Raw genomic sequence first — 72,089 nt, 5'->3', positions numbered from 1 at the left:
AGATAAATGCACCATTTTGTGCATCTGGCTTTTCATGGGTACTGGGAAATTGAACCCAAGCTGACAGACGTTTGGAGAAAGTGCCTTTAACTACTGAGCCACCTCCCCAATACTACATCTATTATTAAATGACAAATTTCACATCTTTCAAAAACAGGAATATATGGTATAGGGATGTAGGAAGCTGGTAAGAGATTACCCATAAGAACATCTGTTAGTGGGTTTGTAGCAGCTACCATGTATGGCTGCTCTTGAAACAGACAGATAGAATGGGCGACTCAGCATGGTTTCTATAGAAGAGCTGTGAGGGTTGGGACTAAACAGGAAATGTGGTAGTTACCAGCAGAATGGTTAAAGATAGTGCTTGTGCCAGTTCCCAGGGTTGCTCCCACAATGCCCAGCTATTGGAGTACATTGAGCACAAACAGGGTGGCCTTTCTCACTGTCACAGTTAGCGCTGAGGAAAGAGGCATTCTAGAAACATGGCGTATTTATGGTGTCTGTTCCTTCAGAACGATGGGACTGCCACACCCCAAAAGCCCCCAGGAGGCCTGAGTGAGGGAAAGGAGCAGGGGGAGGAGAATCCAAACTCCCTCCACATAGCAGGGGGTAGACATCAGCCAATCCAGCCATTCTGAGCCTCCATTCCTTATCTCTGTAATGTGAATAATGACTCCTACTTCATAGCAGGGTTCCAGGATAAAGGATGGGAGGTGAGAAAGCAAGGCATTGGGAAGATGCATAAACAAGGAAAGCCAGGATGGTACTTTTATTGACCAAAAGGGAGGGAGCTGTAGTGTCTCACATTTCTCAGCAAAGACGTCTCAGTGCTCAGCTACTAATCCCCTTAACTCCTCACAGAAGATTTCTGACAAAGTTCTAGCAAACACAAAGATGTTGTTTTTATTACTTCAAAAACCCAGAGCACAGGCTGGAGAGATGGAGTGGTTAAAGTGCTTGCCTGTGAAGCCTAAGGACCCATGTTAGACTCTCCAGTTCCCATGTAAGCCAGACACAACAGTTACGCAAGCACACAAGATCACACATGTGCACAAGGGGACACATGCATCTGGAGTTCAACTGTAGTGGCTGGAGGCCCTGGCACGCCAATTCTCTCTCTCTCTCATTTCAAAAAGGTCAGGGACTGAAGGGATGGCTTATAAGGTAAGGCATTTGCCTGCAAAGCCAAAAGACCCAGGTTTGATTCTCCAGGGCCCACTGTAGCCAGGTGCACAAGGGGGCACACCTGTCTGGAGTTCATTTGCACTGGCTGGAGGCCTTGGTGCACTCATTCATTCTCTCTCTCCCTCCCTCTCTATCAAATAAATAAATATATCTTTTTTGGTTTTTCTAGGTAGGGTCTCACTCTAGCCCAGGCTGACCTGGAATTCACTATGTAGTCTCAGGGTGGCCTCGAACTCACAGCAATCCTCCTACCTCTGCCAGTCTCTTGGGATCACCTCACCAAAAAAAAAAAAAAAAAAAAAAACAGAACACCAATATCCAGCTACTGATTATATTTATTTTTGGTTTTATTCTTGGTTCTTAATCCAGTCCTTCACCTAAAGAAGGTACTTATCTTAGAGAGAGGTGTTATGGTTTCAGGTTTTCTCACCCTGCTTTGGGGATGTAGTTGAGACTTGGGAAGACATGAAAGGCTTCCTTTGAGCCATCCTATTCTTGGTACTCCCAACCCACTTAGACTCATCTCTGGGCCTTTATTCTGTGGGTGGGCCTGGGCGTCACAACAGTACCAAGTTCTATGATCAAGATCCACCCTCATAATTAGACACAGAAATTGGAGCAGGGAGAAGGTGACAGCTCTTTGACAGACTTTCATATTACAAAATCATAGCTGGGGGAAGGCTGGAGAGATTGCTTAGTTAAGTGCCTAGTGCAGTGTTGCACATGCACAGAAGGGGGCGCACACATCTGGAGTTCATTTACAGTGGTTGAAGGCCCTCGTGTGCCTGTTCTCTCTCTCTCTCTTTCTCTCTCAAAAAAGTTGGAGGACCCAAAATGATGACTTTTCAGAGAGTATTTAAAAAGCCATGTAAATACACTTGCGCATTCTCTGTTTAGAAGTGCTTGAAAGGTGTGACTTTAAGAAGCCAAGGAAGGCTGAAGGGCTGCATAAGAAACTATCTCGGAGTATCTATAGAAGAGGTTGATCATGAAATTAAGTCTGAAAGAGGCCTACTTACTCTGGGGCTGGCCTCCTGGGAATCCAGCTATCCCTGCCTTCCTGCCTGTGCTGTCCCCATGTATTCTCCTGGATGAAAAGAAAAAGAAAAAAAAAAAGAGAATCCTGCAGGAATTGATTCAGGAAGACAGATAAGATAAATAAAAAGGGAATATAAAATTTATATTGAATGGTTATTTTTAGTACCATAACCTTAGGGCAGAGACTAAGAATGGATTGAGAATAAGGTTATTCGGCAGCACTTAAGCTTTAATTAAAGCAGCAGAGTTCCCCACCAGACTGGTGTAAGCAACCACCCATGTCAGACATGGAGAATCTGACATGCCCATTGCATCCTTGTGGGGACAACTTAAGCTCCTACCAGGAAAGGACGATTTTCTGATCTTAGGCTAGACAATATATACATAGATTCATACATTTTTATTTTCAATTAGTGCTTCTATTCCGTGCTCTCTTAGCAAGTCTTTTAGCTGTTGTTTTTAAAAAATATTTTTATATTACATATTTTTAATTTTTTAAATTTTTATTTATTTAGTTGAGAGCGACAAACAGAGAAAGAGGCAGAGAGAGAGAGAGAATGGGTGCTCCAGGGCCTCCAGGCACTGTAAATGAACTCCAGATGCGTGCGCCCCCTTGTGCATCTGGCTAACGTGGGTCCTGAGGAATTGAGCCTCGAACTGGGGTCCTTAGGCTGCACTGGCAAGCTCTTAACTGCTAAGCCATCTCTCCAGCCCCTTTATATTTTATTTTTGTCTATGAGAGAGAGAGAGAGAGAGAGAGAGAGAGAGAGAGAGGGAGGGAGAGAGGATGGGTGTGGCTGGGCCTCTGGCTGCTGCAAATGAACTCCAGATATGTGTGCCACCTTGTGTATCTGGCTTAAGTGGGACCTGGGGAATCAAACCTGGGTCATTAGGTTTCGCAACCACCTTAAATGCTAAACCATTTCTCCAGCCCTCACATGTTATTTTTAACCATTTTTTGAGATGCAAGATTCCCTTTTGAGTGTACATGTTTTCAATTAAATCAATAAACAGTTTGTGAATATAACATGGAAATATATTTTTAGTGAGCAGATGTTTAGCAAGTATAGCAATATTAATTAAGTGAATAATTCCTGAGTGAAAATGATACTTATTCCCAACTAAAAGTGTTATTATTCTAATAGATACAAAGTAACCCGAAATGCTTATCTTACAAGTGTAAAAAGCCAAACAGAAAAGGCTATGTACTATATAATTTCAACTATTTGACATTCTAGAAAAAAAAGCAGAACTATAGGGGACTCAAAGGCAGGCCAGTGGATAAAGCACTTGCTGCACAGACATTAGCATCTGAGTTCAGACCCCCAGACCCCATGTCCAAGTCAGAAGCTGGGGTACACTTCTGCAACACCAACATACCTAGAGCAAGATAGGAAACAGAGACAGAAGGCTTTACCAGAAGCTCACAGATCAGCTAGCCTGGCAACTATCGCAGTAACTAACCAAGAGATCCTGCCTGAGATGAATGGACAGTTGTTCTTTAACCTCCACATGTGCTGCACACGCTTACACTCTCACACACATGTACACATGACACACACACATCAGAAAAGTGGAACAGCAGGGTCAGTAAAGGATTAGAAGTTTCTAGGGCTTGGAGAAGGGGGATCAGTGTGAGGGGTGGGGGTAGTGGATTTGACACTACTCTGTAGGGATCCAGTTGTGGTGAATACATGACCTCACATATTTGTCAAAACTCATACGATGTGCAGCACCAAGAGTGAGCCCTGATGTCAATTGTGGACTTTAGGCGACGATAACGCATCAATATTGGCCCATAAGTTTTAACAAATATTCCATTCCAATGTAAGAGCCTGATAATAGGAGGAACTGAAAAGATGTCAAGGAGCATATGAAAACTTCTTTTGCACAATTTTTCTGTAAATCTAAAACTTTCTTAAACAGCTTATTTATTCGAAAATGTTTTTTTTTTTTTTTAATTAGTGAGGTTTGTGAAACCCTTTGGTATTGGGAGAAGAAAAAGTGGTAACATTTATTTTGTTCTTTTATTTCATTAATAAATGTTCATAAAGCATAATAAGTCCTGAGTACAAAGTGCTAACCTTCGTGGACTGGAGATTAGATAGAACTACTACTGTCAACAGTAGCAATGCTCTAACAATGAGTGCTTGTTATATAGTAAGACCTGAACACACTCTCATTTTACAACCTTAAAGAGAACAAAGAAGGAGGATTTCATTTTATATTTCTTGACAAAGAAGGAAATAAGTTTAGAAAAGTTAAAGTTCACACCTTTAATTCCAGTACTTGGGAGGAAGAGGTAGAAGGATCGTCATGAGTTTGAAGCCAGCCTGAGACTACATGGTGATTTCCAGGTCAGCCTGGGCTAAAGCAAGACCCTACCTCAACCTCCTCGTCTTCATCCCCCAAAAAGGAAAGAGAAATTAAATGGCTTAGAAATATTATAGCCGGAAGTACATTGTGACAGCCAACAACTTCCATATCAGAAGTATATGTGTCTCCTCAAGAAAAGGTTGCAAGGCTGCTCTGAAGAGTTTTTCTCTTAAGGAAATCTTATTTGAAAAATTTTTTTTTACTTATTTACTTTCAAGAACAGAGAAAGAGAGAGAGAGGGAGGGAGATTGGAGGTGTCGAGGCCTCCAGCCACTGCAAATGGACTCTAGATGCATGTGCCACTTTGTGCATCTGGCTTTACATAAGTACTGGGAAATAGAATCCAGGTCATTAGGCTTTGTAGGCAAGCACCTTAACCACTGAGCCAGTTCTCCAGACCCCTTTTAAAAATATTTTTATTTATTTATTTGAAAGAGAGAGGTAAAGAAGCAGAGAAAGAAAGAGAGAGAGAGAGAGAGAGAGAAAGTGGGCACACTAGGCCCTCTAGCCACTGCAAACTCCAGACACACATGTCACCTAGTGTGTTTGGCTTAACATGGGTACTAGAGAATCAAATCTGGCTTTGCTGGCAAGTGCTTCACCTTTAAGCCATCTCTCCATCCCAGCCTCCCTTTAAATATATATATATTTACTTATTTTCTAAGCAGAAAGAGACAGAGAGTTTTAAATATTTTTATTTTCAAGCACAAAGAGAAAGAGAGAAGGAAATCTTTAAGCAAAGATAACAGAACAAATTTCATCACAAATATGCTATTTGTTTTATAGCTTCATAGACTAGGTAACTCAAACAATAAGTATTGATTTCTCACAATTCTGGAGGATGGGAAATTCAATATCAAAGTTCTGAGGGATACAGTGTCTGCTGAGGACCATTCTCCCCTTTTCAGATGATGGAGGATGGGAGGAAGAGTGAAGTAATATCTTATGTCTGTTTTTATGACAGCAAAAATCCCATTCATAGCATCTCTACCTTCATGATCTAATTACCCTCCAAAGGCCCCACTTCCAAAGCTCATCACACTGGAGATCAGACTTCAACCTAGGGATTAAGAGAACATACAAATTTTCATTACATAGTAACATTATTCTTCAAAAACTGAGTAACAATTTTTACAGGATAAATCTATCAAGTTATATAATTATGTCTCTATTGAAATAAAAATTGCATTATTGCAATTGTTGTTTCTGAGAAGTTGAAAGTACATTAGCATGTGGCAGAGATTTAGAGTTATTAAGAATTAAAGTACAAAGGGTGGAAAATGAGGTATGACTCAAAGAGGTACCTATATTTGACTTTATATGAATGAGAATATTAAACTTCCTTGGTGCTTGAGGACATTACATCTTTTCTGTTATCTGGGGAATGTTATTGCTCAGATAACTTCTAAACTTTGTGCAAAAAAAAGAACATACATGACAAATCAAATGGATCCTTTCCCGACATAGGTTTCCTATAACCACCTTCAAGGATTCATTGGCTCATTAAATCCACTTCAATAGATGTGGTCTTTCTGCTAAATAGCATACACATAGCCAATTTCCATCATCCAATACTTAGAGTTAAAGCAGCATATTAGGTTTTGGACTGTAGAGGTCAGCTCACAGTGAAGCTAAAAGGCAGACAAAAGCACACCTATGAAAATAGCTGTAAGTTTTATGCTGGAAACTAACCTCTGTCTCTCTCTCTCTCTCTCTCTTTTTTTTTTAACACATGGATAAAAGAAGCCTTGGCAAAGAAAAGATCTTGTTCCAAGGTTGGCAGCAGGTCTGAACTCAGAATTTGTAAGCGTATCTTTGAAACCCAGAGCGCTTAATGTTGGCTGCCTAAAATCTCTGTCTGATCCTGTGGCTCTCACTGCTTACTGCCTCTTGAGAAAACAAATTTCCTTTTGAATTCCCAAAAAGTCCATACCTCTCATGTCAGTCAGCTTTGTCTCGGACATTCCTGCCTCTTCATACTCAAAGTGGACCCTCCTTTACAAGGCAGGTCCACTGGGCTGAATTACAATACACACCAACACCTTCCCCTGGCCTTGAAGTACGAGGGCTCAGAAGCTTCCAGGTGACCCTTCCTGTGGCTGATAATCCTGAGAAGCCCTGAAAATAGAAGGGTGACATACCCCAAGGTTCTCTTTGAGGGCAAAAAGTACCTTTTTAAATTTTTCTTCCAGAAATTCTTGGGGGGAAAAAAAAACATTAGAAGCTGTAATTTGGGGGCTTAAATATTGGCTGACAAAGGAAATCTAGCTAGACTGCTCATAAAATGACCCTGAGATTATTATGTTGCCCCGTTAGTTCCACAATAAACAGGCTCAGTGGGCAAGTAAGCCTGGGAATTTTGAAGATTAGGGGATTTAGGACACTGATGAAAAAAATGTAAAATAGTAAAAATCCGCAGCAAAACAATGTGAACAAATTTTCTTTAATTCTACCCCTTCTCCTTTTTTGTAACACCAGTGACATTCCTAGGAGCCTTCTTTGGAACTCTTTCTTTAGGGCCCAGTAATGTTCATGAATATAAATGTCTATTCAGGATGCTCGGCTGATGGATTTCTCTCTCATGACCAACTATTGTAAGATGATTAGTGCCTGCAAATTGCCCTTCTTCACAAAAAGTTCACACACATCCTCTCACTGCCCTCCATCCATTATCTGGAGCCTGAAACAGAAAATTCGATGTATTATGATGTAAATAGAAAGGTCAGTCGTGTCTATCATGACCAGGGGACCACAGCTTGTCAGAGAAGCCAAAACATGTCCCTTTCCTGATGCTCTGAGTCATTTCCCTGGGGTCCATTACTTCTTAACTTCTGGGGAAAAAAAAAATAGAGGATGGGTCACAAAGTCCTTGCTGTCTCCTAAGGAAAGGAGATAAGGCCCTAGGGATGACTTCTAGATGTTGAGAGAGGAACTGACAGATAGAGATCAAGATAAAATCTTAACCCAATGAACCTGAAACCTGGACCTTCCTCAGAAGGAGGCTCCTGGAATCACCACACCTTTGCCTTGCTTTTGCGCTCCTGTCCTGCTGGACCTGCCAGGCCCTCTGGGTACTAGGTGCAAGGCTAATAACCAGGGACCACAGTTCATTGCTCTGATCCCCTTGCCCTTTCCATATTCCTTCAAAGGTTCTTGTTTGGTTGGTTGGTTTTACATTCACAGGGGCTACTCCAGAATTCATTTGCGTTTTATCTTCTTTCCCTCCCAGAAACCATTAAAATGGTGGTATCAACCACATGTGACACAAAGAACATGATAAAAATTATAAATAGGTGAGAGAGTTTAGCAAAATTCTGAAACAAGGACATCAGAACCATCTACACTGTAACTTCTGCAATCACACATCTATATCATACTGTAATGTCTAAGAAAACACCACAGGGAAGCCACCATAGGGTTGCAAAGGGTCAGGCAGGAAGAAAACAGAGAAAGTGGGAAAGGGCAGAGGAAGTGGGTGTGGAAGGCGGGTGAAAGAGCAGCAGTTCTAAGGGGAGCCTGGCCACATCCGGGGTCAAACCCAGGGAGTCAGGACTTGGAAAGCCCAAGTATCATCAAAAGAGAAAGAGGTCAAAATAGGGGAGGGCACTTGAAAGTCTCTCCATGCAAGCTTCAAATTTTCTCATCTTTGTGGAGAATAGAATGGCAGACATTCAAATGTCTGTGCCAGAAGCAAATAAATAAAGCATTTGCAAAAGATATTGTTGAGGGCTGAGTTATGTCTTCCTTAAATTCACGTGATGAAATTCTAACCCCCAGGATCTCAAAATGGACTGAATTTGAAGAAAGGACTTTCAAAGAGGTAATTAATGTGAAATTATGCCAGAGGGAAATGTTCGAGTCATATTTTTAAGTGGAAAAATGAATTGAAAAATTCTAGTGATCAGATTCTCTTGCATTATTTGGGAACACTGGTCTGCCAAGTGATGTCTTTATTTCTTTTTCTACATGCTACTCCTTCAACAGGTAACTCTTTTGAGTAGGAGAAATGTGTATGGCAACTTACAAAGAGGATCCAGGCCCTGCCACACAGTTGGTACTCCAGCAAGGAAATGATATATTGTACCAGTAACTGAAAGTGCGCTTTATGGTGGGTGCCATTCATGATCCTGGAGAACATAAAGCAAAGATCCTAAACTGAATATAGGAATCTGAGACATAGTCCCTCAATAAGCCAGTTTTTAATTAACCAATTAATGTAAATTTGTCAAATGCAAATTTTATGTGTGTGTGTTGTACAACATATTTTAATATGTTTATACATTGTATAATGGCTTAGTTAATCTAATTATCATATCAACCACCTCACATACCATTTTCTATGGTAAGAACATTTAAAATTTATTCACTCTTTACATTAGATTTTGAAGCAAGAGTTCTTTTTAAGAGATTCACAATTAAGAACAAGTTTATTTCAATAATGAAGAAAGGTATGAACTCAGGGAAAAGTATTACAACAAGGGAAACAACAAAATATGTCATTATCTTGAGATTCTGATATTCTGAGGAACTTTGTACTTTTTTGAGGCAGAGTCTCACTATGTAGCCCAGGCTTGCCTTGAACATGTGAGCCTCTTGCTTCAACTGGGATTACAGATACGTACTTTCACGTCTAGTTTGTATTCTTCTTTATGCTTTTCAGATTCTTCCAAGGTTGCTATGATGAAAATGTATCTTTGATAACTGGAAGAGATTAATAAAAGTTACAGTCCTGTGAACAGGGAAGCACATAGGTATTTCTGTTCTTTGGACACTTTTCATGTCCTGTGTAAGGAGGAGTTGCTAATCTTTCTAAAGTACCCACCATGATTGAACTACTGTTCATCCTAGGCATTTTGAAGGCTGTGATTAGAGATGGCAGATTAACTTCAACAACTAACTGTTCCTCTTAGAAAACTTGGCGATTGTGTTTATTTGCCTAAGTAGAAGGGTGTGATGATGCAAGGAGACACAGGTGAAAATATGCCAGATAGTTACCTGTTCTTTCTGCTATGCATATGTGTGTGTGTTTCTGAGGATTGAGCCCAGGGCCTTGTGCATATTAGGCAAGTGCTCTACTACTGAGTTACCAAACTATATCCCCAGCCCTATTGCTGGTATTTTAGTTTGTATGTGTGTTGTGTGCATGTGTATGTGTGTTTGCATGTGTATGTGTTTATGTGTGTGGGGACATGTGTGCAGGTCAAAGGTCAATGTTGAGTGTGTTCATCTTCTTCTTATTTCTCCCTCTTGTTCTTTGGGACAGAATTTCTCACTGGACCCAGAGCTCGCTAATTAGTCTGAACTAGCTCTCCAGTGAGCCCCGGGGATTTTCCTGTCTCTGCCTCCCCAGTGCTGGGATTACAGGCATTCATCACCATTCTCAGCATTTTATGTGTAATCTGGAGATCCAAACTCATGTCCTTATGCTTGTTGGCAAGCATTTGACCCACTGAGCCATCTCCTAGCCCTATTAGTTTATTTATTTATTTATTTATTTTGTTGTTGTTGTTGTCGTTTTTCGAGGTAGAGTCTCACTGTGGCCCAGGCTGACCTGAAATTCACTACGTAGTCTCAGGGTGGTCTTGAACTCACGGTGATCCACCTATCTCTGCCTCCCGAGTGCTGATATTAAAGGCAAGCACCACCATGCCTGGCTTCTATTAGATATTTAATTAAACCATATTTTATATCATTTAACTCAATCTATGTTATATTACTAGTGAAAATATGATTTGAAACAGGAAATAAATTCTGTTTTTTGCTCCTGTTTCATGGTAATATTCTTAAGATCCTAAAAGTGTTTAGATTAGTTCTTCAATGACTCCCTTCAATAATTTTTCCTACGTGTAAGATAGGCTCCCTTAGTGGTGATTTTCGTGAACCTGGATGTTTAGTTTACTGTACTTATAAATTATTTGCATTGCAACTTCTGCAATCAAACATCCATATTATAATTCAAGAATCCTCAACCTTTTTTGTAGCAAAGATCACTTTCCAAAGGTCAATTATAAGTTTCAACTGGCAAGTAAATTACAATGTGTACACACATATGTTTAACACCAGGTAGCAGTGGTAATGGCACACACAGAGAATTTCTGCATCTTCATACCATAGGATAGTTACAAATAACTGGAAAGTCTAAGAAAAAGTACCTTAAATATTGGTGTACATATATGTTGCTCTATCTAAATTCACCTTCTCATCTCAACTTATTCATTTGCCTTGCTTTAAAAGAAAGTCTTGTTACATTATGTAAATAATAATACTAGTAGTCAAAAGAAGTGGGTTTTAATTCTGACTTTATCACTAGCTGAGTGACTTTAGTTAAAACACTTAACCTCTCTGGTTTGCATTCAAACCAAGTGATCTCTCCAATTCTAATGTGAATACTCTGTGATTTAATGGATTCTTTTGGATGAAATTCATTAGTGGTGAGCCTCAATTTATATTCCAGATAAAGCCCATAGTAAGGGTTTAACAGGGATGATGGAGCCAAGCTAAGAAAGATCTTAAACAACACCCCCAGATAGTCCATCAAAGAGAGAGATATATTAAACATCACTCCCCAGATTGCCCAATGGAAGAGAGATCTTAAACAACACCCCCAGGTAGCCCAATGGGACAGAGATATTAAAGCATAGGAAGTTAGTCAGACCTTAAACCTTGTTTCTTCCCTGATGAACCTCCCTGATCCCCTCTTTCCAGCTAAGCTCATAGTCATTTACCTTTCTTAATTATTCTTCAACATTTATTCACCTGCAATTTTCCCTTATAACTCTACTTTTCACTTCCAGGACATTTAAACTGAAATATGTGAATGGGGCAGAGAAGTCATGAAGGAAAGTGGGCAAAAAACACTGAGATGGTTTTCAAATTTTAAAAGTCCACAGAAGCAGAAACAAAGATCCCATCTGTCTCATTACCCATACAAACACAGCTTTCCCATGGAGCACTGTTTTCCTAACTACCATCTATTCACAACTCACATTTCTCCCAGCCGACACTTTTCTCCCTGTTATCTTATGTCAGAAGAACATTCTGCAGTGCATCACTCCCACTGGAAACTGAGTTCTCAGGAAACCCTCAGTGTTGCCCTCCTTCTACCAGCAACTTACCCTTATGACTTTCCTTTTCACTTCTGCAGTTAGGATAAGCCCCCAAAGGAGTTGAGTGTGCATTTCCTCATTTGTCATATTAGCTACCAAAGAAGCAGCAGAGGTAACCAGAAAATGAGCAAAAGGAAATTTCTGAAAAACACTTCTGGTGGTTTTTAGGAAGCTGAAGTGAATCACAGACCAAAGTGTGTGTAACTGCATTTGGAATTGTAAAGTTTTAAAGGTAACTGCCTCCTACTTAACAAAAATGTCAATTTACCTCAAAATTTAAGTGTGGCTCTATAAACCTTACATTGTTCAGGAGTAGTCAGAGAGCAATTGTTTGCAACATTCTCATGGAGCACTGGGGATTTGGGAAAAGAAATGATCACAAAAATAACAATGTGATTGTCCCGATGTACTATCGTGACTTTGTAGTAGATGGAGATGAAATACTTTTCTTTCAACAAAAACATACAACTGATTCTTCAACCCCCTTAAGCAGGCTAATAAGCCCTTTCTAACAACAACAAGTTGGAATGGATGCCTCTCTCACTGGATTAGCAGTGAGTAGAGTAAAAATAGACTGTTTAATGCATGCACCTCTCAGTGGTCCTCTTTGGGGGTTAGGATTAAATTAACTTCAGCTTCTGAGAGAAGTCACAAAGGAGGAAGAGAGAGATTCAGGGAGAACCCAGTCTTCATTGCAACCCTGACTAAGCCTTGCTCACAGCTGCCATCATCATTGAAACAGCTCTTTCCATCGCTGAGATAAACGTTGAGCTAGTTTCAAGAGACTTACTGGCCTTGTCTGCAGAGGAATACTTCCTTTATCTGCTCTTGGGAGGGCAAAAGAGATAAAAGGGTTTAAGCCTGGATGTCTCTGCACACACATCTACTAGTCTTTCATTTTTCTCTAAGCAGAAAGAAAATGGGATTTTTTTTTCTAGCAAAGTGGTATTTTCACATACTGAGACATTTCCCAAGACAAGTGGACAGAGAAGTTAGGAGTGAGATGCAGCTGGGGGCGGGGGGCATCCAGATCTACCCCTCTAACTGTGGGTACTTTCTTGACAAGACTGCATGGACAGGCCTCCTACTTCCTACCTCCTTTTCTTTACCCTCTCATTCTCTGTCTCTTTTCTGACCCTCAATTTGGCCTTTGATAGTAAGAGGTCAGTATGTTTTCCACACTTGGGAAATCTCATTCAAGAATTTTTGTCAATGGACAAGTCATAAGAAGCCCTTCCATTTTAGGGTACGTTGACGTCACCAAGGAGGCGATAAATATCTGTTGATATAATTGGATGTGAGATTCGGTGTTGAAATAGCAAAAACTCTGTCCCTCGCTCCTTGGCAGGGCCCTATGATTTATGCAGGAGCTGAGGCAGCACGCAATCGAGCTGTCAAGAGAGCGTCAGCTTGTTAGGCAAATGCTGCGTGCTTTCTGAAGAGGGTCGACATTATAAAATCTCACTCCAAGCTCTGGTGTGGAGAAACTCACAGCCCAAGTACGTTGGTAGACTGAAGAGGAAGAGAAGAAACAAAGAAAAGGAGAGTGGGAAGAGAAAGGAAGAGGGGGACGTAGACCTACTGAAGAAGCTCAGGAGAAGTCCCTCTGCAACGAGGCAGCCTCTGCTCACCAGGAAGCACCGGGAAGGTAGGGACACCTAGACGGACAGATGGACGCGCCACCAACTTTGCGCTGCCTGGGGCCCCTGGAGAGCACCACGGAGCCAGTCGCCCTGGTCGGGTGCTGGTGCGAGTGTGCGCTGGCTGGCGTGTGTGTGTGTGTGTGTGTGTGTGTGTGTGTGTGTGTGTGTTGTCGGAGACTGTGCTTTAAAATTCCCATCGCAGCTAGGATGTGGCAGAAGGCAAACTTAGACGGCTGCTTGTGGTGATCCAAACTGACAGCTACTGCTGGAAGTCTGTCTGTAGGAAGGACGCTCCCCGCCCCCACCGTGCCCCAAATCCATCCAGACCCCCAAGAGAAGGAAGCAAAGGAAGGCATAGAGACAGAGGAGGAAGAGAAGGCGCTCACTTTGTAAGAAACTGTTGACCCATCCAGAAAGGGAGTGAGTGGCCAGAGCAGGCGATGTCTTAAATCTGTGGCTTTGACTAGCTCAGGGAAATCTGTTGGGGAATAGATTTGGGGTATCCTTAGGAGGAGTCAGGAACTCTTCCTTCGGCGTGTCCAGAGATGAGCTTGGGTGCCTCGCCTTGCAGGCAGCCCCTGTCCCCCTGTCCCGTACCCTCCCCTATCAGGAAGACTCCGTCCCTGGATTCAGCACCGCGGACAGCGCCCACCGACCACCACCCCCCCCTCCTCCCTCCCCCGCCACCGAGCCCGCAGCCCTGCCAAGCCCACCGCCGGGGGCTGGGCAGAACCCCCCCACCCCCAGTCCACCGGCCCTTTCAGCCAAACTCTGACCAACTCTTTCTTTCTCTCTCCCCTTCTCCCTCCGGCTCTCCGCCCACCTCGGTGCTGCAGCGAGCGAGTGCCCCTGACATGCGTCTGCGGCTGCTGGTGTGTGCGGGCGTGCTGCTGGTGGCCCTGTGGCCCTGCCCGCCATGCCGGGCGCTGCTCAGCCGGGCGCCGGTGCCAGGCTCGGGGCGCGCCCCGCAGGTCCCGCAGCCCCTGGATCTCCTCCAGCCGCAGCCCGAGCAGCAGCAGCAGCAGCAGCCGCAGCCGGTGCTGATCCGCATGGGAGAAGAGTACTTCCTCCGCCTGGGCGACCTCAACAAGAGCCCCGCCGCTCGGCCGTCGCCCCTCGCGGCGGGCACCGGGAGCCGCGCCTCGCCCGACCAGGCCGCCGCCAACTTTTTCCGCGCGTTGCTGCAGCTGCCTAGGCGCTCGGCGCTCGAGCGCGGCCCCGACGACGCCCTCGGCGGCCACCAGGAGGCGCTGGAGAGGAAGAGGCGATCCGAGGAGCCTCCCATCTCCCTGGATCTCACCTTCCACCTTCTCCGAGAAGTCTTGGAAATGGCCAGGGCCGAGCAGTTAGCGCAGCAAGCTCACAGCAACAGGAAACTGATGGAGATTATTGGGAAATGAAACGGTGCGTTTGGCCAAAAGAGATTCTGCATTTAGCACAAAAATAAAAATTAAAATTAAATTAAGATACAGTATTCTGTACCATAGTGCTGCTCTGATATCATTTGTTTATTTTTATATAGCTTGAAACATAGAGGATGTACAGGGAAAGGGCCTATATATGCCCTAATTAGCATGCAGAAAGTGTATCCCCGCGCAGTAACAAAACAGTTATTTGTATTGTCCACTTTTAGTTTCCATAGCCAGGTGTCTTTACAGTGATGTCTTAAAGAAAAAGTAGACCCAAGGAGAAACATTTTGAAGAAGATGGAAGCCATTCAAATGTTTTTGTAGGGGGGGTCACAGCTGAAGAGAACACCATGCTTGAGTGAGTGGCTAAAGTGAAATGTGTACGCTCTTTGAATCAACTCTTTCTTGTAAATGTTTCAGTAATAAACATCTTTCCAATCCTTGGTCAATTTGGTTGTGTAAGACAATGCCGAATATTTATATTTTTAATAAAAGCTGCAAAGGTTATTGTGATTTTACTGTTCCTCTTCAATGCTCATGCGGAAATGCTCTCAGCTCCTAGCCCCTTCCAAACTCTCTTTAGCACAAGAAAAGTAAAACAAAACAAGCAAACAAAAATACCAGTGCCTCAAACAAGCTCTATAGCTGCCTGTGGTTCATCCCTGCACCTCTGATTTCTTTTCTGGAATTTAGTTAAGTAACATGGGAAGTTACTTCCAGCTCTAGAAGTTGGGAAACTTACAACTGAAAGATCAGTAATAGTGAAGTAACAAGTAGTCCCAATTAATTACAAGATGTGAAAAGGGCTAAGGTAGAGATTTCTCCAAACTACATGGCCAAAATGTGGTATTTTTTTTCTATGGTAAAGGCTCACTTTATCAAGCTACTACTCTGGTACCATGAATGCATATTTTTCTAAGCTATTTTCCAGTGACTACTTCTGATGGGAGAAATGTAACAGTGTGGTCACTTAAATATAACTCAACGTGAAACATAACTACCATAAAATGGTACTTGAGAAAGTTTTTCTTCAAAAGAACATTTTGACTTCAATAGCCACATAACTATGCTCCACATTTATATCTATGCCAAAACTAATCACTTTGATTCAGAATGATGAACTATCTTTATTTGCTTCTAAAGCTAAACAGCAAAATTAATTAGTTTGTGACTCATTTGCCTTTGGTAGTTTAGTTATAGCTTGAAAAGCTTCAATCAAATGATTAATACTTCAATATTTATTTATATGTATGAAGACATTTCTTCCCTTGAGGCCCTTGGAATATACTTGACTAATAGATTAATAATATGAAACGCTGAATAAATTATTATAAGACTAAAGCTTTTTAAAAACTGCATTTATTGAAGAGTTCATATAGAGTACACTCATATTTATGTTTGGAAGAAGGTATCACAGTGGGACAAATAAAGCTATCTATATGTATATACATACATATGGATATATATATATATATATATATATATGATATATATATATATATATATATATATATATATATATATATGTATAATGCAGGTGTGTGGATTTCAAATTGCGCAGTTGTTCTACAATTTGCCAGATTGTTGCACCATGGATCCATGAAAAAGCACAGTTCCTACTAGAATGCCTTTTTCAATTAAAGTGCCTGGTATATGAGTGAGCATCTACTACTAAGATTAGAAAAATGTCCTAAGCTTTCAACCTTCTGGACTATCCAAGTGGCACCAAATTCAAAGAAAATTTTTAGATATACATGCAGTGACATCTACTATGGAGAAGAGAAAAATCTAAACCATTTTCATAGTCTTAACAATGATTTATTTTTTATTCATATACTGATAAATCAGTTACTTCTTCACTGACATTGTGTATCACTAACCACCTGCACTGTTAAAGAGGAAAGGAAATAATAGCTACTGTGATAAAAGAACAAAAGCCCATGCCTACTAGAGACAAAAGTGTAAAGGCCAATTTTATTTAATCCTTGCCACTCGTAACTGATACACACACATGGACTACACCTAGATATCCTTCCTAATGTTTCCACATTCATATCTATGCCAACACTAATCACTTTGATTCAGAACGATGAACTATCTTTATTTGCTTCTAAAGCTAAACAGCACAATTAATTAGTTTGTGACCCATTTGTCTTTGGTAGTTTAGATATAGCTTGCAAAGCTTCAATCAAATGATTAATACTTCAATATTCATTTATATGTATGAAGACATTTCATGCATGAAATCAAGATTGCTTTGCCAGTGCTTTCTGCAGCTACTTTCTGAGAGTACTCTATTTTTCCATGTGTTAGAAAAGTCATCTGGAATCGAAGGTTTGTGTTCTCTTTTTCTCTCTCTCAGAAATCCTTTCCAGAGGTCCCATTCATCATATATACACATTATGCTACTTTTTCCAAGTTCCTGCTGCCTGTGCATATCTCAGCCGGGCAGACAGAGGGCATCATTTGGAATGAATATCATTCATTCAGGGAGTTCAGCCAGGAGAAAGAGAAGACATGACGAGCTGGCTCACAAACAGCTCCACTCCCACTCCCTGAAGCTGCATCTTGTCCCTGGGGAGAAGGGGCCTCAAATCCAATCTGCAAAACAAGAAAATATGAATCAGAGGAAGGTCACTGGGGCAGTCCTTTGGGGATTGATCTAGTCATTTTTCTACTGAGGAGAAAAGATGAGAATAATAATAATTACATAGCACATAATTATTATTAGGGACAGAAAGCAAGCCCAGGTTATTTTGGTTATGGTCAAAAGCCATGGAAGTGATTCACACTCTTGATCTACAAATAGATAATAATAAGGCATGCAGTGGAAGGAAGGTTTTGGGGTAAAGGATCCAGGATGTTCTACTGTCTGTTTTTCAAGTCCACTTGTGCATGATTTTATGAAATGGAAGTCTCACTGACGCATGTGGAAATCTGGGTTTACAAAAACCTGAGGAAGTAAATAAAATCATGCTGGGAGTATAACTTAAACGTCATTGGTAGAGTGCTTGGTTAGCATGTGTGAGGCCTTGAGTTCTGCCCCCAACATCATGTCCACAGCATTGCAAGTCATATTAATATAATTTCTCCGCATCTACTACATTACACTCACATGTCACTTACCAACGGGGATGTGTTTCCAGAAAATACATCACTAAGTGATGCTGTGTGATAATCATTAGGCCACATCACTTATGGAACCACCATGGCATGTGGAGTCTATCAAACAAAATTTTGCTATGTAGTGCATATATTCTTGGTATAGTTTTTGCAAAACTGCAGGCTTAGTTTTCAGCAAGTCATGAATATTTATTTAAAATGAAATCTAGTATCAATGCTTCTATAGATACCATTTATAATTTTGCATTAGCTAATCAATCTAGTCTCATAAGTGAACTGTATGCTATTTTGAATTTTTAAAAGAATAGCTTAATGGGATGAGGGCATCCATAAAGAAAGACTTGCTGAAATGCACCTTGGTTTTCTTAACTCTAAGCCTCCATTTCAAGGTACCATGAGGAACCCAGTCCTTCCCAGGTAGGCAATGGAACATGGACAAGTATATCTAGTGCTTTCCTGATAAACTCTCCCCAGCCTGGAATACATCTTAGCACATGCATGCAACACAGAAGCCGTGGGTGACTAAAGCTGCTGGGTGAATGGAAGTTCCACAGCCCAGGCCAAGCAGAGCTTTGGTGAGTGCATTGTTGCCACTCAAAGTAGCTTGCATTGAACCTTGCCAGATTTTACCCTATATATATGCTTTGAGATAAATTTTCAAAAAAAATCAATAAAATAATAAATCCTTCTAGTTTAGAACTAGCTTTGGTGCTATCTAATTGCTTCCTAACAGAAAACTAAGACATGCTATGAAGTCATATTAGTCATAGTTTCTACAAAAAAGCTGGGATTTCAAGTGAAATTGATCTTTAGAAAAAGAATGTCACTAGATTTTGTTGGTGGTGCATTAGATATCTCAACATTCTTGAAATTGGGGTAGGCCAGGTGTGGTGGCATGAGGTGGAGGCAGAAGAATGAGAAGTTCAAAGTTATCCTCAGCTACATAGGGAACTTGAAGCCACCCTGCCTTTAAAGAAAGAAAGAGAATGAAATTGAGATGGAATAAATAGTATCTCAACAGGATCTTGTGCCTATTTTCTTGTTCATCAGTCACTTTAACCCTAACCCTAAACAAAACAAACAAACAAGCTCAACTGAGTATCATTATAAAATGCTATTTTTCCTAATAATTTTTAATGAGTGGTTAGTAGACATCTGGGTCTGTGATCAGGACTTTCAGGTGACAGACAGTGTACCTGGTTGCATAATAGTTTGAGAAAAATGAACCAGTTGTGAATATTGAGGTGAAGGCACAAAGTAATAGCCATTGTACGCTACTGTAGCTATTGTGTAATATATTATGGAAGGTTGCTCAAAAAACTAAACAGTTACCATATTATCCAATAACTCCACTTCTGTATATATATTCAAAAGGAGTAAAGGTGGGCTGGTCAGATAACTCAGTGGTTAAGGCACTTGCCTGCAAAGCCTAATGACCCAATCCTGGGCCTGTTTCTCAGTGCCCATATAAGCCAGATGCATAAAGTGGCACATGCATCTGGAGTTCATTTGCAGCAGCTAGAGCCCCTGGTTGCCCATACACTCTTTCTCTCTCTCCCCCTTTCTCTCCTCCTCTCTATCTCTATAAACCTCTTTGCTTGCAAGTAAATAATTAAAAAAAAAAAACTAGGGCTGGAGAGATGGCTTAGAGGTTAAGTGCTTTCCTGTGAAGCCTAAGGACCCTGGTTCGAGGCTCAATTCCCCAGGACCCATGTTAGCCAGATGCACAAGGGGGCGCATGTGTCTGGAATTCATTTGCGGTGGCTGGAGGGCCTGGCGTACCCATTCTCTCTCTCTCTCTCTCTCTCTCTCTCTCTCTCTCTCTCTCTCTCTCTCTCTCTCTCTCCATACATACATATATATATATTTCTTTCTCTCTCTGCCTGTCACTTTCAAATAAATAAATAAAAATAAACAAAATTGAAAGAAAAACTGAGGGCAAGAACTTGTACATTTTTTTGCACACATGTTCATGTCAGCATTATTCATATCAGTCAACAATCCAAAGCAATTCAAGTGTCCATTTATAGAAAAATGGGTAAACAAAATGTACATGCAATGGAATATTGCTCAGCTTTAAAAAGGAGGTGATTCTGGCATGTACTGAAAGGAGCTTGGGGGCATTTTGCCTAGTGAAACAAGCCAGACACGGTAGAATTAAAAGATTGTGTCATCCCACTTATGTGAGGTGCATAGAATAGACAGATTCATAGAATCAGAAAGTATGATGGCTGCCAAGGCCTGGGATAAGGACAGAGAGAATAGAAAGCTTGGTGAGTATAGAGTTGCAGGGTCTTTTACTTTTAAAAAATGATTTATTTATTTATTTATTTGAGAGAGAGGAGAGAATGGGAGTTCCAGGGCCTCCTGCAAATGAATTTCAAATACATGCGCCACCTTGTGCATCTGCCTGGGTCCTTAGGCTTCTCAGGCAAACACCTTAACTGCCATCTCTCTAGCCCTAGAGTTTCAGTTTAGGAAGATGAAAAGGTTCTGGAGATTGATTCCAAATATAGATATAGTCAATATTATTGAGCTGTACACTAAAAATGGTAGATTTTATGTTTTGGGTTTTTTTTCTCCACAATTACATGTTTTATAAAAGTGACACAACATTAAAAACTGGGCCCACAGGGTCTATGGACAAAGCAGAGGTTTTCCCAACCCAGGGCCAGGATGGAGCGCTGAGCAGCACAGTGCTGCCCCACGGGTTGGCAGTGCTTCCTGTCCTACTGCTGTGCCCACCACTGCCTTTGCTGCCCCTGCTGCAGGACTGGCTTAAGATGTCTCCTGTCACCATGCTTGCATAGTAACTGTGCTCACAGTAAAATTGAAAGGAAAGCAAACTATGTCTTGTATTTATACCCCTATCAGCATTTTCTCTCATATGGCCTGCTTTCTCTTACTGCATTGCTGGCTTCTTAAAGCACATCGCTTTCAGGGATTTTTTTCAGGGAGTGGATGTCTGGCAATGGAACCTAGGGTTTCATAGTTGTAGAAATGTCAGTTCTACTACTAAGCTACTTTACAGCCTCCACTTACAGCTCTTAGCAGAAGGTTACTTTTTTTGTTTGTTTTGTTTTTCAAGGTAGGGTCTTACTCTAGCTCAGGCTGACCTGGAATTCACTATGTAGTCTCAGGGTGGCCTTGAACTCATGGTGATCCTCCTACCTCTGCCTCCCGAGTGCTGGGATTAAAGGCGTGCGCCACCATGCCCGGCATAGAAGGTTACTTTTTAATAGGAAGGTGTCAAATAAAAGAAATGAAAGTGTTCAGTGCATTCTTTAGATTTCTTTTTATGCTAAATGTGATAAATTAAGGAGAGATAAAAGCCAAATGAACCTGTGGCAATGTTTTTGACACTGAAAGCATGAAATTCAAGGTTCATTTGATAGCAGAGGTATATCTGGGTGCCTCTCATAAGGGTAAGGGAGGAGTGTATGTGGAAGCAGTGGTGAGCATAGACTTGTTTTAAGAGCCAATGGCAGCAGCCAACTTTATCACAATGCATCTTGTCCTACATGGTCCTCTGGATGACCAAAACCAAGCAGATGCTTTCCTAACTTTATCTGGCATTGGCTCTGTAGCCACACTTACGAGAGACATTTCCTGTGTTGGACAAGGTGGAAGTATGAGCTGGTTTCCATTAATAATCAGTGCCTGCCAGCTACCTCTAGGTGTCTCAGAGTGTCTATCATGTCCCACCCTCCAACAGATGACTGTTTTCCACGCTACCCACCATCCTGATCCATTAAGATTTGCCACACCTGAGCTCTGCTCCCAGGCTTATCCAAGGGGGTGGTAATCCACCTGATGAAGCACCCTGGAACTGAGTCATTAATGAGTGGTGATGGCTTAATGCACACCCACCAGATAACATTTTACCTGAACATATCTGTACCTTATTGTGAGAGATGAATGACTCCAGGCCGCTGAGTGGATGCTGGGGGTAGGGAGGAGCACCTTCACTCCTTCCAAGTGCCTTCACCCAGGCTGCCATCGCCTCAGTGTCTGAGTGCCTCAGTGGATGCCAATGAGAGATTCAACCTGGCAGAGGGTCTGGTTACCACTGCATGCTAAATGCCAGTCTTTGTAGGTCAGTTCCAAAGAACCATTTCCCCTCTACAACCAAATCCAACTGTCCCAAGGAACGTGAATAGGAAGAATAAGGCTAGCCTCGATGCTGCCAAGCAGGCAACCACCCGAACCCATCGTGCACCTGCTAGGCTGGATCAGAGAGTCAAAGGCAGATGGTCAAAACAGTTGTTAGTAGTAGTCCTGAGATTACATTTAGAACGTTTATCCAGAAAGAAAAACCCAAGCCTTCGCTTATTCCCCTACTGAGCAGTCCTGAACCTTGGGACCTTGGATAGCTTAAGTCCTGCAGATTTCCTGACTAGGAAGGAAACAACCTTCCAAGAACCTGGGCTTGTCACGACCGGTGAGGGGCAGTGGGCTGTGGCTCCTTGGACAACTTGAGTAGGCAGCTCCATCATCATAGACAGCTCTTTCACAGGAATACAGATGCATCTGCTTGGACCAGAGCAAGCAGCATATGCTGATATGGGATACAGTGCTGGGGGATTTTAATACAGTCTTCGGGAATGTTAGGGAAGAAGAAATAGGGACCTGTGAAGGAGCTCAGGGAAGAACATACCCACTAAAGAGCATTTCTTCTTGAGGGGACAGTGAGTAACTGAGGTGAGGGAGGAATACAGAGAGTTTGGGGGCTTTGTTACCATGAGCTGCTTCCTTCCTGTAAAGGGGAGACCAGAACCAAAGATATATCCCCAGGCTTATCAGACAAGAAGAAATTAAACTCACTCCAACTTATTAACCTGGAAAAGAAGGAGAAAGAGGGTGGGGTGTGTTCTGTTGAGTTTGTCTCAAACATGGCACCTAGGAATTGACAGGGACAGGGTAGAGAGGAGGTTACAGATGTTGATATCACAGCCTTCCAAAAACATGAAGCCAGACTTATGTCTATATAGTGTCTATGAGTGCCCTCTTTCTATCTGAAAATGTTTCTGAATTCTTTACACAAGACTTCCTCTACCTGGTGTTAGGCAAATGGACCAAAAAGGTTCTCATGGGATGTCAATAGAACTGTTAGACTCAATTTATACAGTAAGTACTGACTTAGAAAACTCAGACTCTGGAAATTGGAGGAGCTCATTCCTCAAACAAATTGGTGAAAAGAGTTATTTTCTTTTAGATGCCAAGAGTTTTAACAATGACCACAAATTCAAAACAAAAGAGGACAACCAGTGCTACTGACCATGAGGCCTTGGATAGGGTGGACCCACTCCTCCCCCCCCCCCCAAAATCAGACAGATTTAGTTTAGATACAACTCAAGGATTAGATCACTCTCTTTTGCTTTGGGCAGTCACATCCTGAAAAGCAGTGGAGGCCTTGGAAACGACCAGCCTGTGCTACGTAAGCTGTGCCAATCAATCGTGAGCGGTGACCCACAGTGGACGACCCTTGTTCTCAGACACATCAGTCCCAATGAATGGAGAGTCACTCGTTCTTCTGAATGACAAGATGGCTCCACAATGCACACCGTACTCTGAGGCAGAGGACCAAGCCAGAAGGTGGCACACGTCCAGCTACTCCGTGAGGCTGAACAAGGCATGCGTCTCACAAAAGCCTCATTTCTCGCACTATAAAAATCTCTCCACTTAGCAATGCCTCTGTACAAGGTTGCTGGCAGGGCTAAGCGAAGGAATCACCAGAAAGGCCTATACCTGTAGTGAAGCAACCACCCACCTATGCTACAGACTCTGCCGTGTGCTCTAGGTTTTTTGGATGCATTTCCACAATGGTGGATTAACCCTACTTTGGGGCTGTAGTGGGGAAAAGGGCATTTCATGGAAGTCATTGAGATACACATACATATAAAGAAGGATCCCCCACCCCCACAGGATGTACTGCACTGAATAAAGGTCTGAGGTGGAAGCAAAATATCAAATAACTTAAAAGCACAGGAAGCAAATCCAATTGGCTTTGTCATAACAACTCCCCCCAGAGAGCTCTCCCAAGTGCCTGTGTTCATGAAATCGTGAAGCTGTAGGCCAGGTTGCTGGGGAAATGTGAGAATAGATTCGTTACACTGTTACATATAATTTACATGGTATTTGCCTCTTTAAAATGGATGCATCCAGTTTAGCTTCCTATTAAAGTGATATTCATCATCAGAAATGCAGCCTATAGTTTCAGGTTGTGTTTGCTTGAGTTTTTAGTGAAAACCACCAAACTGATAATTATTAGACTATCACTTTCCCAGCAAAGAAAAAAAAAAGTCACAAAAATAAAGTCACAGTTATAAGACACAGAAGCAAAAGCATTGTTAAAAGCAGTGTTAATATAGTGGGTCCACTAAAGGTTACTTGCTAAGAAAAACTTTATTTCCTCTTAGAATTTTGCTTATGTAAAAATTCAATCTCATTATCATGCCTATAATTTCCAAGATTATGCAGCAAATAGTTACTGGACTACAGCACTATTTTCTCACTTTCTTTTATCAAGCTGAAATTCCAATACAACCAGGATGCTGTCGTAACAGCCATTTGAAAGCTAAAATCTAATGATTTGTAAGTTAAATCTCATAAAACATGAAGCAATCAGTCTCAGTAGGGCTTTCTGTTTGAAAATAATTTGACACCTCAAATCCCTCAATTAAATTTAGTGAACATAGTTAAATTTTCATTCACTTCAGTTTGTTTTGGAAGATTAAATAGATAATTTCAAAGAACACAAGACCTGTAGTCACACTCATGGGAAATCATGTTCTTGTTCTCTTGTTTCATTTTTTTAAGATGCTGTGTAACACCTTGTGAAATTAATCTCAAGCATAAAAGAAGCTATCGGGCCCTCTGGCTTCTAGTACTTCTCACCTCTCAATTTCTGGTGGCTGCTAGCAAAGTTTGGGTTTGAAGCCAGAATGTATGGTTTAGTCTCAAAGGTCACTTGGATGAAAATGATTTTATCTTTCTTCCTGTAACACTACGTGAAGATACAGGGCTTCACCTGGCTGTTTTCCTTGGAACTTTGGCCCATTGCTCATCCTGACCTAGGTAAACAGGAATACTGTCAAAGTGACCAAGTCTTGAGTGAGGAGGCATTTTGCTAAGGGCTAGGCTTGCAGCTTGATTCCTGAGAGTCTAGGAAATGAACCCTGAACTTCAACACAGAAAAGATCCTTTACTAGCATGTTCCTCCCACCCTTCTTTCTGACCATTTGAACCATAGGTCTGTAGTTTTGCTTTCCTTTCCCTGCCATTTTCTTTCCTTTCCTTCTTTCTTTCGTAATTAGCACAGCATCTTTAGAAACTTTATAGTATTTGTAGTGCCTAGAACTGAGATGGCTGTGGGCTGGCTAACCTTGGTGACAATTTCCCCACTGCTTTTGTCTATGATAAACCACTGGCTGTGGCTTCCAAATATCCCTTCTGCTATTTCATAGTGAAGAGTTCTACAGTGTGGAGAATGGCCTGTCTCTGAGTTAATGCTATGTCAGATAAAATGGAACTGCAGGCAGTGAGGACAGAGAAAGACAGCCTTTGTTTTCTTGTGAGCACTAAGGTTAGACCTTCTCAGCCAAGAAGAAGATGGAAAACATCCATCCTTGACACAGTGGGCTGTGCAGTTCTGCGAAACATGTAGATGCACATAAAAGAGGTTAACCATCATCAATTTACAGGACAGTGAGAATTGAAACCATAAGAACCACGATATACAATACAGCATAGAATAGCTAAAATGTGAAAGATGGACACAATACTCTGCTGGTTAGGATACAGAATAACTAGAAGTCCCTGGTATTCTTGGTGGAAGCACGAGATTGGATGAACTATATTATGGAAAACAGATTTTCATACAATCTAATAGTTCTATTCCTAGGTACTTATTCAAACAAGTTCTCAAAGAACAAACTAGGGCATAACTATATCATAAAATGTATAGAGCTATTAGCTTAAAAATCAAAACTAAAAACAGAACTTTACAGAACATATTAGCAGATCATAAAGTTCCACTTTAATCACTTATGAATAGCTCTTGTCACATTTGGCTCTTCATATGGCCGAGGGAAGAAGGGAATATGAGCTTGCTGCATTCAAGCCATTAAGTCTTGCCTGTAGTCTGACACTTGGAATAATTCCTTAAAGATTGTCAACACCATTTTCCTCAGCCCCCTCCTTCTACCTCCTGACCTTTAAAAAATATCTTGGGGGCTGGAGAGATGGCTTTGCAGTTAAGCGCTTGCCTGTGAAGCCTAAGGACCCCAGTTTGAGGCTTGATTCCCCAGGACCCACGTTAGCCAGATGCACAAGGGGTCCACGCATCTGGAGTTTGTTTGCAGTGGCTGGAAGCCCTGGCATGCCCATTCTCTCTCTCTCTCTCTCTCTCTCTCTCTCTCTCTCTCTCTCTCTCTCTCAATTTGCCTCTTTCTCTCTCCCTCTGTCACTCTCAAATAAATAAATAAAAATGAACAAAAAAATATTTAAAAATATCGTGGAAGGTACTACCTGTATATGTGATGAGGACCATATCCAGACATTAGAGAGTGAAGACACAATCAGAGAAGAGATAGATACTAGATCATGTTTTCAAAAAGTATGTATCTTGTCATGAAAATAAACAATGTCAAATATGAATGTTATTAAGTAGAGTTAGAACCACAAGAATAAATTAGCAGATCCATTCCTATAACTAGTAATCTCAAACTTCTGAATAGGTAAACAAGAAAGTCAGAATGAATACTACAGAGTGGAATCACAACCGATCTGTTGACTTAGCTGACATATATTTAAAAACAAAAAACACCAACCAACCACAATAGAAAATACTTGTATTTTAAAGCGCATGTGCAATATTCACCAGGTGGTACCACTCTAGGCCATGAAACAAAAAGAATAAACTTAAGAGGATGGGAAACACACTTAATGAACTACAGAAGATGGAACACATATCAAATATATCCTATCTCCATAGCAGAACTAAATTAGAAGTCAAGCAGAAAAATACCTGGAGAAACATCTCCAAATATCTAGATAATTAATCTTAGTCACACAAATAACCCATGTGTCAATGAAGAAATCACAAAGCAGGTCAGAAAATATTCTGAATTAAATTAAAGTCAAAATAAAACATGTCAAAGCCTATGGGACACAGCTAAAGCAGTGATTAAAGCTATAACACTGAATGTTTATATTAAATATTAAGAAATATCTCAAATCAATAACCTAGGTTTTCATACCCCCAAGTTACATAATGTAAGATAAAATTAAACTCAAGGAAGAAAACAATAAGCAAAAGGAATAATAAAAATAGAAACCAACCAAAAATAAAGAAAATGGATAAAACTCTACCTAATGACTTGAAAATATTGGGAAAATTAATGATAGTCAAAGCAATTTAAAAGAGACCAGGTCAAAGTTGAAAGACATATTAATTTATTTGGATGTCTCCATAAAACTACAATGATCAGATACCACTGCATTGGTGGACAGATAACACAGATCAAGGGTGCAAAACAGTGTTGAGAAACAGGCCCAAACATATATGGTCAATTGAATTTCCAAAGGGGAAAGGCAGTCTTTTCCAAAAAGCAAAAACTTGGTTGCTGAGACAAATGAATATCTATATAAAAACAAAAATGGACAATAATAACTTTTAACCTTATCTTACCTTTTAAAAAATCAACAAAATCCTCTTACAGCTTAAGAGCTAAGATTATAAAATCACTGGAGGACATATAGGAGCAGATCTTTATAATTGTCAAATTGAGCAAAGGTTTCTTAAGTAGAATAACAAAAGTCCAAGGTATAAAGGAAAAGTGATAAATTTCTCTTAAAACTAAAATGGTACATTTCTCTTTAAAATATACTTTTGGGCTGGAGAGATGGCTTAGCAGTTAAGGAGCTTGCCTGCAAAGCCTAGGGATCCAGGTTCAATTCCCCAGTACTCAAGTAAGACCAGATGCATAGTGGTCCATGCATCTGAAGTTCACTTGCAGAGGCTGGAGGCCCTGGTGTGCCCATTTTCTTTCTCTATCTGCTTGCAAATAAATAAAAATATTTTAAAATATACTGTTAAGGAAGCAAAAAGTTAAAGTACAGACAAGGAGAAAATATTTGCAAAATATTTTTCTCATAATAGAGCTTAAGAACGTCTCTCTAAGAATACAAAAGAAGTGGGTAAAATATATGAGTAGATATCTCACCAAAAATATTATAATGACAAACATATGAAAAGATGCTAAATATTAATTGACAGGAATATGCAAGTAAAAGCCAAAAGAATGTCATATATATCTACTAGAATGACTGAAATATAAAGGATGGACCAACACTCACCTGGATAGGATGTAAAGTAGCTAAAACTCTCCTATATTCTTGGTTAAGTGAAAAATTTAATGGATTGTATGGGAAAGTTTGACAGTTTCTAATGAAATTTGCTATATACACTACTATACAATTCAACAATTCCATTCCTAGGTATATACTCAAGAAAAATAAAAAAATATATCCATACAAAGACCCAAATATAAATGTTCATAGCCAGCTTTATTTATAATTTATTTATAACTAATAGGAACACAAATATCCATCAGATAATGAAAAATGTGGTATATTCGCATAGTACAGGAGTACTCAGGAACAAGAATTGAGTACTGATGTATTTAGCAGAATGAAGGAGACTTAAAAGTGAAGAAACCCCTTGACAGCGTTCTACATATTACATGTTTTCTTATTTATTTGACTTCCTATAATGGTTAAGACTATAATGGCAAACATCAATTATTTCCAGAGGCTAGAATGCAGGGAAAAGATTAACTGTACAGGCATAGAAGGGAAATTTAGGAGGTAACAATTATCTTAAATAATTGTAGTGACACCATACAATGATACAAATGTGTCAACACTCTTGGGGCTGGGCAGGTGCTCAGGAGGTAGGACTGCTTGCTATGAAAGCATGAGAGCCTGAGTTTGGTCTTCAGCATCTACATGAAAATGTTGGTTTTGGCTATATATGCTTGTAATCCTAGCACTAAGGGGGAGGAGACAAGACAGTTGCTGGGGATGGCTAGTTATCCAGTCTATCAAAAAAGGGGGAGTTAGGGGCTGGAGAGATGGATTATTGGTTAAGGCGCTTGCCTGCAAAGCCTAAGGATCTGTGTTTGCCCCCCTCCCAGATCCCACATACACCAGATGCACAAAGTGAGGCAAGTGCAAGGTCGAACATGCCCACTAGGTGGCACAAGCATTTAGAGTTTGATTGCAGTGGCTGAGGCTCAGGCACACCAATTCATTCTCATTCTCATTCTTATGCTCTCTCTCTCTCTCTGTCTCAAAAATCAAAAAAAAAGGGTGGGGAGATTCCAAGTAAAAGGTAAGACTCTATATCAGGGAAATATGGTAGAAGAGAGGACACTCAAAGTCCTCCTCCAGCCTCTGCATACACATGTGCCTACACCACATACACACACGTGCCTACACCACATACACACACATGTGCATATACCACATACACACATGCGCAAATACCACATATACATGCATGTGTGTATACTTTATGAACAACACACATATGCATATACCACATATACACATGCATGCACCAGAAACACATGTGCATATACCACATAAACACATACACACACACACATACAGATTCAAAATTCATTGAACTGTACACTTAAAATGGGTGACTTTTAAGGACACAGTTGACTTTTAAACATTACATAGCTTTAAGTTCTTTGTTCTTTTCATGTTCTGTGATTGCCTCAAACATGTACATTTTGTCTTTGCTCTACTGAGCAGTAAGGTCTATAAGGAGTTTTACTTTGACATTAGTGTGGAGTCATCACAGATCCTACAGAGTTTATGACATCTCAACAAAGAGCAGCTGTGCAAACATAAAGAAAATGGGTGCCTAGGGAGTGAGCTGGAGAGCATATGGAAAATGGGTGATTCTGTAAGAGTTTAAAGACAGGAATTGTACTTTGAGAAATCCAGTAGTCTACCTAGTCACTGAGAATCTATTATTTTATTCTGAATGACTGCTGTTAGTCACACTCTTAACTCTATCACTCTCCCCATGAAAACACTCTGAAAACAACTTCTAAAATTCCCAGTACTAGATTCTTTACTGGATAAAGTTGTGTAAAGAAATTAATCTGTTCATAAAGTAGCCCCTTAATTTTCTTGGTGAGAAATGTTGTTCAAAGAAATTAAATGCCTACAAGTCAGGCATAGATCCAGTCCTTTCTCTTGACTTCATTGATTCTTTCTAGTGCCTTGAGCCTTGGCAGAATTTCTGCATAACCTGTGTGTCCATATCCAGACATGAAGAACATAAAAGTATATATTCTCTTCTTGAAACAACAAAGAGTTGAGGTATGTGTTAGGATCTCTCACCACTACAGTTTCATGGTCTGCTGAGATAACTGACCTGTGAGGCAGATGATGAAGAGATTTCAATGCCCAAGTCTCTACCTCCAAAGCACTTAATTCCAGTCAGTGACTGTGGGGTGGGGTGGGGGATACAGAGAGATACTGCAAGGGGGTGGGGTGTCCTTGACCTTGACGCAGCTGCTGTATTCAGCCAGAGCAGCTGATAAATTAATCCGCCAAAGATGAAGACATTTCTCTGGAAACTGCTGTTCCCTGCACAGCTACTGTAAAGTGGTATGGACAGAGGTTTTGTTTTTTTGTTTTTTGTTTTTTTTCTTGTTTTTTTTTTTTTCCACAGGAGGCCACAAAAGCACACTGGGAAGGGAGGCAGGGGACTTGGGAGATTACATTCATTGCTGATGCTCCCCTCTGTAAAAATTTACTTGCCACACCTATTTCCAGTAAAATGCCCTACTGGCTACTGGAAGAGAGTGGGACAGTCCCTGTATAAACCCTCAGGAGTAATTTGAAAATAACTTGTAAGAATAAGGCAATGGAAGGAACCAGACTGGACTGGGAAATGGCCACAATGAGGCATGTCCAAGAGATGAGGCTTCACAGACATCACAGACACCGCAAGGGCAATTGTTATTGCAGTGTGCCCTCCAAAATTCATGTGTTGAAAATTTAATCCCCAGGCAGAAGAGATGGATCAGCCATTAAAGGTGCTTATTTGCTAAGCCTGACAGTCTGGGGTTCAATTCCCCATTACCCACATAAAGCCAGGTACACAAAGTGGTGCATGTGTCTGGAGTTCATTTGCAGTGGCAGAACGTCCTGGTGGACTTATTTGTTCTTTTTCTCTCTTGCCTTGCAAATAAATAATCAATAGAAATTTTTATTTATTTATTTATTTATTTGGTTTTTTGAGGTAGGGCCTCACTCTAGCTCAGGTTGGCCTGGAATTCACTATGTAGTCTCAGGGTGGCTTTGAACTCAAGGCGATCCTTCTACGTCTGCCTCCCAAGTGCTAGGATTAAAGGCATGCACCACCACGCCCAGCTCAATAGAAATTTTTTTTTAAAGGAGAACTTAGAGTTGGAGAGATGGCTTAGCAGTTAAGCACTTGCCTAAGGACCCCAGCTTGAGGTTTGGGTTTGAAGCCAGATGTACAAGGTGACACATGCATCTGGAGTTCATTTGCAGTGGCTGGAGGCCCTGGTACACCCTCTCTCTCTCCCTCTCTCTCTCTCTCTCTCTCTCTCTCTCTCTCTCTCTTTCTTTCTCTCTCCCTCTTTCTCTGTCTGTCTGTTGCTCTCAAAAAAAAAAAAAAAAAAAAAAAGAGAGAGAGAGAGAACTTAATTCCCAAGTTCATGTGCTAAATTTATTGTAGGCAGGGCCTTTGGGAGACAATTGAGATTACATCAGGTCATGTGGGGCCATCATGATGGCATTAGAGGATATATAAGACGAGGAAGAAAACCACAACCTAGCATGCTTGCTCTATCTGGCCATGCGGTTCCCTCCCCTCCACCTTATTACAATCTACCAAGAAAACCCTTGCAGGTCCTAGTGCCATGCTTTTGGACTTCTCAGCTTCAGAGGTATGGGCTTAGTGATGGTCTGTTCTTTAAACTGCCTAGCCTATGGTAGTTAGAACAGTCAAAGACAGCAGTCACACCGTATCACATTATCTTTCTCTCACCTTGCTATCCCCTTCTTTTCTGAGGTTGACTAGGACCTGATTGTGACTTTTTCAAAAAGTAGAAATTACACCCACTACTGGGAGGGGGAGCTGATAGAATCGGGATTTTGCTGTGAGCAGATTCTGCAGCATCATCTGTCTGTGTGCTTGTGTCAAGGGCAGGCTTCACCGTGTGAAGGGATATGAGGAAACCACCTGGGAACACAGCACTTGCGGTTCTTAAAGGCTTTGCCATTCCGCTGTTGGGGGCTGAAGTAAGCCTGCAGGTGAGCAAGTTAATCTGAGCGCCTGAATTTCTAAGGCAATTTCATTTCCTGACTGATACTATCTGGTAAAGAGAGGCAAACCAGAACTCTTATATCATCCTAGGTGTTCGAGGGAAGGCTAATGGTGTGGTGCAATATTCCAACAAACTAACCTTAAACTCTGTAAGTTTATAGCAAATAAATTGTTTTTTGAGATGTTGAAGTTGAATGAGGCCTATAAAGACTTCACTGAGGCTAGGAATGTGCTACCATTGTGAAATCTTTATGGATCTGTTCATATCCCAATTTCAAGGTTATAAGAATGGTGCCCATTACAAACAGTTTTGTTTCTGTATGTGAAAAGGCTCCTTCTCAAACACAGAACTACATGAGCAAGGTGCTTTGTAATAGTGGACATTAATCAATTGTACCCAGTCTCACCCCAGCTGCTTCACCCTCATCTCACCACACAGGCATATGAATGTCAGCATATATGACATGGGCTTGACAGATGGTAGTCATGAAGCATGACATTCCCCACCCCCATGCAGCTTCAGAGAATATTACAAGGGGAGATGCATGGTGACAAAGCCTGAAGCCCACATTCTCAGAATGCAACTAGCACTCTTAAGACAATTATTCAGATCCCCAGTTAGGTCCTGCTTCCAATAAGCATGTTTCCTCTCCTCATTTTCCCATCTGAGTCCATGGCCAATGTTTCCACTTCTCTTCACCACAAGCAATGTCAGGAGGACAATTTGGGCAGCTGAAAAAAACTATATGGATGCTCAGAACATTTGAGGGTGCACAGGTTCACAACGGACTGCTAAACGTGAAGGGGACAAGTCCTGCTCACATAGTTACAGATATGCCAGGGACTCACAGAGATCTCACAGCCATTGCAGAGCAGACAGCTAATGAGACAGAAGGGAGGCTCATGATGGGAGCATCCAGCAGAGTTGGTGCCAGCCGAGGAGAAATTCAGTGAGCCAGAAATAGCTGATGCCTTTCAGAACCCTGGGCTGCTTCTTAGCTAAGAGTGCAAGGAGCAAGGACTTGGGCCAGCACGGTCCTTTATTCAAAATGCCATGTGGTGTAGATCTTTAAATATTACTAATTGAATTGATAACCTTTAAAAGTAAAAGATGTCAGTCCTAAAGCAAACTCTTTAACAGTCACCCAGCAAAAACTTCACTATGAGAAATGTGACTGTCAATGATAGCAGAGACTGTTGGATGACATGGTGACATTTTGGCTCTGCTTCTTCTTGGTTTGGTGTGTGCTCAGTGATGTCTGGCTTTTTATTCATTCATATCTTGCCTGGCTGTGTATCCCTTGTTGCTATACCCACACGATCAGGGACCTTCTCTCTCAGGGAAAACCCCGAAGAGAATGAGGGTTTAAAGAGAACCAAGAAGTAATCTCCTCTGCCTGCCATTGTAGAGACTGCCTAGGACGGCGTGCTGGAGCAGTCATTCAGTTGGCCACCTCCTGGGCATCTGTAGGTAAGCAGGGGAAAGGCTGCACTGTCATCCATGGCACCCCTAAATGCTCTGGGAACAGTTCCTTTGCTGCTCCTCCCTCTGCTGTAAGAACATAGTTCTCACCGCATTGAGCCTGCCTTGTGCAGCTGGCCTCCCCTAATGGCTACCTGAAGGGCTCACTCCTACTGGGTTACTGAATAATTGCCCATTGAGTCACTGCTCAGAGTCAAGGCTCCCCTCCATGCAGGAGGAGACAATGGAACACATCTCTCCAAGCAGGCACAGGGCGACTGTACTGTAGAACACTTGAGGCCTTGAGTGTTATCAATGAACACCGTTGGAGATGGCTGAGCCTCAAGGCCTCAGGGGACGGGGGAGGTCATCTCTGCATCTACAGAAGGGAACATTATGAAAGAAACTAGATGAGTTGTTAGTTAAGGGAAAAGAAAAACGTTTCCTACCCATTAAAGCAAAAACCAAGCACTGAATCTGACTCCAGATGTAGTGAAGTATAAGAAAAGCCAGAAATGCTAGGCAGATTGCTAACTCCTGTGAGAAAACAAGAAGAGATCTTCACTGATATTATCATAAATCATTTTTTAAAATATCATTTAGGAGGGTATATAAGAGTATAACCCCATGGGAATATGACCAACATGCAATATGTTCATACAGTAAAGCTCATAATTAACTTTAAAAAATCACTTAGATATAGTTTTCATCTTGTGCTGGAGACCTACTGTGATGTATATCTCATGGGGTAATTGCACAACTGTTTCCAGAAAATAACTCTTCCTGTTCACTGAATACAAAAATTCCCACAAACTTTCTAGAAAGAAAGTCTACCCACTTTTGTAAACTTAAACACCACCTAAAAGGTTTCCTCACACCAAACATTTACTATTGTCATTTTGCATCTGTGAAAATAAATAACTGGCACAATCACTTTCAGTTTTCCAAAAATCATTTCCATTTATTACTCTGTGACGCTGAGATCCACTTGAGCAGATAGAATGAAGACAGTAGGCGGTTTTCTGTTTGTTGCTCATATTCACCTGATGAGCCCGGGAGCACAGAACTTGAGTTCTTTGACAGCCTCTCCTCTGGGCAACACTGACTCCCCACGCCTTCTTGGGAATGCGCATGAGTCTGCAATGACTGAGCATTCTTCCTCGTGAAGAAATTGGGAAAGATTTCTTTTATGGTTGCTTCAAGCCATGCGAAAGTCTAACTAGGTTTTAGGGAGAATATTTGGACTTCAAATTTTCTTTATAAAAAGAAAAAAAAAAAACCTACAAAGTTATTGTCAAAAAAAAAAAAAATTATCCAGAGTCGCTTCAAAGACAAGAGGACACCCTTTGTTGTCCTGTTTCCAGGAGCACAAGCTTAGGCAAGCAGTTGAGCCAAGACTTTGTAGCCATTGCCAGTGCACTCCCAGCGCACGGAAATTCCAGGTGATTTTTCAGAGAATATTTAAAACTCATTCAAACGTGCCCTTGGTGTGTTGGGGGGGGGGGTCACTGGGAACGACACCAAAGCCGATGATTAGTCTTTGGAAGCCCAAGAAGAGCACCAAAACGCTGAGTAAGGGCAAGTGGGCATCACAGAGAACCAGCCAGTCACTGCAGACAAAACAGCTTTCACCAGCATGCCTAAGGGTCAGGCTTATTTGCACCCCAACCTCGCGAAGCAGGAGGTCACCATGGGCAGAGTGAAGTCAGATTTCTTTAGTCCTTTGTTCTTTTTTCAGCATCAGATGCTTAAAAAAGAAGCCAGCATTGCAGGGGTGGCGGGGGGGGGGGGGCAAGCTGTTTCTATATGTTTCCCCAGGGTGGTGGTTTCTCTGGCCCTTGGAAACCTTTCTCTCTGGCGGCACCCACTCCAGCAGAACCATAGCGGGCGCAGGAAAGCATTCAGACCCGAGCTTCGACACTAACCTGAGGAGCAGCTGCAGGTGAGCTAGATTCCTTACCACTCTCTGCTGCCTGCGCACCGGCTGCGGCTCGCGCCACTTCTGCCGACCGCACCCCGGCATCCTCAGAACCTGGACGCCCTATTTGTCCCAGACCTTCGCTCCCTGGGGTGCAAGGTGGGTTGGCGGTGGTGGCTTTCCGGCTTTGGCCTTTATACCAACTAGGGTAAAACAGGGGATCCGCAGTTTCCGCTGCTGGAAGGCCTGGAGTTTCAGACTCTGTGGTCTGCTGAGAGCCAGTGGGCACCACCTCCCCCTTAATCAGAACAGATGAATTCAAAAAGTAAAAAAGGAGAAGAAAGAAAGAAAGCAGTCTATTTTAGTTCCCTTTGGGTTTGAACACCCCGAGCTCTCTGTTGCAATGTGTGAGTTAGCAACCTAGATCATCCTCTCTTCTGGAAGTGCTAGGGCCAGAATGCTGACCACAGTGCCTCTATCACTGGCATCTGGATCTTTTCTGTGCTTGCCTTTCACTGGGTGGTATCCTAGGCAGGCAGAAAACCTTAAGTGAAAAGTTGCTTAGAAAATATTGTATATGGCCAAAGGATAAAAGTATTGATCAGAATTAATTTTTGGTATTATATATGGCTGTCCAAAACTGTTCTTTAAAAACCAACAATTGGCCTCATTGGCTGAACCCAATATTCATTTAGTTACTATCCTCCTTTAATTCCAGTGCAACAGATAAACTCAGAAGTTATTAACAGTTTAGAACACATAGACAATATAGCAGCTCAGCTTTCTATGGAGACAAAGTACAGAATAAAATTTCATATCTGAGTTCCCCCTCCAGGATTTTGTTTCTACAGAAAATTTCAATACACTCTGAAAGCAGGGGCAAACCCACAGCCCCTCTTTGATGAGCCTGCATTCTCACAAACTCAACAACTGGGACCCTATCCACTGAAGTGTCATGAAGCCATCACAAAAAGCTCAAAAGTGGACAGTGACCTCCTAGGAACAAAAGACTAGCTGATCCAGAGCTAACTTGCTGAGATCACATGATCTCATTAAATGGCAAACCCAGGACTACCAGGCCTAGTTTGCTTGACCAACAAATGAAAGAAGATGTCATGTTTCAGGGTAAGCAACTTAAACATAAGTGTGGTTTTTCCACTTACTTCCTCGCATGTCCAGAAAGTTTGGCAGCATTACCCCTTTTATTTCTCACACTATACCCCATATTTATGTTGGCAAGGATGGCCTCAGATTTGGGAGGGTATTGTTGACAGCAAAGTGGCATCAAATTAAGCCTTACTAAGCTATAATAATGAACCAGTTGAACCTAAAGGATGCTGCTCCCTGACATGACTGTCTCGAAATCTGTTTGCCACATACAAATGTTGGGCATTTCTTTTTGTTATGGTAGGATAAGTTGTTTAGGGTGTTTATAAAGGAGGCACACCTGTAGGAAGGTACTTGGGAATGGTTGTTACCTGTGTCACGGGGGCATCTGTTTCAGGTGAGAGGGCTGGAGGTGGTTCTGGAGAGGAGACCAGTAGTGGTGCTGGTGTGACAGTCTGGAGCTCTGAGGCCAGCTGAGGGGACTCCAAGGCTTTCTCCAGACCTTCCTCTTCTCCGGACGACTCAATTTGAACATTGTCGACCTCTTCTACTGCATCCTCTCTCTCTCCTTCTTCTTCTCTTTCTCCTTCATCTTCTTCATCATCCTCTTCTAGTAAGGTAAGATATTTTTAAACTTGCTATAATTACCACTGCTGTGAGGGAAACAGTTAATGGCTAATATTTATAGCCTAGCGTTAGGGAAGTCATTTCAAGGGATACTTGACAATGGTCCAAGAGTGCCAATCTGGGGGCCTTTGTGCTTCCTACTAAATGTTGCCTGTGCAAATGTGGAGAACCCATCACTGTGCTCAACCTCCACCTCGCCCCCACAGCTAGCTCAGGTTTTTATCATAGCCTGCTGCATAGGCTAGCTCCTGCAGGGCTGGGATGGTCACCTATTTACCTTGCCCAGTTAAATGGAAATACAACTCTCTTCCCTATCAGAAACCAATGGCTGTTTTAATTTCTTGCCTCCTTTGTTCAGTGCATCAACTTTTTGCCTTAATTAATGCCATGATTCCTTTCTTAACCTGCTGATCTTAAAAGTGGCTCATTAAGGACAGATAATAGTAAGTAAATATTTAGAAAAATCCATTATGAAGATTTAAATCTAAAGTTACATCTGTAAATGCTGGTATAAACCTCATGGCATAGTTAGTGGCCTAGCTGAAGGGTATTGTCATCTAGATGGGCTAATTAGAGTTTGGGTAAGCTCCAAGGTTAATTTTCTTCTTTTCAATTATGTCAAAAGCATATATTTCAAAAAGTTGGAATTCTGAGTTAAAGCTGATAGGTAAATGTTTAGCTTATCTGGTCATATAACTCCAACTTTTATTGCCATGTTATGACTTATTCTATAACTGGTTACTATTTTTGCCATCTAATTAATGTTTGATCTAGTTGATGTTCTACTGTTAACTGGCTTAGCTGTTTTCTGTCTTGGTTTTATCTCATCTTTCACTTTGCTCCTGATGACACTTTACATCATTAAGGTTAATACTTTTGGTAGGGTTGAAGTTGAATCAGCATCAATTATCATGTATTTCATCATCCAGCCAGACTCCCAATAACAGCATGAAAGCATAAACTATGTATTGCAAAACTATTAAAATAAATACAGTCAAAACTTATGTGATCCTGTGGCAGTTGTTACCAGCATAAAACTCTAACCTGAACAATATTGGATCCATAGACATTTTGTCGTGGATGATAAAGGAAGGCCAAAAGAAAAAAAGTAAAAAGATATCAAAATAGAAGAGGGACTAGTTGGAAAAAAGAAGGGATTCAGGGGAAGAGGGGTGGAAGATAGGAGACAAAAGACATAATCTGAGCGCATTATGACCAATATACATTGTGACTGAAAAGTTTTTTGAATGAGGTCACCCCATAGTGCAGCAGAGCCTAACATGGGATCACAATCCCTGTGAAGTTGTCAACCCTCATTTAGGAGGTGGTTCTGCACCTCCCATCTCTCATTCAACGCTTCCACCACTTCCCCACACGTGCAACTTGAGCCAAATGGTCAAAAGAATAACACACCTCGGTAAAAATCAATTTCACGAATTATTTTTTCCTCTCTATTGAGATTCACCGTGAAGTGGTTCATGTTCTCATACCCGTGTTCGACTTTCTCCATCTGAAATGCCTTTGACGCTTCTGAGATTCTGCAATATACAGGTTGTCATTTTCTGTTACTGTTCAACATGTGATCATCTTGAGTGAAATGAAAAACGCAAGTGTTTTTTTCCATATACATAAAAGTAAAAATGACTTACTTTTGTAACAGGGTTTTGGCATTCTGTGAAAGCAAACAAAAGAGAAGCTTATTTAGTCTCTTTTCATCAAAATTGGTGGCAAGATGGTATTCCTTCCTTTGCTGACCCTGAGAATCTCCTAGCCTAGTCTATGAATGCCATAGGTAACTGCTGTTTTGTCAGTACCCTCTCCTACTGAAGCAGTGCCAAACAGATGAAACCTTAAGTTAGTAAACATAAGTGAAAAGTGAAATGGATATAAAATAATGCTACAGTAACAATGAATTCTCAGTACCCACCTTTCCAGTTTGTTTCCTTAGTGTAAAAAAAAAAATTGCCTGCAGGGCTGGAGAAATGGCTTAGCAGTTAAAGTGCTTGCCTGCAAAGCCAAAGGACCCAGGTTCAACACCCCAGGACCCATGTCAGCCAGATGCACAAGGGAGCGCACGTATCTGGAGTTCGTTTGCAGTGGTTGGAGGCCCTGGCACACCCATATTATATCTCTCTGTATCTCTCTCTCTATCTCTCTCTCTCAAATAAATAAATAAAAATAAAATAGTTTTTAAAAAGTTACCTGCAGAAACACTGCCATTTCTGGCTCATCCATGAACTGGATTCCTGACTCAACCAACTTTGATACATTCTCCAGATGATCTGAATACTTTTTGATGAGAGCACGGACATGTTCCAGCTTCTCCTCCTGGGTTCGGGTGATGGTTTGGGTCATTTCTGTCTTCCTTGCCTCCAGTATGCCATAGAGGTAATCGAACTTCTCACACAGGTCCTGCTTCTGCTTTCGGCAGCACTCCTGTTAGTTGGGTTAGCTAATGTTAGAAAGGGTTTGTGAGGAAGTCTGTTGTAGAGAAATCACCTGGACATGTTAGGAGAAAAGAGCATTTGCTTATATGAAATATGTATGTTTTTCTTTTCCCTTCAGCTGTCCTTTAGGTATATATACCCATTGTGGTGGTGCTTTGAAAATCTCGTTTAACACAATTGATATTTGGACAATGCCAAATGACATTGGGTAAGAGGAACAATGATTTTTCAGGCTGTTGTTCATTAATAAATGGAACATTTCACAGAAATTATAGCAGGTTTTATGCTACATTTTATTTGGATTACAGAGGCGACAGACCATATATGTCCTCTCTCTCTCTCTCTCTCTCTCTCTCTCTCTCTCTCTCTCTCTCTCTCTGTGTGTGTGTGTGTGTGTGTGTATAAAAACCCATGACACTTACTGGACTACACACATCTGCCTTTCTGCTCCTCCTATGTAGACTCTATAGCCTCCAAGGCCTCTGAGTCTTGGATTCCCTCTTCCAAGCCAAGTAACATGCTAACTCAATTTTCTGAATCCAATTCTAATTGTGTTTGTTTCTGTAACAAGTAACATTTAAAAATTCCTAACCACACCTTAGGACCATCCGTGAACTGGTTCCAGCTTCTTTCTTATATTCTTCTCTCCCCCACACTTGTACTCCAGCAAAAAACAACCATCTAGTTTCTTTGCTGTTCTTTTTCCTTAGTTTACAATGTTGTCCCCCAAGTCACAGTCACAAACTTTAAGCAATCTTTTTTTTTAATTTGTTTTTTGCATTTTTCAAGATAGGGTCTCACTGTAGCTGATTTAGAACTCACTATGTAGTCCATACTGGCCTCGAACTCACAGCAATCCTCCTATCTCTGCCTCCTGAGTACTGGGATTGGAGGCGTACCCCATCACACATGGCTAACTTTAAGCAATCTTAAAGACATTTTTGGAATACTTCATTTTCTATCAAGCTTCTTTGGATCTCTGTGGCTCAATACCATCTTTTACACTACTGAAATTCCATAGCAGTACCACTTATGGCACAGTTTGCACCCCCTAAGTCACCTATTTGTCCAGTACTTTCAAGGAGAAGTTTGAAGTATGCATTTTCATTGTATAGCTGATACTTCCCCAACACCATCCAGATCCCTTACTATGAGTCCATGTTTACATCATAAATAAGTTTCCAGCCGTCTAGTCATTTCCTTGGCTTGTCAAGTTCCAGTAGACAAGTTCCAGCATGTGAGCCAGTCTCCTCAGACCTGGTGATGTCTGAGTCCAAGACCTTACAGCGGAGAGCAGCTTGTGAGATATAATGATCTAACCTAACTCTTCCACCCAGAAAACTAAAGTAGCTTATCCCTGACCCTTGCATGGGTTACATGCTCTTTCATTGTAGTAAGCACTGGTCTCCTTGTTGTCATATATTGCTTTCTTCTTTTGCATGGATTTCTTAAATATTTAAACCATGGTTATCCTTGAGGATAAAATCTGGGTCTGTCTATGACACATCCAGTGTCTATAAACATATTCCACAAGTACACAAGAAATCAGAGTTTGCCGGGCGTGGTGGTGCATGCCTTTAATCCCAGCACTTGGGAGGCAGAGGTAGGAGGATCGCCGTGAATTCAAGGCCACCCTGAGACTACATAGTTAATTCCAGGTCAGCCTGGACCAGAGTGAGACCCTACCTCAAAACAACAAAAAAAGAAAAAGAAAAACAAAACAACAAAAAAAAAGAAATAAGAGTTTGCTATATGTTCTACCTTGGAATATAGTCAATTCTCATTGATTTTTGGTCTCTTTTGTTGTTATTACTCTTATGATTAGTTTCCATTATAATAACCATCTTTATTGTAAAAATCCAGATAGTGTTAGTTTTTGAGACAATCTCATACTGTATCTTAGGGTAGCCTAGAAGTCACTAAGTAACCCAGGCTGGCCTCGAACTTGTAATCCTCTTACACATCCTTCCAAGTACTGAGAGGAGAGGTATGCTCAACCATGCCAATCCTTTGTTCTTAAACTCATGATTCTTTTGTCTCCACCACCCAAGGTGCTGTGATTACAGGCACATGCCACCACACCTGGACATTCTCATCAAATACATGAAGGAGAATCAAAAACTCACACCATTTTAATTTTTTTAAATATTTTTTGTTCATTATTTATTTATTTATTTGAGAGCAACAGACACAGAGAGAAAGACAGAGGGAGAGAGAGAGAATGGGTGCGCCAGGGCTTCCAGCCACTGCAAACGAACTCCAGACGCGTGCACCACCCTGTGCATCTGGCTAACGTGGGACCTGGGGAACTGAGCCTCGAACTGGGGTCCTTAGGCTTCACAGGCAAGTGCTTAACCGCTAAGCCATCTTTCCAGCCCACCATTTTAATTTTTATTGCATTGCTGTCATCCATTCACCTATTCATTTATTCACTCATTCAGCAAATAACTCTTTTTTTGGGGGGGGGGTTCGAGGTAGGGTCTCACTCTGGTCCAGGCTGACCTGGAATTAACTCTGTCATCTCAGGGTGGCCTTGAACTCATGGCAATCCTCCTACCTCTGCCTCCCGAGTGCTGGGATTAAAGGCGTGTGCTACCATGCCCGGCTAGCAAATACCTCTTAAGCATGTCATGTGTGTCCTGCACTATGTCTGACACTAGAGATCAACAAATGACCTAAACATAGTTCCTTTACTTGAGGAGCTCACAGTTCACTGAATAAGGAGACGTGGGCTCCAATATGTAATGCAATCTAAGAAAGTGAAAAATGGAAACATGCTAGATAGGTTACACCAGGTTTTATAGAATTATGGAAGTAGAATGTTGTTAGTTCAACCCTTCTTATAAACAGAGGATATTCAAGGGGAGGCAGGTTTTTAACTCCAGAAAAAGGTTCTTAGAAGTGTCACCTGAGTTTGGCCTTAAAGGATGAATATGAATAAAGAAAGTAATAGGAAGGGACCAAGATTCAAGAGTATTGACATTTGTCAAAGTAGACCTTGCCAGGCATAGAAATTTCTGGGCTGGCCAAAGTTCCATCCATTCCTAGCCTATTAGCTTAAAATCTGGACTGTTAGAACCAGGCTTAGGAATTGAAGCCTGTTGGTAGCTTTCCAATCAAATTTTCTTTTATTACATTACCTTTTGTGCTGAGTTTATAGCAAACAGTGTATCTGAAACATCTCTCTGATACTTGAAAGCTCTTCTGTTTATGGGGAACATACAGTTGTTGCCAGATTGTTGTATGCACTATGCACTTGCAATATTTACTGTGAATATTGCACCAAGATATGACAGGGTATCTTCCTTTTATGGAAGTTTTCTTCTGTGTAATTTAATAAGCAGAAGAATATTCAAGTCCGTGAAAGCCAATCATTTCTAATGAAGATGATGTGACATCCCTTGTATTCTAATATATTTTTTCAAGTGAAATAAAGATTAAATCACTTATTTCAATCATATAAATTTATTTAGTGGCTTAGTAGAATAACTGCAGTTTCATTCCTATGTTATTTTTTGGTTATATATTTTGCTTGATATCTATTTTATTCTTGAAATGATCTGTACAGTATTGAATTTTAATAAAATACTATCATTTTTAACAGCAACATTCATTTATTTATGCTTTACAGTATTGGTAGTGCTGCCATATGTTTGATCTATGCTTTCATCTTAACTATACCACTGCATAACTGGAAAAGCCCTTATATCTTTACTGGGCCTTTAGTATGTACTTTAGTATGTCAGAATTTATTAAATTTAGATTCTAATTCCTTAAACTTGAATTATGCAGTTTTGTAATTATGGAGTTATGTGGACTCTTATAAGTAGCCTGCTCCAATATATCAACTACTTCATGTTTCATTCATGTAGAAACTAAACCTCAACAGAGTTGTCACTTCTTGGAGGCCTTACTATCACTCATTGTTATTTCCTGGCCTGGAGTCAAGAGCTCTGAATTTCTGGGTCATGAATACTCCCACCACAGCCAGCTGCAAGTTACTTGAAAAAAAAAAAATACATGAAATGCTTTTGTACCGAATATACATCTTATCAGATCTGCTAGGATGAAAGTAGGATTTTTAAAAGCAAGAAATTTCACAGTTTTAGAATTATATTCCTTCAGCAAATTTCATTAATTGTTTATGATCTATTAGGCATCAAACAATCTAAAACCTTACCATAATTTTCCAATGTTCAGGAAAATGACAGATACAAGATTCATCATTAATGATAAGGACAAAATGCAATTATAATACTTTCTGGTTTCTAGGAGAAAAATAGACATTTTCTTTTACTTAATCTGCCTTTAACATAATTTTATGCAAAATGTGGTCAGAGATAAACCTGCTTCTGAAATGTGAAAAATGCAGCCTCTGTCTTTGGAATTGTGTAATTGAAAATTTTAAACTTCCAGAAATTAATTTAAGGTGTTCATGTAACTTAATGTCAGGTTCCAATGGAAAATGCTCATCCCACCCTCCTTGAGATGGAACCAGCATATGGTAAGCTGACTTGGAAGCCCTTCAGTCTTCCTCAGCTGTAGGACAGGACTGTCAAAGTACCATGAAAGCAAATAGCAAACATCTCAGGTTATCAATTCACTTTTTAAGCTAATTAAGAAATAGGTGTGTGTATTAAGTAAAATGAAATGTCCCTATAAGTCACCTAGCTACTGATGGCAATCACTCTGAATTTAGTACTTTCCATGCCTTTGTAAATGTGAACTTGCAACACTTTCAACAGTGACATTTTTAGTAACCTGAAAATGGAAATGGGGACTTCCTCATTATCCAATGTCTGCAGATAGCACATTTAAGGGATGGATGCTACCTGCAAAAGCACGATAGCAACAAGCGTGTTTATATTTTCTCCAGGAAAACTTCCTCTCCTCAAAGATTTCCCCTCACTTTTAGCATAACTCAGCTGCATTTGAGTAACAAAGTGTCTGTCTTTAAGCCCAATTCTAAGTCCTATGCCACCTTTCCTCTCCCTGCTTTTTTAGAAACTCGTTGAATAAAGATACATATTTTGGGTGCCAGCATCCCCCAGCCCAAAGCAGGGACCAAACCTGGAGGCAGTAGGTGGACAGGTTTTCCCAAGCGGGAAGTCTGAGAGTTGTGGGATGATTGATTTATCCACGGTGACTATCCCAGCAAAACCCTTTCGCTCCCCTCTCATACCCTTCCTTAAGGACAGCATCTCTTCTGCATGCCTAACTCCAGCTCACTTTGGGTACATGCCATCACTCACCACAGCAAAAGGAAAGGTCTTTAGATTTTGAGAGCTTGCTCTTTTGGAAAGCTGACAAAATATTAGAACAAATTGAGTCAGTCAGTGCTGTAATGGAAGGTGTCAGATAAAAATGTACATCAAAGCCAGGTGTAGTGGCACACGCCTTTAATCCCAGAGCTCAGGAAGCAGAGGTAGGAGGGTTGCTATGAATTGGAAGCCACCCTGAGACTACATAGTGAATTCCAGGTCTAGAGTGAGACCCTACCTCGAAGAAAAAAATCAGTAATTCCTATCTCTACCAACACAGAGGTGATCCACAGAAAAAGTTTTAGGGGGCTAAACATTACTTCCAGGGAGGATACAGTGGAGTCCACACCTATTGGGTGTCTAATGTCTAAATATTTCCAGAGGCTTTTTGTCATTAAAGCTTAATAAAAAATGAAGTCATTAAAAAAGATATATATTTTTTGTTGACTTTTATTTTTATATGTTCTACATTTTCTTCTTTTTAATATTTCTTGTTACTATGTTATGTGTGTGTGCATGTGTGCACATGTATATGTATGAGAGTATGCACCTGCCTGTGTGTATCTCCATTTCACATGTACTAGCTAGTGACCTCCAAGCTCCTTCTGATGCCAAGGCTACATTGCAATGTGGCCTTCCTCCTGGGTCTGCCAGGACTGTTATATATGTTGGTTTCTTAGGAAAACCAAGTTAAAGTTGTCCATAACAGTTTAATAAAAATAAAATTTATCCCAGCTCCAAGGAAAACACGGTACAGGTGCAAAAATGTAAAAGATATGATTTTGTAAAGGAAAGATTACCCTGTCCAAACTGAAATGGTAAGATGAGTACAGATGGAATATTAGTGTCTAGCCATTGCCAAGGCTTTGGAATGTAAAGGGAAAAAATTAAGTAGTCATTTACTGGTCCTGTACAAAGGAGCAGATTATCTCCAATATTGATAGAAAGCCAGTATGTTTAAATGTAGCCTTTTGTGGTGGCTTGTTTCAGGTGCCCCCACCACCACCATAAACTTATGTGTTCTGAATGCTATGTTCCCAGGTGGTAGCAATTTGGGAATTGGAGAATAGGTGATGTATTGTTGCTTATGGGTGTATGGCCAGTTTCCCCTTGCCAGTGTTTGACACACTCTCCTCCCAATATTGTCCTCCTGATGTTGGCCTGTAGGTGATGTCCATCCTCTGCTCATACCATTGTTTCCCCCTGCCATCTTGGAGCTTCCTCTTGAGTCTGTAAGACAATATAAACTCTCTCCTCCTAAAAACTGGTCTTGATCAACTATTTTCTGCCAGCAACATAAAGCTGACTGCAATACCTTCATAGGAAGGTCAAAATCAAAATGTTCCAATCTTTATATTTTAATAGTAATAAGACAGAAACAGACATGCAATTCCAAAGGGAAGCTGTTTATGGAAAAGAGGAATAAATTATCTTTTACTAAAAGAATAAATAGACTGCCAATCAGAGTGCCATTGTGCCATCATTTTTATGGTTGAATTTTTATTGGCTCATTTTTCTTCAGAGGTCCTTATTATTCTCATAACTTAGCTTGTTATTCACTTGTGTTACTGTCTAGCTGTACTAGAGTTAAACTTCCAGAAAGCAGGTACCTTTTGGGTTTGGTACATCCCTATTCCCCATGTGTATTCTGTGTACAGAATGTAGCATGTAATGAGTGTTTGAGAACTATGGATTTGAAAGACCAACTAAAGCAGTATTTACTTCCAGAAATATTCAGCTCCAACTCAAAAGTTCCCATTTTATTCTGCTCCTATAAAATAAATGCCCCACTGGGCGCCCCAAACCTCTGCTCCATCCAGCAAAATATAGCTATGTGAGCTTTGGGAAGTCACTGAACCTCAGGAGAGGTTTTAAAATAGTGTCAATAATGAGAGGTCAGATTGGATCATTGCTAAGATCCCTTCTCACTCTACGATTCCAAGATTATGTGGTTTCGGAGTATAGAGATATTTTCTGAGGGTTTTCAGGATAGATCGTTCCTCTCTTCATTCCCAGGCAGTTTGCGAGCATCACCTATAGCAATATGACATGAACATCAGTCCCAACTTGGACATGTGCCATAGGCATGTCAGAAAAATTCTAAAGAGATCATGACCACTGATCTCACCATGTAAGGAGCACTGCTCTGTGACCAAAATAGAGCCAAAGATAAAGCCTTAACACCACCACTTGTCACTGAGCAACTGCGTGCCACCACCCATTAATATCTCTACCACATTCTTCCAGTCTTCTCTGAGACATGTGCTGTGGCATCAAGTGAGATATAGTACTTCAAAAATTCCACCCCCACTTTTCCCAAAAAAGAAAAACAAACTGACAGTTGACTACTGAACTGTATTTAGTGGGAAGTTTCAAGGAAATTGAGCCAAGCCCCTAATCTGTATGGCTTCAGAACAAGCATCTGGAGAAGTCTCATTAGTCCAGACAAGGGCATCTCTAAAGATGGGACAAACTGGACTTTTACCTAAAAAGCTGAGATTCGGCTCTTTTCTACTCAGCCCATGCCTTTGTGTAGTGTTCAGAAGAAAACTCCAGTCATTGGCCTTTGGTCTTAGGTCTCCCAAATCCATATTCTTTCTACTGTATTGTGTTGTCCCTCCAGGTTAGGAGGATGATCAAGTGACAAAATGGGGCATTTATAATGCTTGCTGTTGAGATCCTAGAATCGGGCTTTTCTGGGCCAGTCCAGGCAATGTAGAAACTCCCTGGATAAACCTTGTGAGACCTGAGAACCAGGTGAGACCCACAAGTTAGGAAAGCCATGTGGCAAGCTAAGTGGATGTTTAACTCGCTGCAGTCTGCAAAGGGTAGTCAGCATGCTTCCAGGAGCTGCTCCATCTCCCTTGGTTGCCACTATTTCAAGTTCTCACACAAACTCCCTGTTAAAGAACAGAATTAGTGCCTAACTCCTCCATTCAATTGTGCTTTTACCATCTGCCATCACAACACCCAGGATGCCAATAGTCTTCTGACACATTTGAAACATGCTCCAGAGGGCCAAACAATGTTTTGTATGCATCATCTGGACAGGCGTGCACCTTCCACACTGACTCTGAGGATGATATAAGGTGACATGTACTAAGTTCCTGGCATGTGTCTCTTACCCCAATTGGGTCATCACCACACTATGAAGACAGCACTATCATGGTCTTTTTAAAGTTGTGGGAGTGGAGGGAAAGGAAGCTTGAGTAAGTTTTCTACCCCAAAGAATCAAATGATCAACTCTGAAATCTGTTCATTTAGAATAGCATGTTGTATTGTTGTAAAAACATAGCCTTAAAAATTATGTTTTTCTTATTGAAATGATTCATCTACACTCCTACTTTCTATGTGTAAGCACACAGAAAATGTATCAGAAATGAGGGAAAATAGTTTTGAGTAAAATCACTCTGTTGGAAATGTGAAGAATTTGTTCTCCCAAAATCACTGAGGGATTTGTTGAAGTTGCCATTTTCAGATATTGGAAACACTGGAAATGTTTCCATCAAATATTTATTATTCAATTTATGGCTGTTTCCCCTAGACAGACACTCATACAAAATAGGATTATTTCTAGGTTTGCCTGCTTATTTGCTATTGGAAGGGTCACCTAGCCTGTTCCTGAGATATCCAGTGACAGAATAAGTGGATAAAGATGATGAGAAAGGGAAGTTATTGTGAGGATGAAGAAAAAATGTCCAGCATGTTGTTCCAGGAGCAGAGACCTCCCGAGGAGAACTTTACTTATGGGAGTAATGCCCTCCTCAATTTCAGCCCTTTCTAGAAAGTCAAGTGAATATCCAGATCATACTAGGCACATCCAGAGCAGCCCAAAAGTCCTCAATGAACCTTTAACCCGGCACTCAGGGAAAGTCAGGCTGCTGGGATGGCTAAAGAGACTCAGGGTTCCTTGACCCATGCCACACAGGGTAAATAGCACAACCTCTTCGTCATAGTGCTGGCTTCCCTTTTGCAACTACAGTCACCCTCACAGCTATAAATGCATGTCAGCTGCACACATTATATTTAAAGGAAACAAAGAGCCACCAAGTGATTTACCCTAATCTCAGCAATGCCTTACGACTGATCTCTGGCCAGGTGCCTCCCCAGGCCAGCCCTGCAAGATGGCACATGAGTAGGGACAAAATTAGACATGTTCAAGGAACAAGTATGACTACTATAGGTCAATTGTCAGGGCCCAGCAAGAGAGGCATGTAATTCTGGAAGGCCAGTGTCCACCACAGGGGATACTACATTTCCCATCCCTAAGGGAATTTGCCAACCAGAAGAATCAATTCTTTAGCAACAGCTCCCTAACCCCAGGAACCACCAACGGCTTCTCAGAAAAATGTTTCTAGTCTGGTGGTGAGCAAAGCCAGAAATGGGAAAAACAGTCCAGAGCAGGAGACACTGGAGTTTGGGTTCTGATCCCTTCTGCAGAATTCTCCTGTGGTATGAAGCAGTGCCATTTCACTCTGAGCCAAAGGCCCTGTTCCTCCTTGTCTTATAAAGCAGGCTTCATGGAAACTGCAGTTCTGCCCCAGGCTGTGGATCTGGACCTCTAGGGATTACTTTAGAGATTACAGATGCACTGGATGGCTGTTTGTGACAACGTCCCTGGCTTTGGGTCTCTTTAAACAGAAGACAGGAATCGTGGAAACCTCCATGTGACTCTGAGACAATCCCTACATCTCCATAGGAAACACCTAAACTGACCAGAAAGAATTATGTTTATCCATACCACATCTACTCATTCATGCTTGCTCTTATAGGCTATTAAATATGTCAGACTCACTTCATGCACATGGTAAATACAGAAATATGTAGGGAAGGCATTTAAAGTCACCAAATCACCAGGCTTGGCAGATCCTTCCTATAATCCCAGTATTCAGGAGGCTAAGGCAGTTGGTTTACTATAAGATTGAGGTCTGTATGAGCCTACATAGTGAGTTTCAGGCCATCCTGCTACATATCAAGATACTATCTGGAAAAAACACAGCAGAAATGACAAACAAACAAACAAAAAAGAAGAAATCATTTCCACTTGATTTAAAGGTCTTAATTCTGATAGTTTTACTTGACTTTTTTCTTCCTTGAAAGTATAGCTGGTTAGAGATGAATATATACATTATAAAATATAGAAATGTACATATCTTGTGCAGTATATAACATATATAACTATATTTGCTATGTCTTTTAAAAAGTCTTATTTTCTTAAGGTAAACTCCTAGAACTGAAACAAACAAATAAAAGAGGACTTTTTCTTTCCCTTCCCTCTTCCTGCCACTTTCCCTTTCTCTCTCTCTCTCTCTCTCTCTCTCTTTCTCTCTTTCTTTTCCTTTGGTTTTTTGAGGTACGGTCTCACTTTATCTCAGGCTAACCTGGAATTCACTATGTAGTCTTAGGGTGGCCTCAAGCTCACGGCGATCCTCCTACCTCAGCCTCCCAAGTGCTGGGATTAAAGGCGTGTGCTATCACGCCCGGCTTTCTCTCTCTCTCTCTCTCTCTCTCTTTTTTATAAGGCACTAGAGATTGAATCTAGGGTCTTGTGTATATAAGGCAAACACTCTATATTCCCAGTTACCTTTTATTTAATTCTGACACAGAGTTGTGCTAAGTTACCCAGGCTGCCTTTTAACTTCTAGTACTCTTGCCTGTGCCTCCTGAGTAGCTGGGAATATAGGTATACCACCATGCTGTGCTTTAATATGCACACTTAATAATAATTACTAACATCTTACAGAAATGGAAGGAGCTATCACACACTCTTTGCTACTGATCTGTGAAAATACATACAAAAGTATGTCATATTGGATGATGTCATCACCAGTAAGAATGAGGTGATGATTATGACCTCTCCTACTCCCCAATATTGTCCCCAAATCCCTTCTGCTAAATTAACTTCAAACATGTTCTTTCTTGCACTGTTTTCAGTGTAATTAGAAGTCGCTCCTTCCTAATACACTCCTGCCCTACTTCTATGAAGAAAGCCTGCTGTCAAATCTCCCCACCCTCCTGGTGCCCTTTGAACTGAGTTGTTCCCCTTGCCCAAGACTCCAACGTGACCCATGGGGTTTTATCTTGCATGTGTTCTGCAGTGTCTCTGGGCCAGATGGGAAGCCAGCTCCTCTCTGCAAACATCTCTGATTAAGGTTCCACCAGTTTGGGGATGTGGAAAGCGATTACCTCACTCACACACAAGCAACAGGCTCCTATTTATACACATCAGACTCAGTGTGGCCCTGCACCAGATTGCAGACTCATGGCTATGACTCACTCTACTGGGCCTTTATCGTAAATAAGTACCCAAAAGTGTGTATTGTCCATTTCTGCATTTCCATGAGCTCTTCACCAAGAGAAAATATTCCTTCTAGAAATGAATCTCAATGAATGGCAGGACTTTTGAGCAATATGAGGGTGGAGAAGAAAGGTGGTTAATTTCAATAATGTATAAGTCAAAAATGACAAAATTATAGCTAATATCTTGAGGGTATCATCTAGGAAACAGCCTTTGGCTTTAATAAAATTTGCCTCATTAGTAAAATGGGGCCAGCTAGTATTTATCAGACCTCTTCCACATGCCAGGTACTGAGCTAAGCACCTTTATGCCCACAAACTTTCTAAAATGATCATCCCATTTTCACAGAGGAGAAAACTGAGGTACTGAATATGTGTATAGTAATATGACTAGATCTGAAAAACACAATGCTCAGTGAAAAAATAAAAGAAACAGAATGAAAGATTTGACACAGTACCATTTATAAAATTAACAGGTATGCATGCAGATACAACAGTACACATTTTATGAGAATTCATACAGACAGACTCGTAAATATGTTAGAGTGGTTATCTGGGGGAAGGACAGAAGGAGTAGGAAATCATAAATAGATAACAAGAGATTCCTTGCACACAGCAATGAGACTAAGGTGCCAAGACCTAAACAGTTAATACCTCCCGCCTCTAACCACAGTTGGGGAGCCCTTTCTCCTCCAGTGTGCCCACTTGAAACCTGCTGTGAGAGCACAGGTGTGTGGCCCAAACCTGCACATGACTTTCTAAAGTACTAGCTAGCATTTCTGAAGACCATTTGGATTCCCACCAAGAAAGCTTGTGATATAACAGTGGCATTGCTCAATCCCATGACCAGAAACTGACTTTTCTTGTCGCTAATCTTTCAGAAGGAGTTGACCAAGGAAGAACACATGTAATAACCCCACAGCAACCGTGGCAAAGTGTGCCTCATTGAGCCACATGGAGAGTTCTCTATGTGCTAGCAAGCGTATCGGGGACACATCAGAAAGGCAGCCATTCCCTAAGGAAAGAATGGAACATTGCAGTGGAGATTTTTAGTGATATCACTGAGGTAACAAACTAACCTCTGAGAGTTGCAGGCCTGGTTTAAGACTCCAAGTCACGTGACCTACCTCAATAGTTTTACAGGTGTCTTCCAGCTGGCTGATCACAGCCTGGACTCGATCATTGCTTCCCACAAGAATAGCGATGCCATCACTGAGCTCCGACTGAGGAAGAGAAAACAGGAACCCAAGAACTTAGGGATTTTCTAGTCACCAATGTCTGTGGATTAGTCAAGGTATTGTCTTCATGGGAATTTAATCTCTAAGAAGTACACAGTGAGGCTAGTGAACCCTATGAGCCTTCGGATATTGGAAATAAACTTTTGCATGTGGGTTCATTTGTGTGGGAAGAAGCCTAAATTTGTTAAAAGCATGATGAACACTGAATTATAAACCAATGAGAATTGCTATTAAAGCTAACAAAATGTTCATAAGTGAAATAGAGTATAACAGGTAACTTCAGGGAACTTAAAATGAATGGCTTGCCTAGTGTAGTTCAGGCTCAGTTTTGCACAGGCAATGTAGGCAGTAAATCTTCACTTAGCAGGCATGTGTTATTACAGTCCTGCTGTGTGAATATGATGTATACACACAAAAGCATTCACTAGATATATAAACTTAAAACTGGACCATGCAGCTGGTTTTAGAAGAGATATTTCAATTTTAAAATTCCTGTGTTCCACACACTTATGTTCTAGAACACTCGGAAATCAAATGGGAAGTGAGCTGGAAGCTTCCTCACTGCTGGCTAGCTGTCAGAGTACTGGAAATGTTATGTAGGCTTCTAGGGGAGAAAAGCCATCCTCAGTCTTGCCTAGCAGTAGACTCTGTGAGCTACACAACTGATCAGCCAGACAAGATGTGCCCGCTGGTGAAGCAGCAGCATGACTGTTGTAGGAAAATCAGCAGCTCTATGGTTGGATTTGAGGCCTGATTCATGGAGGGAATTCATGCCTGGAACCGCAAACCTAGTCAAAAACCTATAGCTTGGAAGGTCGTAGGCCCTAGGAGGGTACCTACTGTTATTTGGCTAACTGGGTAAGTTCTGTCCATCAAATTTCCCTCTAGATATTTATGCTTATGTCATTGGGATTAGTGCTGCTCTCATCTTTGGTCAGAGAAGCTTCTTCGTGCAGCTGACAGTGACTACTTGGGAGACACAACACTTGTCAAAGTGCTGAAAATAAGTGGCTGTTGAGTGGTCAGCACTAAATAAAACACCTGTATTGTCGTTGTGTCCCCCCCCCCAAGGCTTGTGGAACATTGAGGAAGAGGAAGACAGAAAGAATGTAAGAACCAGAGATTGGGAAAGAATGCTTCGGAACACTGTCTTCTGGGCATGAAGTGGCCATTGCATTCATGACCTCACAGCAACTTTTATTACCTGTACAATATTGGGCCCATTGACATTCCATCATGAATGGTGGAGAAGGACAAAAAAAAAAAAAATCAAAGTAGAAGAGAGAATTGTTCAAAATAGAAAGGGATTCAGTGGAATTGGGATGGGAAAGGAGGGACAAGACAAGGTAAGTGGAAGAGATTATGAAAAACAATACACTATGTATTGCTGGATGTGGTGGTGCACGCCTTTAATCCTAGCACTTGGGAGGCAGAGGTAGGAGGAGAACTGTGAGTTTGACAGCCTGGAGCTACAGTGTGAGTTCCAGGTCAGTCTGAGCTAGAGACTGTGCCTCAAAAAAAAAAAGAAGAAGAAGAAGAGGAGAAGGAAGAAGAAGGAGGAGGAGGAGGAAGAGGAGGGGAGGAGAAGGAGGAGGAGGAGGAGGAGGAGGAGGAAGGAGGAGGAGGAGGAGGAAGAGGAGGAGGAGAAGGAGGAGAAGGAGGAGAAGGAGGAGAAGGAGGAGAAGGAGGAGAAGGAGAAGGAGAAAAAGGAGAAGGAGAAGGAGAAGAAGGAGAAGAAGGAGAAGGAGAAGAAGGAGAAGAAGAAGAAGGAGGAGGAGGAAGAGAAGAAAAAAGAAAGAAAAGAAAAGAAAAACATTAGCTGGGCGTGGTGGCATATGCATTTAATCCCAGCACTTGGGAGGCAGAGGTAGAAGGATTGCTGTGAGTTCAAGGTCACCCAGAGATTACAGAGTGAATTCCAGGTCAGCCTGGGCTAGAGTGAGACCCTACCTCAGAAAACCAAAAAAAAAAAAAAAAAAAAATTAAAATAAAATAAAAAGAAAAGAAAAGAAAAACACTATATACATTAATGACATTTGCCATTAAAAATGTTTGAAAAATAAATTCCTGTGTTCTTTTGACCCAAGATGAGGTTCTTCTGTTCATATTCACCTTCCTCCCAAGGTTGGTCAAGGAGCTGAGGACTTAGAAAATTGGCATTCTTGGTACAACTCTGATCTTCAATTCTCTGATATCAAACAAGACATACAATCAATTTGAACCTGAATTTTCTCACATTTAAAAGGAGAGGTCTAGGACAAACCAATGATTGTAAAACATGTGAAAGCTGCAGACCTGTTTCTTTAAATAGAAGCTAACATGGTAATCTGCTACGTGAAAGTGAAGTTGTTCTAGCCAGAGTGGGATGGGAGTCATACCTTCTGTCCCATGAGTCCCCGGGCTCTGGAGGAAGTGGTGAGAACAGACACCATCCTCATGGATCAAGGAGGAGAGGAGAGGAAGGGAGAACAGTCAAAAGTAATTTAAAAATAAATGCAAGTAGTAGATGTTAGTTGTAAGTGGTGTTGCCAAAGAGTTTGAGCTTCCAGATTTCACAGCTGGGTCTTCTCAGTGTAATAAAATGCAAGTGATGGCTCTAATGAAAGCAACTGGAAAGGGGAGCTGTTCAAGATCTTTCTGCTAGGAGTGGCTATCAGCTGAGTAGCCGCCCTCTCCTTTCATCTGTATTACACCTAGGTGACAGGCAAGTGATGAGCTGATGAGGAGGCCAAGGGACAGAAGGAAGGTGCAGTCCTATACCACATTCAGAGGGTGCCTTGTAGCAACTGCCCTAGGCTACATGAAGACTAGCCACTACCAAGCTTTAAACTGTTCTGGGTTACCATTATTACAACCCTCTTCTCTCCAAAGAATGGATGAGAAAGGCCTTAAAGAGGGCAAGAAGGACAGTTTATTAGTAATGAAGTATTCTAGGAATTATCTATAGTCTAAACTTCAAGTGTTCCTTGTTAGTTGACTCTTGGTGAGGCCCTTTAACTGTGCTTGTCTTTGGCAATCTTCAAAGGCCAGAGAAAGGGTGAACTTGTTCTGAACCTTACCATTCCCTCCCTCTCTGGCCTTCCCCACCAATAGTGTGATGCCCAGTACACACCAACTTCCTGGCATCACCTTTGGCATGCACACACACCAGTCGGGCATAGCGGCCCTGTGTGGGCTTCCTCCAGGAGCTGCTGACATATTAGGTCTTGAAAGGGCTCAGGAGGGGCTGGAGCCGCTCCTACCTTCTGCCTCTGGAACACATGAGTGAGCGGAGCCACCTGGCAGTCCTTGTGTGCGCCAAACACCTTGCACAGGGAGCAGGTGGGCACCTCGCAGTTCAGACAGTAGATGTTGATTCGCTCCTCCTCATGTTCTTCGCACATGGGCTGATCAGACTTCTTTTCTGGCCTGGGAGAAGATAGACAAACAGCCGTTGCCTTGTACAGCAACAGGGACACCAGCTTTGCACACCCCAGCTCATCCCTGGCCTCCTGGCCCTATTCCAGGAGAGTCAGAGGGGCCCTTCAAGTCAGCTTCCCAACAAGTTTGTGATGGGCGCTGACAAATCTCTAACCATCTGCTTGGGCCAAGGTTTGGGATGCAGAGAGAGACACAGGAAACCTTTCCTGCCTGCAAGACAGAAGCTGGAGATGGCTAGGGAGAACTGGAGTTTTCTGTGGTTATTAATGTAGGTATTAGTATAGAGCGTTAGGTGTGGCTATAGCCTCCTTATACAAAGCCCAGGAATTCTGATATATTCTGTCTGAAGGCTGGGGCTGTTAGATGTATTGGAAGAATTAAAATCCAAATTCATAAACTTTCCTCATACTCCCAAATGCAGTTCATTACAAGCATCTTGGATTTGACACTATATTTTGTCAATCACTATTTGAACCCATTTCTTTAAAAATCACAGGTTTCGGTCTGAAGAGATGGCTTAGAGGTTAAGCGCTTGCCTGTGAAGCCTAAGGACCCTGGTTCGAGGCTCGGTTCCCCAGGTCCCATGTTAGCCAGATGCACAAGGGGGCGCACGCATCTGGAGTTCGTTTGCAGAGGCTGGAAGCCCTGGCGCACCCATTCTCTCTCTCTCCCTCTATCTGTCCTTCTCTCTGTGTCTGTTGCTCTCAAATAAACAAATAAATAATTTTAAATTAAAAAAAAATCACAGGTTTCTTGTGCGTTAGTAGGCACCTCCTGATCCCTGTTCATACAAGCAACCCTGATTGAATTCAGTGGAGACACACACAGACAGACCTGAAAGTCTAAGAGGCACTAGCTGTGAAGAAGAAAGTTCAGTGTGGGAGGGAGAAGACTAATATGATCAAAATATACTACATGCATGTATAAAAATAGTCATAAATAGCCGGGCATGGTGGCACATTTGGGAGGCAGAGGTAGGAGGATTGCCGTGAGTTTGAGGCCACCCTGAGACTCCATAGTGAATTCCAGGTCAGTCTGGGCTAGAGTGAGACCCTACCTCAAAAAACAAAAACAAAAAAAAATAGTTATAAATAAAAATTTTTAAATAGTGAAAAAATCATAGTTCTTAAGGGTATGAATTCAATTTTAGAAAGTAATACCCAGTATTGCTAAAATTAAAATAAAGCACACTGACAAATACTGTGAATTATGTGAAGTGAGGATAAGTATTAACATGTGAAAGTTTTGTTCTGAGTTATATGTACACTGTCTTTATAAATATATATAAACATATATATTGTATGCACATCCATATATGAAAGTGGTCACTATATTACAATGTGAAACACATTTCATTTTCTACTGTTACTTATGGATTTAAAAATGCTTGAACAGGGCTGGAGAGATGGCTTAGCAGTTAAGGCACTTGGCTAAAAATCCAACGGACCCAAGTTCGATCCTTTATGACCCATCTACAAACCAGATGCACAAGGTGACACAATTTTTTTTGTTGTTTGCAGTGGCTAGAGGCCCTGGTGTGTTCATTCTCTCCCTTTCTCTCTCTTAAGTAAATAAATAAGAAGATTTTAGAATGTGATGCTTGCAAAATGAACTTTTATCTGGTCTTGTAGCAAATGTTTCATGAAGTCTCTGTCCTTCTGACTCAACCATACGCTTGGGACTCAAACAAGAAAAGTATGCCCATGACTGGGAAGATTATTCGACTCCCAGGCCTTTCCTTCACTGGAATGTGAGCCAAAATCTGCTCTTTTTCTTTTTTTCTTTTTGCTGGATCCTCAGTGTTGAGAACAGTGAGTCAAACAGAGAGGAGTGCTCCTGAAATGTTTGTTGAATGAATGGATGAGACAATGAAAACATAACTGGGAAAGCCCAGGGCCAGTTTGCATTCATGAGTGGCAAAGGAGAAATCTGACAGCATCCTGAGCCTCTGGGAGTTGTATGGAATCTGAGATAGGCAAGTTGGCCTCTGCCGGGTCAATGGCATCTGTGTCTCTAAAGCCTCCTCTCCTCTGTGTGTCCATGCCACAGTAAATGTGGGCTCTGCTGGGTGTATCTACTGGAAAAGAGCACAGGCCATGGCAGTGCAGCTCATCTTACCCAGGATGTCCTGAAGGCAACCTGTGTTCCATGTGTTGCTCTGATGTCAACATCTATGAGCAGGGACGGTGTTATAGGGCACAGGTGGAACACACAGATATTGGACATAGAGAGGCAGCCATAAGGCTACATTTTATTTTTGTTTATGTTTCATTTTTGTTTTTCAGGATGAGTAGTATGCACTGAGAATTGCTTCCCATGTTCCTTATTAGTTTTTTCTTGTTTAGGTGTCAACACAAGCTATAGCACCATCCTCTTATAAGTAAGTAAGGGCGGAAGAAGAATCTCTAGATAATTCACAGCAAATAACAGATTTTGAGCAAACAGCATATAGAGTGAAGGTATGAATTCATCCTATGAGGAGTTGTGATGCAGGGCTCAATGCTAAATGTTCAATGTTAAATATTGGTAGTGGCCCCTCACTGTACAGGTTAGGTCAGTCTTCAGGGTCAGGCAGCCTTCTCTCTCTGGTCTCTAGGTTGCTGAGACCACTGTAGTGTTTACTGAGGGGTGAGCATGTGGTCTCAGTGAGGCAATTCAGCCAGTTCCTTTGTAGTAATACTGATCTGAAAGTTTAATTCCAGCCCAGCTTTTCTAAGTATTATTGTATGGCCTTAACTAAATTACTTAACCCTCTTTGGTCTTTTATTCCTATCTAGAAATTCAACAAAGGATTTTTTTAAATGGTATGAAAGGAGGCATTTATTTATGTTTCCTGCTGAAATCTCACTAAAGAGGAAGGTAATAAAACTGTATAAAATATAAAGACAAGCCATGCATGGTGGCCCACCCCTTTAATCCTAGCACTCAGGAGGCAGAGATAGGAGGATTTCTTCGAGTTTGAGGCCAGCCTGCCTGGTACTACAGAATGCCTTCCAGATTAGCTTGGGCTAGAGTGAGACTCTACCTCAAAAAAGAGTGTGTGTGTATGGAGAGAGAGAGAGAGAGAGAACGAGCATGATGATAGCAAAGAGGTTTTAACCAAATGTTGGAAATTGGGAACATTTGGACGAAAGGAAATTACCTCCTTGAGTTGTTTCTCAGTTTTACAAAGTACCTGCCAGGGAGAAGCCAGCTGACTTGACCAATGAAGACCTGGGAACATTCAAGATCTGCAGCTTTACCCTTATAAGACATTCTGAATGAGAATGAAGGAGTGTAAATGAGTACAGAGGGCCAGAGAGGTGGCTGAGCAGTTAAGGTGCTTGCCTGCAAAGCCTAAGGCTCTAGATTCAATTCTCCAGGTCTCATGTAAGCAAGATGCGCAAGGTGGTGCATGCATCTGGAGTTTGTCTGCAGTGGCTAGAGACCCTAGGTACCCATTCTCTCTCTGTCTGTCTCTAATAAATAAATAAAAATAAATATTTTTTTAAAAATAAGTAATAAAGGGACAGGGCTGCAAGATGGCTCAGCAGTTAAGGGTGCTTGCTTGTAAGGCCTGATAATCAGGATTTGATTCCCAAGTGCCCACATAAAGCCAGATGCTGCATAGGCTTGCACATGCATCTGGGGTTTGGTTGCAGTGGCAAAAAACCCTCATGTGCCATCTTCTCTCTCCCTCCCTCTCTGCCTCTCTCTCTCTCTCTCTCTCTCTCTCTCTCTCTCTCTCTCTCTCTCTTTCCTTGAAAATAAATAATAAATAAGAGGAAGAAAATTTAGTGGATACTTTAAGAAATTTAAGGATGAGGATGTGCACTAGAAAAATAAGAGTGAGTCAACAAAGAGGAAGATGTGGGATCTAGGAAGCAAGGGATTCAACCCCTTAAAAAAGAGTATCGGGAATTCACAAGTAGAGAGCACAGCCTAGCCATATGAAGGCTTTCTCTCATCTATAGTAGAAAGTCAACAGGAAATATCTAAAACTGGGGGCAGGGATCATGAAAAAGAAGCATAAAGTCAGCATACATATGCCATTGGTGGTAAATAGCAGAAAACAGCTAAAAAATTTAAAAGTGATTGACTTTGAGAAAGGAGCCTTGTTAGTGTGAGAGAGAAAATTAAGAATTGCACTTCTTACTGGATACCTTGTTACAGAGTCTGAATTTTTAATGAAATGTTTACGTAATTTATTGTCATTTAAAGCATTTAAATTTTTAAGCATTTAAATTTTTAACAGTGTGATAATAAAAGTGAACATCTGAAAGGATTATTGTGAAAATTTAAAAATTGCACATGCTTCACATACAAAGTATCTAACATATAGTACATAGTAACTTTGCTTATTCAAGTTAACTATTATTATATTCAATTTTAATATTAACCAAATTAGTGCCTTCTGTTGCCAGCCCCCGAAACTGACTCATTCAGCGCCATTCAGAATTCTAAAGGTCAGGAGTTTCTAGATCTACAGTCTGTAGCTGTTCTATAAGAGGTTGGAGTTGACCTCATAGTCAGTTATTGACACCATCTCTCCTTCTTGTTGACACTTCCTATGAGCAGAGCCGGGCTTAGTTACCTTCTGGATATTCAAGGTTATTCCTAGGTCATATAATGTATCCTGAGGAGCCTGGTTTCTGTCTGTTAAAGCTTCCAGACTTCAGGGAACAACTAGTTTTACACCAATAAATGTGGTCAAGTCCTTTGATTAACTTGTGGTTTCGCCATCAAGTAAAAATGCCCAAAGGCAAGTCTTAAGTTCAAGAAACAACGTAGGAAGAATTTGATAATCACAAAAATACCCCTTCTCCATTCAGCTATGAGATTTATTGGTGGGAACTTGATTCAATGCTTTTATGCAATTTGTTTCCTAACCTCTGGGTACTATTTTTGGCAGCTGCACCAAAACAACTTCATAGTTAGGTAAAGGTCTGTCTTGTAGGTTTACTAATGTTATAAGCTATTCTTTGTGTGTGTGCGCGCGCGTGTGTGTGTGATGTATGTGCATGTTTGTGCATAAGTGAACACACCATGAGCATGTGTGGAGGCTGGCGGAGAGCAATGGGCATACTTCTCTTACTGCTCACCCAAGTATTTCCTAGTACCGTGCTCTCGCTCTCAACCTAGAGCTGTTGCCCCTCAGTGAGTTCCAGCAGCTCTCCAGTCTCCAGCCCGCATGAATTAGGCTTACAGATGTGCATGGGCATAACACGCTTTTGACATGGGTTCTGGAGAGTCAAACTCTGGCCGTCTCCAGCCTCAGGCCTTCATGCTTAAGTGGCAAGAACTCTTAACCACTGAGTCATAGTCCCAGCCCCAACGTTATAAGTTTTCATTTGTTTGTTTGTTTGCTTGCTTTTTGCTTTTTCAAGGTAGGGTCTCACTCTAGCTCAGGCTGACCTGAAAATCACTCTGTAGTCTCAGGGTGGCTTTGAACTCATGGCAATCCTCCTACCTCTGCCTCCCAAGTGCTGGGATTAAAGGCATGCACCACCACGCCTTTCTAAGTTTTAAAATGACCTCTCCTCTAGATTTTGTAGCAAATACTATTTACTTTTTCATTTTTGAAGCTCACACTGTGGCAAGTAGTAAGACAGAAATATTGCAATAAATAGAATGTGGAAGGATATTTGTGATGTTGCCTAAAGAGGTGGCTCCATGAAGCAACTATTTTGTGCAAGGCACTGCATTTGGTACTGAAACAGTTGTCACATAAGCTTAATTAACAATCAGTTGGTTGTTAATCGTTTGTTTAATCTTTTAAAGAGAGCCTGTGTAGTTGCATTTTAAAGAAGCGACACACGAGACCAGAGCTGTGAAGTGAATGCAGCAATGGCAATCCTTTCCTCCTTATCAAGAGGTCTTGGAAGCCAGGAAAACAGGTGCCTGTGGTATCTGCAATATGTTGTCAGCAAATCTTCCTCTTGGTTCCATCTATACCCAGGTACCATGTAATTTAGTTTTGAATCTTAAGTAGAAGCAGATAGCCATAATAATTACAATGATTACATGATAGATTTCCAAAGCAGCTCTCCTTCTAAGAGCACAAGGCTTTAGAACATTGCAGATGTTCACAAGCACATGTCCCCTAATAAGGATAATAATGAGCCCATCGCTAAATGGTCTCTGTATTGTTGCCACATTTTGTGGACTGGATTGACCTGTGCAGGTTGTAAAAGGGCTCTTCGCACATGCCTTCTAGGAATACACTCCTGCCGTGTGATCTCTTTAAGAGGAATGTTACGGCCTATAGGGTATGATGAATAAGAAGCCTTTTACATTTAAAAAAATAGATATTTTTTGAAATTTTTATTTTATTTATTTGAGAGAAAGAGAGAGACAAATAGAGAGAAAGAATAGGTGTGCCATAGTCATCAGCCACTGCAAATGAACTTCAGACGTGTGTGCCACATCGTATATCTGGCTTACATGGGTCATGGGGAACTGCACCTGGGTCCTTTGGCTTTGCAGGCAAGCACCTTAACTGCTAAGCCACCCCTCCAGCCCTCTTTTATACATACACACACACACACACACACACATACACACACACACACACACATATATAAAGTTTTGCAAGGCAGGATTTCACTCTGGTCCAGGCTGACCTGGAATTCACTATGTAGTCTCAGGGTGGCCTTGAACTCATGGCTATCCTCCTACCTCTGCCTTCCAAGTGCTGGGATTAAAGGCATGTACCACCATGCCCAGATCTTTTATATTTTTTAATGATTGGATGTATAGGTGGACATCAATCAACAAATGCATAATAAGATTATGTAGTAAATGCAATCTGGGGACTAGGGAACCTGAGCATTCTCTTTTTTCGTCCCAGTTCTGTAAAGCTCCTGATGGCTGGCGTTCTGTCTTCCTTTGAACTTACCATACAGTCACTGTTATGACAAAATATGCCAGAGGATTTAAAAACTATAATTACTATTATTATCTAGACAAGTTTAAGGCAGGATAGTCTAAACTCTAGGAACCGGGCTGTTTTTGAAGATGCCATTTCTGTTAACTGTATACAAATTTGTGTAGTAATGCTTTTCTGCAATGTAAGGTCTGGAGCTATGAAGAACTTATAATGTGTCTGAAATGTACACAAGCCTGGGGGCAGCATTATCCTTCTTCAGCCTCATTCATTCCCTGGGACAACACAAAAGCATGCTCACCAGCTCTCTTCTTTCTTCCCATTAGTAGTCCTCAGTCCCATTGGGAAGGACAGGTTGAAAGAAACCTGCTCTTACGGAGCAAGTATCCAGCTTAGTGACCCATTCAAACAAAAAAGAAACACATCAAACAGGGGCTCATGGAAGAGTTTTTACCTGGTGGATTCTTGCTTATAGATGTCGATGATATTTTCCACCAGCAGGTTTCTCTGAAGTCCATATACTCCGTGTCTGTCTAAAACCACTTCGTGCCTGCAGGAAGGGCAGCGGAATCGGCCCCCTGATGCCACGGTAGTGCCTCCTCTTGTGGGCAAATAAGGATTGGAGGCCTGTTCTTGCCAAGCAAGAAAAGAAGAATTGAGTAATGCCTCAGGGACTTACTTCCCCTTTCTGTGTCGACAAGCAACCTAAAATAATCCCTTAGGGTTTATTGCAAGTAGTCCTCAAACCTAGGGCCAGCCTTACCCACAGCCATCCGCACTGCACCATCCACACAACGTGCTTTTCCATTCTGCATTCTCATAACCAGAAGTTTCAGCCAGAAACTCCAATATTCAGCTTTACATGGCCTTCCTTTCACTAATTCATTTTCAGTTTTGAAACAGATTCAGTGATCTCTTTCTCTCTTTTTATTAAGCAAACATGGTTCTTTCAATTAAAATGCAACTACAGCCGAGCATGGCGGCTCATGCCTCTAATCCCAGCACTCAGAAGGATGAAGCAGGATGATCGCTGTGAGTTCTAGGCTAACCTGAGACTGCCTAGTGAATTCCAGATCAGCATGGACAAGAGTGAGATCCTATCTCAAAAATACAAAACAAATACAAACAACAAAAAAAGAACATTAAAATGCAACTAGATTTGGGAGTAAGGAGCTTGTTAATGGGCAAACACAGAGAAAAACTTGCAAATAAACTGAAAGTAAACATCTTAAAAATTTTTTTGAATTTTTTATTACAGACGGGGGGGGGGGGAGAGAATGAGAGTACCAGGGCTTCCAGCCACTGTAAACGAGCTCCAGACATGGGCACCACCATGTGCATCTGGCTTACATGGGACCTGGAGAATCCAACCTGGATCCTTAGGCTTCACAGACAAGTGCCTTAACCACTAAGCCATCTCTCAAGCCCTTTAAGAAAATTCTTAAGAGAATTGATTTCAGTGTAAAGCACTTGGTTCAGAAGGAAACCCTCCACTCCCCAGTTCCAATCAAACTTACCTGGAAGATGTCACTGGCACATTTCCTGCACAGGTTGTGCTGACAGGGGAGAATGACCACAGGCTTTGTGAACATCTCTAGGCAGATGGGACAAATCAGTTGCTTCTCCAAGTTATCCATGGTCTGCTGCTCTTTGGAAAAAGACTTGTAATTCAGAGAAGCACTCATCTCCTGGCCGTCCCAGAGTGCGCTGTCAGGGAAAGAGTGGCTCTGGAATGGCTTCTGCAAGTGTTTCTTGGAAATAATTCCAAGGATTGTATGATCAAGTGTCCTTTATGTTTCTCTCCATGGAGGACATTGTTTCAGACCCTCGATTGGAGTGGGTGATGGAGCTGTTTTTAGCAGCCCAAGGTCACGTGACCATAGACTGACTTGTCCATATAAGCCAGTGACAGGCAGATGGATTCTGACAGGTGACAGAGAGCAGCAGTCAACATTCCTGCCCCTGAGAGTAAGGGAGTGGGTGGGAAGGAGGATTACAAACCCCATTTAGAGAGGGGGCAGTGAAGGGATGGCAGTCCAAAGCTGACAGTTGTCACCAACAAATGCAAATGTGCCTGCTTGGTCCCTGAGCCATGCCCTCTGTGAAGACTCGCAAAGAACTCGGTGACAGGCTTCTCCAGGAAGGGACAGAATGCAGTCCTACAGTGTAACTGTATAATAAATGCCACAGGAAGTGACTCACCAAAACTATGAGGATAGTACCATGAAACAAAACATGCCCTGAAAATCTCTATGCTTGAGATTAAATATTTCATCTTTTCCAGGGTTGGGATGTAAGAAAAACTCCAATTTAAAAGCTGAATTCAATGTTGTTTCACCATACAAGGGTCTACAAAAGTTTTACAAATCAAACTGTTGAGTGTGGTGACACACACCTGTAAGTACATAGAATAATCATGATATAGCACTGTTTTAGGCCAACTAGAAACCCTCCAATTTAAAAAAATAAAGTAAGCACTAATAATGATCCAGTTCTTTGTTAAATTATGTAATAAAACTGATAAACTTTTCTCTTGTGCATTACTTTCTGTCTCTCCTAGTCCCCTCTCATTCTATACCTTTTACCACACATATAACCAAAAACACAAAGAAAATTTATCACAGTCTTTTTTTAAAATTATTTTTATTTATTTATTTGAAAGTGACAGTGAGATAAAGAGGCAGATAGAGACAGAGAGAGAATGGGCGCACCAGGGCCTCCAGCCACTGCAAACGAACTCCAGACGCGTGCGTCCCCTTGTATCACAGACTTTTTAAGATTAGGTTTCTTTTACAGCAGTAATCTGCAATGGGACAGTACACGGCACATGGACAGTAGGCTCACTACTGTCTATCACCAGGCATTAGAAGACAGATAACTGTGCCTCAGACTGTACTGAGAACGGAATCCTCTCACCCCATGTTTGAACTGCTCCTAAAATACCTGTGCACTTGCTCCTTCATCCAAAGAGCTTTTTAAATGATAATGTCCCTAGTCATTTCTGATATGCTTGGTCTGCTCTTGAGTCAAACATAGATTCTTTTTTTTTTTTTTAATTTATTTATTTATTTGAGAGCGACAGACACAGAGAGAAAGACAGATAGAGGGAGAGAGAGAGAATGGGCGCCCCAGGGCTTCCAGCCTCTGCAAACGAACTCCAGACGCGTGCGCCCCCTTGTGCATCTGGCTAACGTGGGACCTGGGGAACCGAGCCTCGAACCGGGGTCCTTAGGCTTCACAGGCAAGTGCTTAACCACTAAACCATCTCTCCAGCCCTCAAACATAGATTCTTATATTTGCCAGGATTTTGTAAAACTGTTTAAAAATATATAAGGTATTGCATTTAAATTTTAGCTTGCTGATTGGCTAAGAGATCTGCTCAGTGTAAAGGAACTCATATCTGGAATTGGGAACCAGACCAGAATCCTATGGAGACAAAGATTATGCTCTCCACTGTCAAGCTCTCACTAGTCTTTGGCTAAAAGAGGGGTGACATACATCAAATTCCCCCTAAATTAATAGTGCTAATCCCACATAGGCTATGCTGGACTTCATTCTGTTGGTAGCGAGACCTGAGGAAATAAACTACCCCTTGCACGTCAGTCAAGCCACAGATGAAACCACAGAGGAATTGAGGAGATGAGCATGAGTGTTACTTTCATGCTGAACCTAAAAATCAGTGCCAGGGTGTAGGAGACAGACCCTGAGGATTCTCAACACCTACCAAAGCAGAGATCCAGAGGCTCCTAAGACTCATCACTGAAATAGACTTAAAACTCACCCACCACGGCCCAGAGAATTTTGCAGAAGAGAGGACGGAAAGATTGTAAAATTTACAGGTTGAGACATCATGCCCAGGGGTGTTCCCTCCCCTGAAAAATAACTGGCTGAGACTCCCATAATGCATAATCCACAACCCCATGGGAACTATCTGCAACCCCACTGATGAACGTCCCCAACAAGATGGGCACAGGGACGAGGGGAAAGAGGGTACCAACACATGATGTATCCATACGAAATATGTTGTTAATAATAAAAAAAACCTAAAAAAGAATATTGCTTCAAATAATAACAATGTTACTGATAATGGTAGCTTCATTGCATGTGTCTAAATTGTAGTTCACTGTATAAATATTTGCACATGAATTCATAAAATCAATGTCATCTCTGCTGATTCCATATAAAAAAATGACTGGGAAATTATTCTGTTTTTATGTGCTGACTTTTCATCTTCTCTTTGAATTCAAAAACCTTAAACCCCGGTGTGTGCTTAATTACAAGTAAAAGGTAGGTCATTGTGACTGGTTATGTGTGGCCTTAGCACCAAGTGCACTGACAGCTTATTGACAATGTAATAAGCTTTATTATCTCATCATAAGTTACATGTGTTCATGAACACTTCCGGGATCTTTGGAGGATTCTCTTAATAGTTCCCACATTTGTTTAGCAGCTATAGTGGAGAAAGGGCATCCAAGTGATTTTCTTATTGAATTACATCCTGTCATCTAGCTGAGCTGGTTAATTTCTGTTTATCATTACTTTGGCTATGGAGCTCTGAGCACAACATGTGAAATATTTTCTAGGGGAATTTCTACTGTACAATAAAAAGACCATGTGATCTAAGGAAAAGCATTTAGTCAGGGTTCTCCAGAGGAACAAACAATAGGATATATAGAATTGTAATGAGGATTTATGGGATTTGCTCATATTACCAGAGTGACTTTCTATAGACAGGAGAGCTGGGGAAACCAGGAATTGCTCAGTGCAAGAAGTTGGGAGGAGCCTCAGAACAAGAGAGGCAAATGATGCAACGTGGCTTCTCCAGAAGGGAAAGCCCCTGGAGAGTCACTAGTACAGGTCCATGTTCCAAAGCTGAAGGAGGGTGGGGGAAATGGCTTAGTGGTTAAGGCACTTGCCTGCAAAGCTAAAGGACCTTGGTTCAATTCCCCATGTAAGCCAGATGCACAAGGTGACACATGCATCTGGAGTTCCTTTACAGTGGTTAAAGGCCCTGGCGTGCCCATTCTCTCTCTCTTTCTTTCTCTCAAATTAAAAACAAAATACTTAACAAGAAAAAAAAAGGGAAAGGGCTGATGATTTAACCTAATGTTCCAGGGGGTTGACAGCAACACCAAACGCATCCACCCCAAGAGTCAAACATGCCAACCAAGTGCCCCTCTTATTCCTCCTTTTACTCCTTAGTTCCATCTAAGCCCTTGGCCTATTGGATGGTTCTGATCACATCTCAGTCTCTGAGTAGGTGGGATGAGGAAGGCTTCACGGGTAGGGTAGCTTTTGAATGGATCCACTCAAGAACTAAGATAAATGGATGTGCACTTAGTAGGACACAAAGCAGAGACAGAAGTCCAGACATGCAGGCTTCAGAGAATGTGGTGGTTTAGCCTGGAGTGCAGGTCACTTCTTTGATGCATTGGCAGATCATAAATACTGGACTAAAGAGCTGTTCACACTCAATAAGAGGTCACAAAGCCCTGGCATAGGGTGATGGCACCAGGAAGGGCAGGAGCAAATGGACTCTGGGATTGTTAGGAAAGTAGGTTCCACAGAGATGACTCAGATACCTTTAGCATGAGTCAGCAGTGATGATGCAGGGAGGGCTGGACAGTGAGTCAGGAGGCAGGCTCTCTCTGCCTTCTGTGTCTGCCTCACCTTGTGGTCTTGGGAAAGTGGCCTCACCTAAGTGGATTTCAGTTCTGTCCTCTGTGAGTGGGGGTTCATAGCTTTGTTGTATTTGTAGTGTGTGTGACAGTGCTGACTGACATGGAAAATCTCCAGTTCTACTAGTGGATTCCCAGCCTCCTCTCTTGTTCTCTGCTCTACTGAGTTCTCCATCTTCCACCTTTTCTTAGAATTGTCCCTGGAGGCCATACAGGAAACCAGCCAGAACTTCATAGGATGATGCGCCAAGGCAATGAATAATCCCTGCCTTCTCCTTCTCATCCTTTTTTAATTTTTTTCATCTTCTGATTTTGCCCCATTCTCTGAGACCAGTGATCTAAGGGACTGGTGTGTGGGTGGGAAGTGGGACACAGGGAAGTTGTTCTGCTTTAGGGAGGAACCGGAATATGTTAGCCTACTCCCAAATCCCTTAAAATCCAAGAGATAATGACCATTATAATTATAGAATTACATAAAAAATTAAGTTATTTAAGGTTCTTGAATAGAAAATAATTAATAGTAATGAAAGTGTGACAGTACACACAGAAATGTTAGCCAGGAAAGCTCACTCAGGCATGCTTGATTGGATTATTGGCCACATGACTGAGCTCAATCTTTAGCCCTCATCTCCCAGATGGAAATGCTGAGAGATAGTGCATGGCTCAAAGTTCCAACATTTCTATTTATTTATTCATTCATTTACTTATGGGATCTACATAGTGTATGTGTGGTCAGAGGACAACTTGTGGGCTTGTCCCCCACCCACCACCTTATTCTGAGGCAGGGTCTTTCATTGTTCACAGCTCTGTTCTTGCCTTAGGCACATTGGGGTCTAGAGATTGGAAGTCAGGCACTCAGAGTAGAACTTCCCGCCTTAAGCCACTTATCCACTGAGCCATCTTTCCCTCCGCCAAAGAAAGCTCCAACATTCTAATCACATGGCTGCTCTTTCTATCCTATCAGCAATCCTGAGACATCTTATTAGCATGAATTATTGCGGTGGTTTGATTCAGGTGTCTCCCATAAATTTAGGTGTTCTGAATGCTAGGTTCCCAGCTGATGGAGATTTAGGAATTAACACCTCGTGGAGGCAGTGTATTGTTGGAGGTGGGTGGATGGGTTTTATAGCCAGTGTCACCATGCCAGTGTTTGACATATTCTTCTGTTCCTGGTGTCCACCTATGTGGGCCAGGGAGTGATGTCCACCCTCTGCTCATGCCATCATTTTCCCCTGCCATCATGGAGCTTCCCCTTGAGCCTATAAACCAGAATAAACATCTTTACCCACAAGCTGCTCTTGGTTGGGTGATTTCTACTAGCTATGCGAACTTGACTGCAACAATTTTCATGGTTAATAACAGTAACAAAGACGTGCCAAAGGACTTAGAGCCTCCTCCCAAGAAACTTTGGACCAAGATCAGCCAAATTCATTACCATTCAATAAACCTTCAGTGTGTACCTCATCTTAGGAAGGGAAAAGGGGGATCCTAAAATTACTTTCACCTCTGTCTCAGCACAACAAACAAACATGCGCTGAGTATGAATCACTTAGCATAGTAGCTCCTGTAATAGGCATTATTATCATCATGGAGCCAGCTGGGGTTGAGGGAAGTAACTGTTCAGAGTCATCTGGCTCCTAGTTGTGATTCAAACTCATTATAAAGGCCATGGTCTCTCACCCACTAAAGAGTGCTACCCCCATGTACAGAAAGCCACTTACTGTCTGTTGGAATTTTCTTTGATGATAGAAGTACCCTATCTGTGATGTCCAGCCTCTCTAGAATCATGTGGCTACTAAGCACTTAGGATGTGTGTAGTAACACTCAAGAACTTTTCTTGCCAGGTGTGGTGGCAAACACCTCTAATCCTAGTACTCGGGAGGCAGAATTAGGAAGATCGCCATGAGTTCAAGGTCACCCTGAACTACATAGTGAATTCAAGGTCAGCCTGAGCTAGAGTGAAACTCTACCTCAAAAAGAAAAAAAAAGAAGACGAAGAAGAACTTTTCTTGATGTATCAAATAAGCACACCTTTACTTTTGCGACATAAAGCCATCTTTTCTAGCAATATGTTTTATCTCTAGGCACTTCCGGATATATTTCATTCCCTTAAAGCCTTTTCGCTGGCCCACTGAGTTTCGGGATGCATTCCTCCTCAGTGGTTGTGCTGCTGCGTGACCAGCCAGGTCATGAGTCTAGATGGGACTGCGCTTGAAGGAAGACTCTAGCGCATCTCCCTCTCATCTCCCGGAAGCAGCAGAGGCTGCTGAACGAAGCACGGGGAGACACGTGCTCCACCTCGTGCTCATCTCCCTCCTGACTAAATGAGGGACTGTGCTTTGGTTCATCTTTGTCCCCTCCTCCTCTCCCTCATCTCTTCACTTGTTCTCTCCGTTGATACCCTTCCTCCCTCAGTATTCTCCTGTTTTCATGCCATATGTATTCTACTATCCTCTCCACTCCACTTCCTTAAAATCTTTTCCCCTTTTCAGTGTCCCCTTTCTAGAGCCATACATAAGTACACATATATAAAAGTTGGAAGCTAGAATCGGTATATTTAAAAAAAAATGTTGTTTATTTTTACTTATTTGAGAGCAAGAGAGAGAGAGGTTGAGAAAGAGAGAGAGAGAATGGGTGCGCCAGGACTTCCAGCCACTGCAAACGAACTCCAGACGTGTGGGCCCCCTTGTGCATCTGGCTAACGTGGGTCCTGGGGAATCGAGCCTCGAACCAGGGTCCTTAGGCTTCACAGGCAAGCGCTTAATCGCTAAGCCATTTCTCCAGCCCTAGAATCTGCACATTCTTAATATGAGTGAAAATATGTGGTAGTTTTCTTTCTGCCCCTGGGTACCTTAATATATTTAACCACATTACTTAATATATTTTCCAGTTCCATCCATTTTCTTGAAAATTCTGGAACTAAATTTTAAGCTTCACTTAATTTAAATTTATACTTAAATGTACACATGTATATAATGGCTACCATATTGGACAATGAACATGAAATGCAAAAAGAAAATATTGGGAAAAAATTAAAATGTATATGAAGAGTTCTCCAAAAGGAGCTAGGTGACCCTCTGTTGGTTGATTCTGTGTACTCTAGCTAGGGTGACGTGAATACCACTATGGACCCCAGCATGGTTAGAAGGGCAATACAATTTTTTTTTACTTTCAGAGGCCAGAATATTCTAGGGACAGAAGAAGTTAGAAAAGCCTCAAGTAATTAGTGTCATGAGCACTAGTCTCCCTGGGGATATTTAGAATGCCCTGGAATTATGTGACTCCTGTTCTCTTGTGTCTCTTTGACGCAGAGAATTCATATGCTTGAAAACTGTAGAGGGAGCTAGGTGTGGTGGCAGAGGTAGGAGGATGGCGGTGAGTTCCAGGCTACCCTGAGACTCCACAGTGAATTCCAGGTCAGCCTGATCTAGAGTGACACCCTACTTCAAAAAAAAAAAGAAAGTAGAGGCTTCAACAAATATGGTCATCAAAAGAAAAATTGAGAT

At 41.5% G+C, this 72,089-nt stretch overlaps 2 protein-coding genes across 2 annotated transcripts; one reads left to right on the top strand and one right to left on the bottom strand.

Moving 5' to 3' along the window:
- Positions 1–13,203: 13,203 nt before the first annotated feature.
- Crh (corticotropin releasing hormone) lies at positions 13,204–15,133 on the top strand. The gene is made up of 2 exons (XM_004653314.2): positions 13,204–13,353; positions 14,185–15,133. Exon 2 carries the CDS (start codon positions 14,203–14,205, stop codon positions 14,746–14,748), a length of 546 nt encoding a protein of 181 aa, XP_004653371.1. The 5' UTR covers positions 13,204–13,353; positions 14,185–14,202; the 3' UTR covers positions 14,749–15,133.
- An 18,572-nt stretch (positions 15,134–33,705) lies between these two features.
- Positions 33,706–64,590, bottom strand: Trim55 (tripartite motif containing 55). The gene is made up of 11 exons (XM_045143546.1): positions 64,423–64,590; positions 63,360–63,532; positions 55,863–56,028; positions 52,510–52,605; positions 39,580–39,813; positions 39,027–39,049; positions 38,791–38,915; positions 37,122–37,360; positions 35,651–35,941; positions 34,175–34,262; positions 33,706–33,728 (listed from the first exon to the last, which is right to left on the bottom strand). The coding sequence occupies exons 1-11, from the start codon at positions 64,588–64,590 to the stop codon at positions 33,706–33,708; spliced, it is 1,626 nt and encodes a 541-aa protein (XP_044999481.1).
- Positions 64,591–72,089: the final 7,499 nt, after the last annotated feature.

The sequence above is a fragment of the Jaculus jaculus genome, chromosome 2, assembly GCF_020740685.1.
Source record: "Jaculus jaculus isolate mJacJac1 chromosome 2, mJacJac1.mat.Y.cur, whole genome shotgun sequence".
Lineage (NCBI taxonomy): Eukaryota > Metazoa > Chordata > Mammalia > Rodentia > Dipodidae > Jaculus > Jaculus jaculus.
The sequence above is the reverse complement of the archived record's forward strand: the minus strand, read 5'-3'. Positions and strand labels throughout refer to the sequence as shown.

Coding starts and splice junctions, on each gene's coding strand:
- Crh (XM_004653314.2), top strand. CDS start 14,203: ATGCGTCTGCGGCTGCTGGTGTGTGCGGGCGTGCTGCTGGTGGCCCTG.
- Trim55 (XM_045143546.1), bottom strand. CDS start 64,590: ATGAGTGCTTCTCTGAATTACAAGTCTTTTTCCAAAGAGCAGCAGACC. Junction 37,361..38,790: donor TGAAATTGATTTTTACCGAG/GTGTGTTATTCT, acceptor TTACCTTACTAG/AAGAGGATGATGAAGAAGAT. Junction 35,942..37,121: donor CAGATGCCCCCGTGACACAG/GTAACAACCATT, acceptor GTTCTGATTAAG/GGGGAGGTGGTGCCCACTGG.